At 45.3% G+C, this 72,089-nt stretch overlaps 6 non-coding genes across 6 annotated transcripts; all 6 read left to right on the plus strand.

Moving 5' to 3' along the window:
- Positions 1-9,080: 9,080 nt before the first annotated feature.
- Positions 9,081-9,153, plus strand: trnaw-cca (transfer RNA tryptophan (anticodon CCA)). The gene has a single exon. It is a non-coding gene; the product is annotated as a tRNA-Trp (tRNA).
- Positions 9,154-20,633: 11,480 nt separating this feature from the next.
- On the plus strand, positions 20,634-20,706 carry trnar-ucu (transfer RNA arginine (anticodon UCU)). Its single transcript has one exon. It is a non-coding gene; the product is annotated as a tRNA-Arg (tRNA).
- A 16,570-nt stretch (positions 20,707-37,276) lies between these two features.
- Positions 37,277-37,349, plus strand: trnar-ccu (transfer RNA arginine (anticodon CCU)). The gene has a single exon. It is a non-coding gene; the product is annotated as a tRNA-Arg (tRNA).
- Positions 37,350-39,201: 1,852 nt separating this feature from the next.
- trnar-ucu (transfer RNA arginine (anticodon UCU)) lies at positions 39,202-39,274 on the plus strand. The gene has a single exon. It is a non-coding gene; the product is annotated as a tRNA-Arg (tRNA).
- Positions 39,275-50,936: 11,662 nt separating this feature from the next.
- On the plus strand, positions 50,937-51,009 carry trnar-ccu (transfer RNA arginine (anticodon CCU)). The gene has a single exon. It is a non-coding gene; the product is annotated as a tRNA-Arg (tRNA).
- Positions 51,010-63,576: 12,567 nt separating this feature from the next.
- Positions 63,577-63,649, plus strand: trnar-ccu (transfer RNA arginine (anticodon CCU)). Its single transcript has one exon. It is a non-coding gene; the product is annotated as a tRNA-Arg (tRNA).
- Positions 63,650-72,089: the final 8,440 nt, after the last annotated feature.

A 72,089-nucleotide genomic window follows, 5' to 3' on the forward strand; every position in this document is an offset into this window, starting at 1 on the left:
TGGAAAAAAATCAATCCTGGTGTGACATCTGTGTGGATTGGGAAAGAAAACCGTAAAATCCCTGCCTGTAGGGTGGAGACACCTCCAGATGTCCACCAACCCTCACTCCACACACAGATCCACTAATTGTTTAGTTTATACAGAGGGGATCGGGTGTGGGGGGGGGCCTTTGGGCAACCTCTGTACTGTGGGATCCATGAGACAGTTAAAATCTCCCCCTATAATGATATGCCAGGACACAAGACTGATCAATTTAGAAAACAAAAACTTGAGGGGATGCACTGGAGGGCAATAAACATTTAAACACCATATTTTTCCCATCTATCAAGGCTATAAGAATTACAAACCTCCTGTGTGTGTGTCTTTAACGCACTCTCGTAACTTAACCTGGAGATTCCTCCTCACCAATACAGCCACTCCCCTACTTCTGGTATTAAATGATGTGAAGTAAACCCAATCAAGGCCATTCTGCTGTAGTTTCAAATGCTCCCTGTCATCCAAGTGCGTCTCCTGAAACAAAGGAATATCCACTTTCTCCTTTCTAAGACTCAAAAGTACCTTCTTCCTCTTAATTGGTGAGAGACTTCCCTTGATTCCTGAAGAAGGGCTGATGCCCGAAACGTCGATTCTCCTGTTCCTTGGATGCTGCCTGACTTGCTGTGCTTTTCCAGCAACATATTTTCAGCTCTGATCACCAGCATCTGCAGTCCTCACTTTCTCCTCGAATTCCCTTGATATTCCAGGTTCACCATTTAATCAAGTCATTAGCCATAACCTTCTGCAGGAACATTTAAATTCCAGAGAGGAGGAACTCGAACCACAAATCACTGAGCCTTAGTGTCATATGATCCATCAAATATAAAAACTACATAAACTGAAACCACTACATTTTACAAACCTACAAAACTATCAAAGATTAAAAGCAATACAAACCACCATATAAAGTGCCAATGGCGCTGAATAGGGGAACTCACCTCCTGCCCAAAGTGGGCAACTACCCATCCTAAACTGCCCATAAGTGGGCATCTAGCCATCCCAAACAGTTTCCCTCCTTCTAGCTAGAGCCGTACCACAAACATAAGCAGAATAGAAAGTAAATATACCATAGAATAGCAATATGAATACAGAGAAAAAACTCAAAGTTTGGTAGAAGATTTGTAGCTCGGGTGCTCGTTGTTGTGGTTCTGTTCGTCGAGCTGGGAATTTGTCTTACAAACGTTTCGTCCCCTGTCTAGGTGACATCCTCAGGTGCTTGGGAGCCTCCTGTGAAACACTTCTGTGATGTTTCCTCCGGCATTTATAGTGGCCTGTCTCTGCCGCTTCCGGTTGTCAGTTCCAGCTGTCCGCTGCAGTGGCCGGTATATTGGGTCCAGGTCGATGTGTTTGTTGATAGAGTCTGTGGATGAGTGCCATGCCTCTAGGAATTCCCTGGCTGTTCTCTTTTTGTCTTGTCCTATAATGGTAGTGTTGTCCTAGTCGAATTCATGTTGCTTGTCTTCTGCGTGTGTGGCTACTAAGGATAGCTGGTCGTGTCGTTTCGTGGCTCGTTGGTGTTTGTGGATACGGATCGTTAGCTGTCTTCCTGTTTGTCCGATGTAGTGTTTTCTGCAGTCCTTGCATGGGATTTTATACACTACATTGGTTTTGCTCATGTTGGGTATTGGGTCCTTTGTTCTGGTGAGTTGTTGTCTGAGAGTGGCTGTTGGTTTGTGTGCTGTTATGAGTCCTAGTGGTCGCAGTAGTCTGGCTGTCAGTTCGGAAATGCTCCTGATGTATGGTAGTGAGGCTAGTCCTTTGGGTTGCGGCATGTCCTCGTTCCGTTGTCTCTCCCTTAGGCATCTGTTGATGAAATTGCGAGGGTATCCATTTTTGGCGAATACTTTGTCTCGGTGTTCCTCTTCCTCTTTTTGCAGTTCTGGAGTGCTGCAGTGTGTTGTGGCCCTTTTGTATAGTGTCTTGATGCAACTTCGTTTGTGTGTGTTGGGGTGGTTGCTTTCATAGTTTAGGACTTGGTCTGTGTGTGTGGCTTTCCTGTAAACCTTTGTGGTGAATTCACAACACACTTCACATTCAAAAACCAAATATACAAACAAATTAACGGAACAGCCATGGGGTCCCCGATCTCTGGGCTCATAACAGAAGCAGTAATGCAAAGGTTAGAACAAACAGTCTTACCACAACTTCAACCCAAACTCTGGGTCAGATACATGGATGACACCTTCATAATAATTAAAAACACAGAAATAGAGAACACACACCAGATCATCAACGCCACACTCACAGGAATCCGATTCACTCGAGAGGAAGAAAAGGATAACCAACTCCCATTCCTAGACTTGATGGTACAGAGAACACCGAGCGGAGAATTCACCACAAAGGTTTACAGGAAAGCCACACACACAGAAAGCCACGAAACAACACGACCAGCTATCCTTACTAGCCACACACACAGATGACAAGCAACATGAATTCGAATGGGACAACACTACCATTATAGGGCAAGCCAAACAGAGAAGAGCCAGGGAATTCTGAGAGGCATGGCACTCATCCACAGACTCTATCAACAAACACATCGACCAGACCCAATATACCGGCCACTACAGTGGACAGCTCGAACTGACAACCGGAAGTGGCAGAGACAGGCCACTATAAATATCAGAGAAAACAGCACAGAAGCGCTTCACGGGAGGCTCCCAAGCACTGAGGATGTCACCTAGACAGGGGACGAAACGTTTGCAAGACAAATTCCCAGCTCGGCGAACAGAACCACAACAAAGAGAAAAAACATTTAAGATCGTTGGGGTAAATACCCCACCCATCCTCTGGTATAACTACACTTAGAAATTGAAAGTACACATCTCAACCGCCACCAAACACAGTTTAAACCGGATTATTACCAATAGGGAAAACAAGGAAAAGAACGCTCCAACTTGACTTCCTCGGTTTTTTTAAAAAACAACAAAGACATAACCAAACAACACTATTTGTAGATACTAAATTGTTCAGATTCGGTTAATTTGTCCACAAAGTCTCTTGCCTTCTCCGATGTATCAAAGAGATGTACGGATCCATGTAAGGTTATCGGAGCAGCGCCGGATACCTCAGAGAGTACTGGATCCCAAACTCCCTCAGTCTTGTCTTGGCAGAAACATTATCCGTCAGGGGGTGGGAATTAAACAGCCAGGGCTGACAAAGGAAGTCAGGAAATGTATCATAGGGAAAGAGAGAGCCTACAAAGTGGCCAAGAGCACTGGGAAATCAGAAGATTGGGGAGACGACAAAAACAAACAGAGGATAACAAAGACATAGAAATAGGAAGGAGAGGATCAAATATGAAGGGAAGCTAGCCAGTAATATTAGAAATGATTGTTAAAGTTTCTTTCAATAAATAAGAAACAAACGGGAGGCAAAAGGAGGAATTGGGCCATTCCAAATTGATGCAGGACGGTTCGTGAAGGGAGATAAGGAAATGGCTGAAGAACTTGGTAAATACTTTGTGTCAATCTTCACAGTGGAAGACATGAGCATTATCCTAACAATTAAGGGGAGTCAGGGGGCAGATTTGAATATGGTAGCCATTACAAAAGAGGAAGTGCTCGAAAAGCTAAAAGGTCTAAAAATTGATAAATCTCCCGGCCTCGATGGTCTACATCCGAGAGTTCTGAGGGAGGTGGCTGAAGAAATAGTCGAGGCTATTTTCAATCTTTCAAAAATCACTGGAGTCAGGGAAATTCCCAGATGATTGGAAAATCACTGTTGTAAACCCCTTGTTCAAGAAAAGATCAAGATAAAAGATGGAAAATTATAGGCCGGTTAGCCTAACCTCGGTTATAGGTTAAATTCTAGGATCCATCATTAAGGATGAGATTTCTAAATTCTTGGAAGTGCAGGGTTGGATTAGAACAAGTCAGCATGGATTTAGTAAGAGAAGGTCATGCCTGACAAACCTGTTAGAATTCTTTGAAGAGGTAACAAGTAGGTTAGACCAGGGAAACCCAGTGGATGTTATCTACCTAGATTTCCAAAAGGCCTTTGATAAGGTGCCTCACGGGAGACTGCTGAGTAAGGTGAGCGTCCATGGTGTTCGAGGTGAGCTATTGGCATGGATTGGGAATTGGCTGTCTGACAGAAGGCAGAGAGTTGGGATAAAAGGTTCTTTCTTGGAATGGTAGCTGGTGACAAGTGGTGTCCCATAGGGTTCAGTGTTGGGGCCGCAGCTGTTCACTTTATATATTAATGATCTGGATGAAGGGACTGGGGGACATTCTGGCGAAGTTCACCGATGATGCAAAGTTAGGCAGACAAGCAGGTTGTTCTGAGGAGGTGGGGAGGCTGCAGAAAGATTTAGACAGTTTAGGAGACTGGTCCAGGAAATGGCTTATGAAATTCAACCTGAGCAAATGCTCGGACTTGCACTTTGGAAAAAGGAATACAGGCATGGACTATTTTTTAAACAGTGAGAAAATTCATAAAGCCAAAGTACAAAGGAATCTGGGAATGATAGTCCAGGAATCTCTAAAGGTTGACTTGCAGGTTGAGTCTGTGGTTAAGAAAACAAATGTAATGTTGCCATTTATCTCAAGAGGGTTGGAATGTAAAAGCAGCGATGTCCTTCTGAGACTTTATAAAGCTCTGGTTAGGCCCCATTTGAAATACTGTATCCAATTTTGGGCTCCACACCTCAGGAAGGACATACTGGCACTGGAGCATGTCCAGCGGAGATTCACACAGATGGTCCCTGGAATTGGAGGCTTAACATACAATGAACAGCTGAGGATCCTGGGATTGTATTGATTAGAGTTTAGAAGGTTGAGGGGAGATCGAATACAAATTTACTAGATAATGCATGGCTTAGAAAGGGTGGATGCTGGGAATGTGTTTCCATCAGGACCCATGGGCACAGCCTGAGAATTAGAGGGGGGTCAATTTAGAACGGAAATGAGGAGACATTTCTTCAGGCAGACAGTGGTGGGCCTGTGGAATTCATTGCCGTGGAGCACAGCAGAGGCCAGGATGTTAATTGTCTTCAGGGCAGAGATTGATAAATTCTGGATCACGCAAGGAATTAAGGGTGACGATGAGAGTGCCACCAAGTGGCGTTGAAATGCCCATCATTCACCATTGAATGGCGGGGTGGACCCGATGGGCTGAATGGCCTTACTTCCATTCCTATGTCTTAGGCTCATCATCGTAAGGTTTTCTTTTCTGGTTTCCCACCGCTGAGAAGTCCTGGAAAGGCATGAGCTTAGAGCTCTCGTAAATTCGGGCCTTCAGATCCTTCCCCTGGATTAGACTACCGACAGTGTGGAAACAGGTAACACTATGGGCAATTTAACATGGCCAATTCACCTTTGTACTGTGGGAGGAAACCAGAGCAATGTGCAAACTCCACACAAGCAGTTATCTCAGGCTGGAATTGAACCTGGGACTCTGGTATTGTGAGGCAGTAGGGATAACCACTGAGTCACCTGATTCTGGGAACTGCCACAATTCTCTCCTTAGCTCTGTAGTTCATGCAGTTTTTGAGCAAAGGAAAATGTAGTTCTGCAAATACAAATTCACCCCACAAACTTATATGTGCTTGTGTGTCTGTGCGCGTGTGTGTGCGCTCATGTGAGTGTGTGTGTGTGTGCGTGTATGTGTGTGTGTGTGTGCGCGCGTGTGTGTATGTGTGTATACGTGTGTGTGTGTGTGCGTGTGTGTGTATGTGTGTATACGTGTGTGTACATGTGTGTGCGCGTGTGTGTCTGTATGTGTGTGTGTGTGCGTGTACACGTGTGTGTGTGCATGTGTGCGCGCGTGTTTGTGTGCGTGTGTGTGCGCGTGCGTGTATGGGGTGGGGGGGTGGGGCTGTTCTGAGTGCCAACAGACAGGAGTGTTCCCTCCCAGTCAGAGAACACTTCAGCAATTCGGGACATTCGACCTCGGCCCTTCCTCCAAGGGGGACTTCGGGGCAGGCAACAATGAAAAGTGGCCGAGCAGAGGCTGATCACCAAGTTTGGGAACAATGGAGATGGCCTCAACTGGGACATTACAGGTGACCCCATTCAACTACACACCCACATACACACACACACATGCACACCCACATACACACACACGCAAACACATACATACACACACACACACACATACACATACACACACACGCACAAGGGGACATAAATTTAAGGTGAAGGGTGGAAGGTATAGGGGGGAATGTCAGGGGTAGGTTCTTTACACAGAGAGTGGTGGGGGCATGGAATGCGCTGCCTGTGGGAGTGGCAGAGTCAGAATCATTGGTGACCTTTAAGCAGCGATTGGATAGGTACATGGATTGGTGTTTAAGCTAGGACAAATGTTCGGCACAACATCGTGGGCCGAAGGGCCTGTTCTGTGCTGTATTGTTCTATGTTCTATGTTCTATGTTCTATGTTCTATGTCCTATGCACATACACATGCACATAAAGACACACAAACATACGCACACACGCACACATATATACACACAGACATATACATATGCACACACACATACACACACATGCACACACACATACACACACCAATACACACATGTACACACACACATATGCACACACATACACACATACATACACACATACACATACACCACACATACACATACACACACACATACACTCCCACACACACACACCCAAACACACACATATACACACACAATACACACATACACACAAACACATGCATACATGCACACACATATACACACACATACACACACACGCACATACACACACATACATATGCACACACACATACATACACATACACACGCACATATATACACACATATACACACAAACACATACACACCCACACCCACACACCCACACACACACAAAAATATATACACACACACATATACACACATATGCGCAAACACATACACACACACATACACACACACATATACACACACATACACACACATATACACACCCACACACACATACACACACACATACACACACACATATACACACACACACACACACATATACACACACACACATACACACATAAATATACTCACACACATATACACACACACACACATATAAGTTTGTGTGATTAACTTGTACTTACAGAATTATATTTTACTTTGCTCAAAAACTGTATGAATCATGTGAGATGCTGTAAATCTGTTTTTTAGATTAGAATCAGTCTGACCATTGTGGCACAGACAGCCTCACACAGGGGAGCTCACACCTTCAATGCATCATCTGGGCCGACACGACACCAATTGTTAAAGTTCACTTGAGAATGTAACTTTTAATAAAAGATTTGCAATTTACATATGAAAGAACGAAAACCAACCTGGCCATTCTAAAAGATGAGAGACTTCACAAACAATCCAGATACAATTTCTCAAGATACAATTTCAGTTGCATCACACTGTAAACATTTGCTATAAATTCTGCGTTTTGCAATCTTATTCTCCACAACCACCTGATGAAGAAGCAGTGCTCCGAAACCTAGAGCTTCCACATGTTCGACTCTAACCTGGTGTTGTGAGATTTTTAAATCTGACATTCACCCATCTCCTGACGGTTGAGCATACATCTCAAGGCCAGGACAGCGGCCCTCCGCAGGGATACAAATTGACTCCTTCTTTGGTCGCTCCACGATGGATCTCTCTGATGACTGTTCCCGTTCGTTGGTTGGCTCATTGGGATCATTGCTGACATCTTGGAAGAATTCCTGGAGTCTCATTGATCTGATGAATTCCTCACAACTTTACTCAAGTATTCTTGTTGGTGATGGGGACAAAGGGAGACTAAATTTGATTTGCGTTTCAACTTGATTTTGTTCACAAAGTATTGAAACAGTTTGTAACATTATTTGGAAATGCATACAAAGGTTCTAAATCAATTGTGTACAGTCTATGCAGAGAGAAAAGAACCAACAAACCATTGGAATATTGACATTTCTCAAACCTTCTGTATCGTTGTGGAAAGAAAGGCATTTTGTACTTGGGCAGTAAACGATCTCTGTTCAGTGTCAGGCACCAAGAGGGTCTGAGAACTGAAAGGACGATGTGATCATTTGTCAGAAAGACCTGAGACTGTGTTGTTTCCCTGTTACACCTTGGCAGCAGCTGCCCGAAACTTTAGTGCATCCCTCAGTGTGTTGTCACTGATCTGGGAGTGTGCTTGGCTGTCACACTCATTTGAGGTCAACTGTTTTCAGTAGTCTGCCAATATAGTGCCCTCGTGGCCTAATGGCTATGGCACTGGCCTCTGAAATCTGGGATTTCATTTTTAAGCCTGCTCTTTGCAGTGGCTGATTTTCATCCCATGTCAACTTCATCTCAATCCAAATTGACTGGATTTTTAAACTACTCTGTTAAAAATCATTGTGCCTGTGTTGAGATTATGGCAAATGCTGTTTAATAGAAACTTGCACAAGGCAATTCCGAGATTTGGGAGATCTTGGGGTGAATTGTCTGAAAGAGACAGCACAGCCACAATGGGCTGAATGCCCGCTAAGATTGTGTTGATTTGTCCTCAATGCAGCTTTTTGCAACATCTCCACTTCCTCCTTCCCCAGTAACTGCAAATATCTTGAAAGTGCTGCACAAAATAACATTGAGCCCTTGGCTATTTTCCTGTCTGCTCCATTTTCCTCAGACTTGAGATGTGCAAAGTTGGAGTTTGAAGGTGGTAAAAACAATGACTGTAGATGCTGGAAACCAGATTCTGGATTAGTGGTGCTGGAAGAGCACAGCAGTTCAGGCAGCATCCAAGTAGCTTCGAAATCGACATTTTGGGCAAAAGCCCTTTTTCCCGAAACGTCGATTTCGAAGCTACTTGGATGCTGTCTGAACTGCTGTGCTCTTCCAGCACCACTAATCCAGAAAGTTGGAGTTTGGTTGATTTTTCATCTGTCCATTTGGGCAGAAATGGGAGGCGGGATCAATTTATCAAGCAGCCAACAATTTAGCATGAGATGGAAGGGGTAAAAAACAATCAGTAAGCATCTCACACTCAGAAACACACACTATGAGAGGTCAGGGTGCAGTATTTAAAGGCTGCCATTGGCAACCTGCATGTGGGGCCCCAGTGGCCTAATGGATAAGGCACTGGCCTCCAATGCCAGAGATTGTGGGTTCAAGTCCCATCTGGGGTGTCTCTGTGGCTTATCCTTTATTTCTAATCTATTTTGGAAAAATCCCCATCTCTGCATTCAGTTGATGGTCAGTGGTATCCAACATGATCTTGCACAAGATTTTCGAGGATCTGCAGGATTGAATGTTGAAGGTGGTCATCAAGTGGCTGCTGTTTCTGGATGGGGACGAGATTCCTGAGAGTGCGGTTGGAGAGGTTGCTTTTGGAAGCCAGCTCTCATCACACTCTCATCAACAAACCAACCCTTCAACACTGATCCCTCCAGAACATCGGATATTACTGACAGAGAATACCCTTGCCAACGTTTATAGGTGCACCATCGACAGCATTCTGTCTGGATGTATCACTACCTGGTTTGGCAACTGTACCATTCAAGATCGGAGATGGTTACAGAGAGTGGTGAACTCGGCCCAGACAATCACAAAGGTCAACCTCCCATCTATAGAATCCATCTCCCAGGCCCACTGTCAAGGAAAGGTCTCCAGCATTCTCAAAGATCCATCCCACCCTGGCAATGTTTTTCTCCAACCTCTACCATCGGGGAGAAGGTACAGAAGCCTGAACACACGCACCAACCGGTTTTTAAACAGTTTCTACCCTACTGTTGTTAGAATACTGAACGGTCTCACAGACTCTCAATATTTGCCTGTACCTGTGTTGTTGTTCCTGCTGCTGTTTCCCTATTGTTTACTTATCTATGTTACTTAACTCTGTGAGCTGCCTGTATTGCTCACAAGATAAAACTTTTCACTGTGTCTATCATTACTTGCAAATCAAATATTTTCAATGAATCTTCCACCTTTAGGATTACTGTTATCTTGGTCCAACTCATTGTATGTAAATATAAATTATTGAGTGTGGAATGACTTTATTTCACCTGCATTTTTTCCTGTTAAATGAGTTTGGGAGAAGATTTGTAGCTCGGGTGCTAGTTGTTGTGGTTCTGTTCGTCGAGCTGGGAATTTGTCTTACAAACGTTTCGTCCCCTGTCTAGGTGACATCCTCAGGTGCTTGGGAGCCTCCTGTGAAACACTTCTGTGCTGTTTCCTCCGGCATTTATAGTGGCCTGTCTCTGCCGCTTCCGGTTGTCAGTTCCAGCTGTCCGCTGCAGTGGCCGGTATATTGGGTCCAGGTCGATGTGTTTGTTGATAGAGTCTGTGGATGAGTGCCATGCCTCTAGGAATTCCCTGGCTGTTCTCTTTTTGTCTTGTCCTATAATGGTAGTGTTGTCCCAGTCGAATTCATGTTGCTTGTCTTCTGCGTGTGTGGCTACTAAGGATAGCTGGTCGTGTCGTTTCGTGGCTAGTTGGTGTTCATGGATACGAATCGTTAGCTGTCTTCCTGTTTGTCCGATGTAGTGTTTTCTGCAGTCCTTGCATGGGATTTTGTACACTACATTGGTTTTGCTCATGTTGGGTATCGGGTCCTTTGTTCTGGTGAGTTGTTGTCTGAGAGTGGCTGTTGGTTTGTGTGCTGTTATGAGTCCTAGTGGTCGCAGTAGTCTGACTGTCAGTTCAGAAATGCTCCTGATGTATGGTAGTGAGGCTAGTCCTTTGGGTTGCGGCATGTCCTCGTTCCGTTGTCTCTCCCTTAGGCATCTGTTGATGAAATTGCGAGGGTATCCGTTTTTGGCGAATACCTTGTATAGGTGTTCCTCTTCCTCTTTTTATAATTCTGGTGTGCTGCAATGTATTGTGGCCCTTTTGAATAGTGTCTTGATGCAACTTCGTTTGTGTGTGTTGGGGTGATTGCTTTCATGGTTTAGGACTTGGTCTGTGTGTGTGTCTTTCCTGTAAATCTTTGTGGTGAATTCACCGTTCGGTGTTCTCTGTACCATCACGTCTAGGAATGGGAGTTGGTTGTCCTTTTCTTCCTCTCTAGTGAATTGGATTCCTGTGAGTGTGGCGTTGATGATCTGGTGTGTGTTCTCTATTTCTGTGTTTTTAATTATTACAAAGGTGTCACCAACTAGCCACGAAACGACACGACCAGCTATCCTTAGTAGCCACACACGCAGAACACAAGCAACATGAATTCGACTGGGACAACACTACCATTATAGGACAAGCCAAACAGAGAACAGCCAGGGAATTCCTAGAGGCATGGCACTCATCCACAGACTCTATCAACAAACACATCGACCTGGACCCAATATACCGGCCACTGCAGCGGACAGCTGGAACTGACAACCGGAAGCGGCAGAGACAGGCCACGATAAATGCCGGAGGAAACTGCACAGAGGTGCTTCACAGGAGGCTCCCAAGCACTGAGGATGTCACCTAGACAGGGGAGGAAACGTTTGCAAGACAAATTCCCAGCTTTCCTGTTAAATGCCAACAGGACAGTATAGAGGTCAAGCAAGCTCAATGTTTGTACAGTTCGATGATCTCAAAGCAGCCATGCAGATTTTTAAAGACATTAGGTCAGAGATTAACTTAATTTGAATGGAGATAATGCAGTGAGAGGGTTTTAATTGGAGAGAATGTTTAAATTGAAAGTATCCCCAGAAGGGATGTAAACCACAGGCAGTAGCTTAGAAGATCAGAGATGGAGCTGTTAGGTCACTGGGACAACACGTGCTTCTGGGGCCATGTCAGGAGAATTGATCCCCTCAACCTTGGTTGTGTTCATGTCAGAACAATGCTGCACTCTCCCAACATTTATGTTCACCAACATTTCACGAGTTTCATCCCACCATCAAACTCACCATGGACTCCTGTTTAGTATCTGTCTCATTCTTGGACACATGCATCTCCATCAAGGATGGACACCACAGCACCTCACTCAACCACAAACCCACCCTCAACATATTAAAACAGCCGTCCCCTCTGTACAAGCCGTACACTTACACAGGATCTGTTCAGGTGAGGGGGAATGTGAGGGGCACTTGGAAGTACACAAGGATGCCCTGATAAGAATGTGATACGATGCTTAACTCATCAATCGCCAGTTCTGACATGCCCCAGGGAGAAACTGCAATGACCTCCTCAGGAGACAGACACGAGCTGCAACCAACAGGGTCCCCTTCATTATCCAGTACTTACCAGGAGCTGAGAAACAATGTCACATTCTCCACAGCCTGCAACACATTATCGATGAGGATGAGCACCTCGCCAAGACCTTCACCATCCCTTCACTTCTCACCTTTAAACATCCACCAAACCTTAAACAGACCATTGTTCACAGCAAACTGCCCGGCCTTCAGGACAACACCAAACAACCCTGTCACAGCAGACACTGTAAAACGTGTCAGAGTGTCGCCATGGATACCGCCATTACACATGGGGACATCTCCCACCATGTACGCGGCAGGTACTCATGTGACTCGGCCAACGTTTTCTCTCTCATACGCTGCAGGGAAGGATGCCCAATGCATGGTACATTGGTGAGACCAAGCAGAGGCTACGGCAACAGATGAATGGGCACCGCGTAACAATCACCAAACAGAGGTGTTCCCTCCCAGTCGGAGATCACTTCAACGATCAGGTACTTTCAACCTCAATCCTTCAGGTAACCATCCTCCAAGGTGGGCTTTGGGACAGGCAACAACGAAAAGTGGCCGAGCAGAGGCTGATAGCCATGTTTGGTACCCATGGGGATGGCCTCAACTGGGACCTTGGGTTTATGTCACACTACAGCTGACCCCACTACATACACACACACACACACACACACACACACACACACACACTCACACACACTCATCCTGTCACACAATACACATACACACTCCCACACTCACACCCACACACACACCTTTTCACAGATGTATACCCCATTACACTCAAACACATACACATACACACACTCTCACAGACACTCACATCATCGCCCCATCCCACGCACACCCAAATGCACACACTCACTCGGTCTCCCCTGCACGCACACACATATACGTTTGTGGGGTGAATTTGTACGTTCAGAATTATCTTTAGTTTTTCTCAAAAACTGCATAAAACCATGTAAGATTCTGTAAATGCCACTTTAGAAATAGAATCAGTTTGAGCGAACATTGGGACACAGACAGATTTTAATCCCACATCTTCAATGCATTATCTGAGCTGAGATGGCACCGATTGTTAAAACTCTCTTGAGAATGTAACTTTAACAAAGGTCTGGGATGTACATAACAAGGAACTGAAACGAACATGATCATTCTAAAAGATGAAAGACTTCAGCTCAATTTGTTTAATATTACATGCCATGACACTGCAATCCTGTTGCTAAAACTTCAGTGTTTTACTATCCTGCTCCACAACCACATGATGAAAAAGCAGTGCATCGAAGGCTAGTGTTTCCCAATAAACCTGTTGGACTATAACCTGGTGCTGTCTAATTTGTAACGTTGTCCGACCCAGTCTAACACCGGCTCCTCCAAATCATAACCTTTATGTCAATGACTGGTGCGTTTTGGATGATCATATAAAACATAATAATAGACACCATCCAAAGTTGGGACTTGATGTTTTCAAGTCATTACACTATGACTTTTTCCCTGGCAGTTTACTCCATTGTGGGATTGTTTTTATTCATTTCTAGGGCGTGAACATTGCTGGCTAGATCAACATTTATTGCCTCTCCCTCGTTTCCCCTGAAAGGTGATTGGGAGCTATCTTTTTGAACCACTGCAATCCATGTGCTGCCTGTATCTCCTTTCGAACTGATTGAAGATTTAACAGGAGGGAGTCGGCCATTTTGGATTTGTTCCATACATTTACATCACTTGTATGACCCATTGATATTTTACTTGTACATTCTGTGTCTGATGCCTCCTCTCTCATTACACCTGATGAAGGAGCAATGCTCCGAAAGCTCGTGTTTTCAAATAAACCTGTTGGACTATAACCTGGTGTGGTGTGATTTTTGACCATTTGTTGGAGGTAAACCTACAATGAATCAATGGAGGGTGTTCCAGGATTGTGACCGAGCTACAGGGAAGGAATGCGATATGTTTCTGACTAGGCCAGCGTTTATTGCCCAGAGGGTGAGTCAACCACATTGCTGTGGGTCTGTAGTCTCACCAGGTTTTCTTCCTGAAAGGAGAATATGGAACCAGTTAGGTTCCTAACAAACCTCAATAGCAATATATGGTTATCATCAGACAAAGCTCCTCCTGAGCTGAGATTTCACCACCTTGTATGGTGGGATTACAGTCCATCTCCCCCACCCCATGAACTTGGTGTTCTGGATTCCTACTCCAGGTCTGGCACTGCACCACCATCTCCCCTTATTAACTGGAATTGATATCAAACAGACACAGGGTGCTGATCAGAGTTCATGTTTAAAAACATAACAGCCCAAATGGGATATCAACTCACAACCCCTGGCTTTGAACATGGACACCCTCTTCATGATGCATCTGAGGTGAGATACCATGTTAGACATCCACGGCAATTGATAGCTCTGTCTTTGGTTGTGCTCCGAAGATCTTAAAAATTCGGTAATTCAGCTCCTCGAGCCTGCTTTGTCATTCCACACGATCATGGCTGATCTCATCTCGGTCTCAACTCCACTTTCCTACCTGCTCTCCATAACACTTCAACCCAACTACAGCCTGCATGTAGTGATCCCTTTTCATGGCACAAGGCACTTCACAGGAACCACATTCAGGAAACCATTACACATGGACCGAAACCTTGGCCAAAGAGAGGAACACCTTGAGATCCTGAGACCCCAAGGTAGAGGGGTGGAGATCTTTACAGAGTGACTTCCAGAGGGTACCATCCAGGCACAGACAGTGATGTCCAAGCAATGAATAACAGGAAGCCAATCTGGCCTTTAATTTCCTGAATTATTCTTGTTGCCATTCTTAAAGAACGAAACAACATTGGGTATTCTGCAGTCCTCTGGGAATTCTCCTGGGACTATAAAGGATACAAATATTTTGTACAAATCCGTAGCAATTTCCACACCTGCCTCTTTCAGGATTCTATGATAGATTCCATCAGGTCTTGGGGACTTGTCTACCTTAATGCTTTTCAAAACACCCAACACCTCCTTTTTAATATTGATATGCTCTAGAATATCAATATACAAGACTCACCATCCACCATGTCATAGAGTCATAGAGATGTACAGCATGGAAACAGACCCTTCGCTCCAACCCGTCCATGCCGCCCACATATCCTAATCTAATCCCGTCCCATTCGCCCACACTGGGCCCATATCCCTCTCGACCCTTCCTATCCATATCAGTGAGCAGTGTAGGTTTCTTCCCTCCTGCCCTCCTGACCATGTACTCACTTTCTTTGTCTGATTTTCTTCCTTTTAAAAGTGCCGTTGTTTTGAGGTTTTTTTCTCCAAAGTTGCAGAATAAAACAGTAATTGCTGCTCCTGGAATTTGAGGAAATCACCCCCAACATCTAAAATGCCTCAAAAAAGGGGCAGCTCTTACAGTCACAACTTTTTCCCGTCCTCCATCTTGGACTACCCAGAATCCTTTGGAAATACCAATGCAGTTTATTCATTAAGAACCTCACCCACTTCCTCCGGCTCCATGTGTAAATTCCCTCCTTTGCTCTGAGAAGACATACCCTTTCCCTGGCGACCTGTTGCTTATTATCCCTCTGTAAAATGCCTTGGAGGTTCCTTAATCCTGTTTTCCATAAACATCGCATGGTCCCTTCAAATTCTCTATTTCCGAGTTTGAGTTCATTCCTGTTATCTCCAGGGCTCTGTCTGTCTTCAGTTTCTTGAACCTTACTTATACCTTCTCCCTCTTTCTGCCTAAGACTTAACATCATAACACGTCTGAACAGGTCAACAAAATATATCGACAGGAACCATCTCCAGCATCAACCTGCATTTATTGAGTTATCTTTCAAAACCAATTCAGTGCAATTGAAATACTGTGTGGTATCACTCACTGTAATAAACACTCTCCTTGAATAAGCTGAAGAGAAAGTAATGGCAAATTATAAAATTACCAAAATAATGCATGACAATGGTTCTTAAATATATGTTTATAAATTACTCTACAGATACTGAAAGAAATTAAATAAGGAGGAACAAATATCATGGACAATTAACCATACATATCGCAATATTTCACTTTCACTGTAGAATTGTAGTTTTAAGATCAAACTTGTTCTGAAGTTGATCAGATCTCACCCCATCTAATACTGATCTTTTATACCTTTCTCCCCAAACTTGAGGTGAGAATTCATATGTTTCAGAGGATTGCCTTATTTGATGAGCTGTTCCTTGATATATAATAAGTATAATCCCACAGACATTGTCATGATTGCACCTTGTCTAAAGTCTGAATCAAATCATTCAATAGCAGACAATTCCCAAGAGGTTAATGATCAAAAGTCCCATTCAATGTTTTCAAGTCTCCACTATTCTTACGTAAAAAAATTATACAAAAGATAAATCCCACAAATGCTGGAAATCTGCAATAAAATCAGGAAATATTGACATGCAGCTCAGGTAGCACCTTTGTCCACCCCAGTCTAACACCGGCTCCTCCAAAACATTTAAAAGGCATCTGGATGGGGGTATATGAACAGGGTGGGTTTAGAGGGATATGGGCCAAATGCTGGCAAGTCGGACTAGATTAATTCAGGATATCAGGTCGGCATAGACGAGTTGGACCAAAGGGTCTGTTTCTGTGCTGTATAACTCTAAGACTCTGTAACATTTAAAAGGCAGCTGGATGGAGACATGAATAAGAAGGCTTCAGAGGGATATGGACCAAATGCTGGTTTGTGGGACTAGATAACTTTCCGATATCTGGTTGGCATGGACGAGTTGGAGCGAAGGATCTGTACAACTCTGTGACTCTGTAAGTGTAAGCTTTCTTGGGAGATTTTGACTTTTGTTACAGAGCCTTTTTAAATGACTGGGACATTTTAATTTGTGCTTATTTGGTTTAATTGGTTTCTTTTAATTTGTTTTCAGAGTCGTGTAAGGAGACTTCTGAAAAGTAGGCTGTCAGTAGGTTAGAAGATGGAATAGGTTATGCTGCATTCTGCAATTACAGCGATGATGATGTGCCAAGTGTAATACTTCAACTGGCTTGGCATTGATTTATTGGTTAGTGCTCTTCGCATCTTCAGTTGAGAGTGAAAGCATATATCTTGGGAGGATATTTAATTGCTCTAAAGATACCACGTATCTGAAAGTTCCCTGCAGTTAATAGATCAATGGGACAGGAATTACCTATTATATCACAAAGTAAGTCTGTTTCTCTCTGCTGAACTTCTACTCAGCTAAAGATTGACTCTGCCTGTTGTGTGACATGGCTTTTAATTTCCACTGATCAACCAGATGAACATTCGTAACACAATGTAATTAAACTCAACTTTCCTTCAGTATTCTTGTTGGTGATGCAGACAAAGGGGGACAAAATTTGGTTTGCGGTTCAACTTGATTTTATTAACAAAATATTAAAACAGATTGTCAGCATTCCCCAAATTCCCACAATCTTTACTCTCTCTCCAGCTCTATCCATCTGAGAAAGGATATTAACTGGAACAATCCATGTTGGGCCATTGGAATCATTTCAACTCCCCCTCCCACTCTGCTGAGGACATGGAGGTCCTGGGCCTCCTTCACTGCCGCTCCCTCACCACCAGACGCCTGGAGGAAGAACGCCTCATCTTCCGCCTTGGAACACTTCAACCCCAGGGCATCAATGTGGACTTCAACAGTTTCCTCATTTCCCCTTCCCCCACCTCACCCTCGTTCCAAACATCCAGCTCAGCACTGTCCCCATGACTTGTCCGGACTTTTCCTACCTGCCTATCTCCTTTTCCACCTATCCACTCCACCCTCTCCTCCCTGACCTATCACCTTCATCCCCTCCCCCACTCACCCATTGTACTCGATGCGACTCTCTCCCCACCCCCACTCTCCTCTAGCTGATCACTCCACGCTTCAGGCTCACTGCCTTTATTCCTGATGAAGGGCTTTTGCCCGAAACATCGATTTCGAAGCTCCTTGGATGCAACCTGAACTGCTGTGCTCTTCCAGCACCACTAATCCAGAAATTGGAATCTCCTTCCTGTCCCGATATAGGGCTGGTTCTCTTCCACAAAGGGGGGGGTCTCGCAATTTCGGGCAGATCTTTCTACTGAGGCAGGAAACGATTTCTCTTCATTCTGAGGCACCAAGAGGGTCTGAGAAATGAAGGGACAATGTCATAACTGGTCAGAGAGGCCTTAGACAGTGTTCTTTAACTGTTACACCTTGACAGTAGCTGCTCCATACTTTGAGGTCAACACTTTCCACAGGGAGTCCAAGGTGGAAGGGCTAGGGGCCTAATGGATAAGGCATTGGCTTCCTTCAGCTGGTAATTGTTGGTTCAAGTCCCATCTGGGGTGCTTGGGTTTTAAACCTGGGCCTTGTTGCTGATTTTCATTTCATGTCAACTTCATCTCAATCCATGCTGACTGAATTTTTCACGCTGAGTGATGATGTCACTTCCACCCCTTCATGGCCACTCCCACAACCACTTCCAACCTTCACAATTCCTCATGCATCACACGTGACATCACTTCCGCCCTTCACATCATCGCTGATGCCACATGCTCAGTGACGTCCGCCACCCGTACTTCCCTGGTCACCACCACTTCCGCCACTCACCTGCATTCTGCTGACGTGCCCCCCACAGAACCCACTGTCACTGTCCCCAACCCCGCAGAACCCCGAGGGGAACACTACCCCTGCTCATGACTCCACCCCCATTCCCCCCACCATCACACCCACTCCAGTTACAGGTTCCGCCCTGGACAGGACTGCTCCGAGTGCTGTCTCACAGGAGTCGAGTGTTGGTCATAAACCAGCTGGTGCCTGCCATGCTGTGGTACCGGCTGGTCACTTTGGTCCCTCCTCCTGGTTTTGTCGATGACATCCAGAGAATGTTGGTTCACTTCTTCTGGGACAAAAAGATGCACTGGGTCACTGCGCAGGTCCTGAGTCTCCATATTGAGGAGGGCGGTCAGTCGCTGGTGTGCGTTCACACCCAGGTAGCGACGTTCCACCTTCAGACCTTGCAGCGATACCTTTACATTGAGCCTCCCCCTCGGCGGGGTGCCCTGGCGACGTATTTTTTCCACCAGGTGCGTAACCTCAACTACGAGACTCAGCTCCTGTTCAGGGACCGTGATGGTTTGGAGGTCACTCTCAGGACACTGCCTGTCTTTTACCAGGACCTGCTCACGGTCTGGAACATGGTCGAATCGCGTCACGCCTACCCTCCGGCAGGAGTAGCAACTGTCGTCAGGGAGACGTTGCTCAGGAATCCGCACCTCCGTACTCGTGGGTTCGAGTGACTGTCGGAGGGGAGGGCCGTGACTGTGAGGGTGACCAGGGTCGGGGACGTGCTGGATGGTGGGGGCCTGGGCTGGACGCTGCCGCAGGATATAGCGAGCAGGGCAGCGGTAGACGTCCGGTACGTGGCCACCACCATCCGACACCTTAAAACGACGGTGCTCAGACCCCACGTAGTGCCCCAGTTGGAGGATGCTCAGGTGTGCGGTGGGATCCCATCTGCACTCACTCCTGACCGGACGGAATTTCACATTGGCCCCAGGGTCCTGTATTTCCTGCGGGAGCCTGTGCCCCACAACCTGAGCTGTCTCCGGAGTTTTAGTTTTGTCCCTTTCAGGGGTGTATCACAGAGGGCCCTGTACAGACTGCTGCTGCACACCCTCATCCACCTCCCGGACACACCCTGGCGTGCCCATTTACCACCGGGCGGTGGGGATCATCCCCAGTGAAGGGCTCTCTACATGGGAGTCCTCCCCCTTTCTCACGGGGATCTGGGGTGGAGGGTATTGCACGCGGCAGTCCACAGATTGTGGTGGTTCACGGACTCCCAGCCCAACTGCTTGTTCTGTGGTGCTGTGGAGTCCATGGAACAGGGCGCTTGCACTCCCTTTTTAGCTTTCTGGGAAACCTTCTCCTCCGTTTCTGGTTGGACTTCAGCCCCACACTCCCCATCATTGGGCACCCAGTGCCGAGGGGGGAGGGTTGGTCAGAGGATCTCCTCGTGGGTCTGCTCCTGGGCCTGGCCAAACTGGTTGTTCGGGTCAATCGCCTGACCCTCTTCCGTGGTTACATTCGAGCCCGGGTGTCCCTGGAGAAGGAGCACGCAGTGTCTACCAACATCCTTGAGCTGTTCAGAGAGTGCCCTCCCCCTCACTGTTTGGTCACACAGCATTGCCCTTTGATGCTTGTCACTGGCCACTCGGGTGTTTCCTTTCTTCCTGGTGGTGGGAATTGAATAAAGATTTGTACATCTGTTGTCTTTCACTGTGTCTCACACCTGCACACACACAACATGGGTGCTGGGAAAATATAAGCACTGCCACAGTTAGGCAGCAGTGCGGGGGTAAAGAGAAAAACATATATAACCAGGAGATTCAGAATCCCCTCAGTCCAGGGCACTGACTCTGTCCTGGCTGAGCCACAGTCAGTGTGTTCGTGCAAAACAAAACAAAACTTAAAAGCTGCCATTTTAACATCACACATGTAGCCCCAGTGGCCTAATGGATAAGGCACTGGCCTTCTAAGCCAGGGATTGTGGGTTCGAGTCCCATCTGGGGTGTCTGTCACTTGCCCTGTGTCAACTTGATTGCTAGTCTACTTTGGGAAAATCTCCATGTCTGATGGGAAGTGGTGCCCAATGATTTCTTACACAAGATTTGCATGATTGAGGTGAATTCTTTGAAAGAGAAAGCACAGTCACAATGGCTGAAAACCTACTGAGATTCTCCTGGGGATGGCATGGTGGTTCAGTGGGTAGCACTGCTGCCTCACAGTGTCAGGGACCTGGCTTCGATTCCTCCCTTGGGTGTCTGTTTGTGTCGAGTTTGCACATTCTCTCCATGGGGTATTCCGGGTGCTTTGGTTTCCTCCCACAGTCCAAAGATGTGCAGGTTCGGTGGATTGGCTTTGGGGAATGCAGGGTGAGAGGATAGGGGTTGGGCCTGGATGAGATGCTCTTCAGAGGGTCAGTGTGGATGTGATGGGCTGAATGGCCTGCCCTTCTCACGCGAAGTCTTTTATGAACAGGTTTGGAGCAGATGGTCAGAGCTCCACTGCAGGACCCAGTCAAGGCTTTGCTAAGGTTTGGCATTCAGGTGTGTTTTCCTCTTCTCCTGTCCCTGATCTTCCAGAATCTTCTGAGGCTTTGGCCAATACGGTCATGAGCTGGGTTCACATCATCCAATGGGGTCACACCAATACCCTTCACTGTTGTCATGCCAGGAGCTATAAAGTGGATTGACTCAGGCTGACACTTCTCCAATATTCAACCCACAGTCTGGTTGGAACTGGTTCTTCTTGAAACATTGTAGTTCTTTGATTTTAGTTGCACTGTTCTCTGGAGCTGAGAGCTGCTGTTTAATTTAGTTTGACCAATTTTCTATCAGGTCAAATTTCTCCAGATGAGGATCAATTGAGAATGCCTGATTTTGTTGCCATGGTCACCTGACCACACAGGATTGAGATCAGCTGCACAGTGAAGATTTCAACAAAATCAAAACCCCAAATTAGACTTGAGCCCACAATCACTGGTTTAGGAAGTTAGTGCCTTACCCATGAGGTCACTGGGGCTCCAACAGATGGAGCTACCAATCTATGGACAAAGCAGCTTCTGTTTTGGTTATGTTGGTATCAGACTAAGCTATATTCTGTCAACATTACCACTTGAACAACAGATTACCTGCATGTTTGGTATTTATGATGATGTCCAATATGTCAATGGAAATGATTGAAATCTGGGTGTTCAAGGTTGGAACTGATGGGTCTGTGGCTATGCATTTGGGTCCTTACCTTTCTTAGTCAAGGTATTGAATACAATTGCAAGGAGGCTATGATGGAGATGTGAGGTAGTTAGGCCATCGTTGGAGAACTTGGAGTGCCACATCCACAGATTGGACAAACATTTGTGGGAAGGCAACTGCTGAAAATCACTAGGCTCTGAGTCAGAGTCGGGGTTCACCAACAGAGTTTATTGTCCAAGGAAATCCCGGAGCTCCGGGGAGAGAGCAGCACCAACAGCACAGTGGTCAGCTGTGATTCTTCTCTCAACCCGGAGCACATGGTCAAGATACTGTTATACATTTTGTGATATAATAGGTCAGTGATGAGGTTATTGTCTCTGTAACATGGCTTGTTTATTGTAAACATTGCAGAATCCTTGATCGTTTCGGTGCAGTTATTGTCAGTTCCAGCGTGGCCTTTGTTAATTTCAGTGCAGTTGTTGTCAGTTTCAGCGTCTGCGCTGAAGTCAGTTGCTGTAGTAATGGGCGCTAATCGCTCTTCCTGAGAAGGACGATTACTGCAGCCCTGGCTATTATCACTCTGTATTTAGGCTGTATCTAACAGTTAGCATTTCTATCAAAGCTGTTGTCTGACCCAGACCCTTCGGCGGGCAGTGTATGTTATTCATGTGTATTGTCTCTCCCATCCGCCTTAAACTAATCAACTCGGTTGTGAGTGCAATGTGCTGGCATTCTGGTGGCCCCAGGCAGTGTCTATGTTTGCACTGCTGTCTCTCTCCATTTGTGGTCCAGCGGCCATCTTGTGCGCCAAGTGGCCAACTTATGGCTCAGAGGCCATCTTGTGTGTCCGTGTGCCTAGTGTCACCCTGCCCCGTGCCATCTCCCACTTCACTTTGTGGTCAAGGAGGCGAGGGTATTAACTGGAACAATCCATGCTGGGCCATTGGAATCTCCTTCCTGTCCCGATATAGGGCTGGCTCTTTTCCACAAAGGGGGGTCTCGCAATTTCGTGCAGATTTTCTCTCTCTCCAGATTTTGATTATTTAAAAAATATACTTTATTCATAAAAGATCAAATAGTAACGCACACACAGGTTCTAAATCAGTTGTGTACAGTCTATGCAGAGAGAAAAGAACCAACAAACGATTGGAATTTTGACATTTCGCAAAGTTCTGTGTCGTGACAAAAAAGGCATTTTGTACTTGGGCAGGAAACGATCTCTGTTCATTGTCAGGCACCAAGAGGGTCTGAGAACTGAAAGGATGATGTGATAATTTGTCAGAAAGACCTTAGACTGTGTTGTTTCCCTGTTACACCTTGGCAGCAGCTGCCCGAAACTTTAGTGTATCCCTCAGTGTGTCGTGACAGATCTTGAAATACGCTCGGCTGTAGCACTCGTTTAAGATCAACTATTCCCAGTAGAGTATTGTCACTGAGTTTTTGTGGCTTAATGGGTTAGACTGTAGATTCTGATGTAGTGGATTGGAGGTTCAAATCCCTTTTGGGGTGTTGACGTTTTAAGCCTGGTCTTTGTGGTGGCTGATTTTCATCCCATATCAACTCCATCTCAATCCAAATTGACTGGATTTTCCAACTACTCCGTTAAAAATCACTTGCCTGCTTCGAGATTATGGAAAATGTTCTTCAGTAGAAACTTACACAAGGTAATTCCAGGGTTTGGGAAATCTTGGGGTGAATTGTCTGAAAGAGACAGCACAGCCCCAATGGGCTGAATGCCCACTAAGATCCTATTGAAGTGTCCTCAATGCAGCTTTTTGTAACATCTCCACTTCCTCCTTCCCCACTAACTGCAAATATCTTGAAAGTGCTGCACAAAATAACATTGAGCCCTTTTCCTCTCTGCTCCATATTCCTCAGACTTGAGTTGTGCAAAGTTGGAGTTTGGTTAATTTCTTGTCTGTCCGTTTGGGGAGAAATGGGAGGTAAGATCAATTTTATCAAGCAGCCAATGATTTAGCGTGAGATGGAAGGGGGAACAACCAATCAGTGTGAGTATAAAACTCAGAGAAGAACACAATATGAGAGGTTCAGGGTGCAGTATTTACAGGCTAAGGGACTGGATAAGGGACTGGCCTCTTCATCCTGGAAGTGTGGGTTCAAGTCCCATCTGGGATGGCTAACTTTTAAGCCTGGTCTTCACGGCTGATCTTCTTTGTCTGATGTCAATTCGATTTCTCATCTCCCCTGGAATCATCCCCAGGTCTGTGTTGGGTTTGGTGGGATGTTGTGTCAGAAAAATACAGAACTTTGTGGGGACTGCAGAATATGATGCTAAATCCCCCCTCTCTCTATGTCGCATTTGGACGGATCAGTCAAAAGTGTCGTCTTTTTTTGAATAAAATCTCTAACTTGAAATAAACGAAAGAGGTCCCTGTTCGGTAGCTTGTGTTTCTGTGCTAACTGATCGAAGGACATCATTGTGTCTCCCTCAAACAAATCACCCACGCAAGACACACCCCTAACTGCCCAATGTTTGGATCCTGAATCTATCATCCCCGGTTGAAAACCCTGCATACCCAGTGTAAGAGAAGATGTCTTGCCAATATTGCCTTCCCTCTGCCGAATTGCCCTCCATGCTTTAACAGTATCGATAACTATTGGGTTATGGCAATATTCACTTACTGTCCTCATTTTGTCCAAACACAGCAAGCGAGTAAGGGGTCACCTTAGCCTGGGAGGTTTCAATATCTAACAATATTGAAAGAGGGTCCCCACAAGCCCAATCACTCATGTAGGATAAAAGTGAGCTTCGTTGGTAGCTTTTAATGTCTGGGAAATCCACTCCCCCCAGTCTGTGAGACAATCGCAGTTTAGCTCATTTAATGAGGGGCCACTGACGATGTCAAATAAAGGGGCTGAAACAGACGTTCAGTCTCCTGAATGTTTGCTTCTCGAAAATCGGGGGGAGCATCCATATAGGGTATAGTAAACAAGGGAGAATATTCATCTTAATAAGCACTATCCGACCCAACCACGAGACCAGAAGCGCCTCCATCTTTGAAGGTCTTGTTTGATTTTGTCAAATAATTGAACAAAATTGGCTTTGAACAGCCGATTCAGAACTGGAGTAATGGACATGCTCAAATACACAAAACCCCCCTGTGACCATTTAAATGGGAATCGATATTCACCCTCAAGACTTAACACTTTCATAAGACCACCCATAGGCATAGCCTCTGATTTTGAAAGATTAATCTTGTCCCCCAAAAAGGTGCCAAACACACAGATGCATGCTAACAGGCGAGGTACTGAAACTGCTGGATTTGATGAAAGAATGAGGACATCGTCCACATACAATAAACTCTGATGTAAATTTGACCCCACGTCTGGAGCTGATATATTGGGATCCCTATGAATGGCCTCCACCAATGATTCAATCCTCACTGTAAAAAGCAGTGGGGAAAGGGAACAGACCTGTCGGCTGACCCAAAAAATGTTAAAATTGCTTGATCACACCCTGTTGGTGATGGTTGCAGTGAGAGGGTCATTGTGGAGAACCTTTACCCATCTTATAAAAACTTCGCCCAAAACAAACCGCTCCAGAGTATAGAAAAGGTACACCCTCTCAACTCGGTCAAGGGCCTTCTCTGTATCTAGAGAAATCACCAATCCCTATATTGACTGTTGTTGACACACTTGAATTACATTAAGCAGCCTCCTAACATTATTGGAGGATCTGCGGCCCTTTATGAAGCCCGTCTGGTCCTCTTTAACAATAGAAGGTAACACAGTCTCACAGTAACACGTAATGGCTTGAGGGACTCTCCTTTTCCTAGCGAGATATGCTCAGTATTTACCAGACCTGTCACCATGATCATATAACCTTTGCTTTGCAAAAGTAAGCTCGTTCTTTGCTGTCTGCGTGAGCACGGAATTCAATGCAGACCGCAACACCATAATCCTCTGTAACTTGAACAACGAGGGCCTGTCAAAGTAGGCCTTCTCAGCTGCCTTCAACCGTGCTTTGAGGAGACGTTGCTGCTCACCCTTCTGCCGCCTCTTACTGGCAGAGTAGGAAATAACTAACCCACTGGCATAGGATTTGGCAATTTCAGAAAGGAAGGATTGGCTACTAACCGAGCGTGAGTTAATGCCTAGGAATGCCCAAAGCTTCTGAGAGAACTGCTCCACAAATGTATTATCCTTGAGGATAAAGGAATCCATTTGCCAGTGACTTGGACCCACTGTAACATCCTTAATCTTAGCCAACAGGTACACTGGAGTGTGATCAGAGATGGTAATATTACCGATCGTACAAGGTGCCACCAAGTCCAGGGTTGCCACGGGGAATGGAAAAAAATCAATCCTGGTGTGACATCTGTGTGGATTGGAAAAGAAAACCGTAAAATCCCTGCCTGTAGGGTGGAGACACCTCCAGATGTCCACCAACCCTCACTCCACACACAGATCCACTAATTGTTTAGTTTGTACAGAGGGAGTCGGGGGCCTTTTGGCAACATCTGCACTGTGGGATCCATGAGACAGTTAAAATCTCCCCCTTTAGTGATATGCCAGGACACAAGACTGATCAATTTGAAAACGCATCTAGCAAAATGTTGAGGGGATGAGCTTGAGGGCAAGAAACATTTATAACACCATATTCTTCCCCATTTATCAATGCTATTAGAGTTACAAACCTCCTGTGCGTGTGTCTTTAACACACTCTCGTAACTTAAATGTAAGATTACTCCTCACCAATACAGCCACTTCCCTACTTCTGGTATTCAGTGATGTGAAGTAAACCTGACCAAAGCCATTCTTCTGTAGTTTCAAATGCTCCCTGTCATCCAAGTGCGTCTCCTTTAACAAAGGATTATCCACATTCTCCTTTCTAAGACTCAAAAGTACCTTCTTCCTCTTAATTGGTGAGTGACTTCCCTTCATATTCCACGTTCACCATTTAATCAAGTCATTACATTCTGCAGTAAAATTTAAATTCCAGAGAGGAGGAACTCGAACCACAAATCACTGAGCCTTAGTGTCATATGATCCATCAAATATAAAAACTACATAAACTGAAACCACGACATTTAACAAACCTACAAAACTATCAAAGAATAAAAGCAATACAAACCACCATATAAAGTGCCAATGGCGCTGAATTGGGGAACTCACCTCCTGCCCAAAGGGGGTAACTACCCATCCCAAACAGCCCATAAGTGGGCATCTAGCCATCCCAACCATTTTCTCTCCTCGCTAGAGCCGTACCACAAACACAAGCAGAATAGAAAGTAAATATACCATAGAAAAGCAAAATGAATAAAGAAAAAAAACATTTAAGATCGATGGGGTAAATACCCCACCCATCCTCTGGTATAACTTAGACAATAGACAATAGACAATAGATGCAGGAGTAGGCCATTCTGCCCTTCGAGCCTGCACCGCCATTCAATATGATCATGGCTGATCATTCCTAATCAGTATCCTGTTCCAGCCTTATCTCCATACCCCTTGACTCCACTATCTTTAAGAGCTCTATCCAATTCTTTCTTAAAAGAATCCAGAGACTGGGCCTCCACTGCCCTCTGGGGCAGAGCATTCCACACAGCCACCACTCTCTGGGTGAAGTAGTTTCTCCTCATCTCTGTCCTAAATGGTCTACCCCGTATTTTTAAGTTGTGTCCTCTGGTTCGGCACTCCCCCATCAACGGAAATATGTTCCCTCCTGCCAGAGTGTCCAGTCCTTTCATAAGCCTATACGTTTCAATCAGATCCCCTCTCAGTCTTCTAAACTCAAGGGTATACAAGCCCAGTCGCTTCAGTCTTTCCGTGTAAGGCAATCCTGCCATTCCAGGAATTGACCTCGTGAACCTACGCTGCACTCCCTCAATAGCCAGAATGTCTTTCCTCAAATTTGGAGACTAGAACTGTACACAGTACTCCAGGTGTGGTCTCACCAGGGCCCTGTACAGCTGCAGAAGCACCACTTTGCTTCTATACTCAATCCCTCTTGTTATGAAGGCCAGCATGCTATTAGCCTTCTTCATGACCTGCTGTACCTGCATGCTTGCCTTCATTGACTGGTGGACAAGAACACCCAGATCTCTCTGAACAGCCCCTTTACCTAATTTGATACCATTGAGGTAGTAATCTGCCTTCCTGTTCTTGCCACCAAAGTGGATAACCAGACATTTATCCACATTGAACTGCATCTGCCATGCATCTGCCCACTCACCTAACTTGTCCAGGTCACCCTGTAATCCCCTAACATCCTCATCACATTTCACCCTACCACCTAGCTTTGTGTCATCAGCAAATTTGCTAATGTTATTGCTGATACCATCTTCTATATCATTTACATATATTGTAAAAAGCTGCGGTCCCAGCACGGATCCCTGCGGTACCCCACTGGTCACTGCCTGCCATTTCGAAATGGAGCCGTTAATCACTACCCTTTGTTTCCTATTAGCCAACCAATTCTCTATCCAATCTAGTACTTTGCCCCCAATCCCGTGCGCCCTAATTTTACTCACTAACCTCTTGTGTGGGACTTTATCAAAAGCTTTCTGAAAGTCCAGGTACAGTACATCCACTGGATCTCCCTCGTCCATCTTCTGAGTTACATCCTCAAAAAATTCAAGAAGATTAGTCAAGCATGATTTCCCCTTCATAAATCCATGCTGACTCTGTCCTATCCTGTTACTATTATCCAGATGTGCCGTAATTTCATCCTTTATAATAGACTCCAGCATCTTTCCCACCACTGAGGTCAGACTAACTGGTCTATAATTTCCTGCTTTCTCCCGCCCACCCTTCTTAAAAAGTGGCACAACATTAGCCGCCCTCCAATCCTCAGGAACCAACCCCGATTCTATTGAACTCTGGAAAATAATCATCAGCGCATCCACGATTTCCCGAGCCACCTCCTTCAGTACACTGGGATGCAGGCCATCAGGTCCCGGAGACTTTTCAACCTTCAGACCTCACAGTCTCTCCAACACCAAATCCTGGCAAATAGAAATTCCCTTAAGTTCAGGTCCTTCAGCCACTGTTACCTCAGGGAGATTGCTTGTGTCTTCCCCAGTGAACACAGATCTGAAGTACCCATTTAATTCCCCTGCCATTTCTTCGTTCCCAGTAATATATTCCCCTGCTTCTGTCTTCAAGGGCCCAATTTTTGTCCTAACCATTTTTTTGCCTTGGACATACCTAAAAAAGCTTTTACTATCCTCCTTTATATTCTTGGCCAGTTTACCTTCGTACCTCATTTTTTCTCTGCGTATTTCCTTCTTACTAATCCTCTGTTGTTCTTTAAAAACTTCCCAGTCCTCCGTTTTCCCGCTTATCTTTGCTAAGTTATACTTTTTCTCTTTTAACCTTATATGTTTCTTTACTTCCCTTGTCAGCCACGGCCGCCCATGTCTCCTCCTGGGATCTTTCTTCCTTTTAGGAATGAACTGATCCTGCATCTTCTGCATTATACACAGAAATATCCGCCATTGTTCCTCCACGGTCTTCCCTGTTAAGGTATTAAACCATTGAACTTTGGCCAGTTGTTCCCTCATAGCTCCATATTTCCCTTTATTCAACTGAAATATTGTCACTTCAGATTGTACCCACTCCCTCTCAAATTGCAGATTGAAGCTTATTGTATTATGGTCACTACTTCCCAATGGCTCCTTCACTTCGAGGTCACTGACCAATTCTGGTTCGTTACACAATACCAGATCCAGAATCGCCTTATCCCTGGTCGACTCCAGCACCAGCTGCTCTAAAAATCCATCTCTGAGGCACTCCACAAAGTCTCTTTCTTGAGGCCCGATACCATCCTGATTCACCCAGTCTACCTGCATGTTAAAGTCCCCCATAACAACTGTAGTAACATCTTTGCGACAAGCCAATTTCAGCTCCTGATTCAACTTACCTCCAACATCCAGACTACATTTTTGGGGGCCTGTAGATGACTCCCATGAGGGTCTTTTTACCCTTAGTGTTTCGAAGCTCTATCCACACTGACTCTACATCCCCTGACTCTAGGTCCCCCCGCGCAAGGGACTGAATATCCTCCCTTACCAACAAGGCCACCCCACCCCCTCTGCCCGTCAGTCTATCCTTACGATAACACGTGTAGCCTTGAATATTCATTTCCCAGGCCCTGTCCCCATGAAGCCACGTCTCAGTTATCCCCACAATATCGTATCTGCCACTTTCCAAAAGAGCCTCAAGCTCATCCACCTTGTGTCTAATGCTTCGTGCATTCATATATAGAATTTTTAATTTGTTACTGCTCTCACTTCACTTAGAAATTGAAAGTACACATCTCAACCGCCACCAAACACAGTTTAAACCGGATTATTACCAATCGGGAAAACAAGGAAAAGAAAGCTCCAACTGGACATCCTCGGTTTTTTTAAAAAAAACAAAGACATAACCAAACAACACTATTTGTAGATACTAAATTGTTCAGATTCTGTTAATTTGTCCACAAAGTCTCTTGCCTTCTCCGATGTATCAAAGAGATGTACGGATCCATGTAAGGTTATCGGAGCACCGCCGGATACCTCAGAGAGTACTGGATCCCAAACTCCCTCAGTCTTCTCTTGGCAGAAACATTATCCGTCAGGGGGCGGGAAGTAAACAGCCAGGGCTGACAAAGGAAGTCAGGAAATGTATCATAGGGAAAGAGAGAGGCTACAAAGTGGCCAAGAGCACTGGGAAATCAGAAGATTGGGAAGACGACAAAAACAAACAGAGGATAACAAAGACATAGAAATAGGAAGGAGAGGATCAAATATGAAGGTAAGCTAGCCAGTAATATTAGAAATGATTGTTAAAGTTTCTTTCAATACATAAGAAACAAATGAGAGGCAAAAGTAGAAATTGGGCCATTCCAAATTGATGCAGGAAGGTTCGTGAAGGGAGATAAGGAAATGGCTGAAGAACTTGGTAAATACTTTGTGTCAGTCTTCACAGTGGAAGACATGAGCATTATCCTAACAATTAAGGAGCATCAGGGGGCAGATTTGAATATGGTAGCCATTACAAAAGAGGAAGTGCTAGAAAAGTTAAAAGGTCTAAAAATTGATAAATCTCCCGGCCCCGATGGTCTCCATCCTAGAGTTCTGAGGGAGGTGGCTGAGGAAATAGTAGAGGCTATTTTTAATCTTTCAAAAATCACTGTAGTCAGGGAAATTCCCAGATAATTGGAAAATCACTGTTGTAAACCCCTTGTTCAAGAAAAGATCAAGATAAATGATGAAAAATTATAGGCTTGTTAGCCTAACCTCGGTTGTAGGTTAAATTCTAGGATCCATCATTAAGGATGAGATTTCTAAATACTTGGAAGTGCAGGGTTGGATTAGAACAAGTCAGCATGGATTTAGTAAGGGGAGGTCATGCCTGACAAACCTGTTAGAATTGTTTGAAGAGGTAACAAGTAGGTTAGACCAGGGAAACCCAGTGGATGTTATCTACCTAGATTTCCAAAAGGCATTTGATAAGGTGCCTCACGGGAGACTGCTGAGTAAGGTGACGGTCCATGGTGTTCGATGTGAGCTACAGGCATGGATTGGGAATTGGCTATCTGACAGAAGGCAGAGAGTTGGGATAAAGGGTTCTTTCTTGGAATGGCAGCTGGTGACAAGTGGTGTCCCGTAGGGTTCAGTGTTGGGGCAACAGCTGTTCACTTTATATATTAATGATCTGGATGAAGGGACTGGGGGACATTCTGGCGAAGTTCACCGATGATGCAAAGTTCAGCAGACAAGCAGGTCGTTCTGAGGAGGTGGGGAGGCTGCAGAAAGATTTAGACAGTTTAGGAGAGTGGTCCAGGAAATGGCTGATGAAATTCAACCTGAGCAAATGCTCGGACTTGCACTTTGGAAAAAGGAATACAGGCATGGACTATTTTTTAAACAGGAGAAAATTCATAAAGCCAAAGTACAAAGGGATCTGGGAATGATAGTCCAGGAATCTCTAAAGGTTGACTTGAAGGTTGAGTCCGTGGTTAAGAAAACAAATGTAATGTTACAATTTATCTCAAGAGGGTTGGAATGTAAAAGCAGCGATGTCCTTCTGAGACTTTATAAAGCTCTGGTTAGGCCCCATTTGAAATACTGTATCCAATTTTGGGCTCCACACCTCAGGAAGGACATACTGGCACTGGAGCATGTCCAGCGGAGATTCACACAGATGATCCCTGGAATGGGAGGCTTAACATACAATGAACAGCTGAGGATCCTGGGATTGTATTGATTAGAGTTTAGAAGGTTGAGGGGAGATCTAATGCAAATTTACTAGATAATGCATGGCTTAGAAAGGGTGGATGCTGGGAATGTGTTTCCATCAGGACCCATTGGCACAGCCTGAGAATTAGAGGGGGGTCAATTTAGAACGGAAATGAGGAGACATTTCTTCAGGCAGAGAGTGGTGGGCCTGTGGAATTCATTGCCGTGGAGCGCAGCAGAGGCCAGGACGTTAATTGTCTTCAGGGCAGAGATTGATAAATTCTTGATCGCGCAAGGAATTAAGGGTGAACGATGAGAGTGCCACGAAGTGGCGTTGAAATGCCCATCATTCACGATTGAATCGGGGGGTGGACCCGATGGGCTGAATGGCCTTACTTCCATTCCTATGTCTTAGGCTCATCGTCGTAAGGTTTTCTTTTCTGGTTTACCTCCGCTGAGAAGTCCTGGAAAGGCATGAGCTTAGAGCCCTCGTAAATTAGGGCCTTCAGATCCTTCCCCTGGATTAGACTACCTACAGTGTGGAAACAGGTAACACTATGGGCAATTTAACATGGCCAATTCACCTTTGTACTGTGGGAGGAAACCAGAGCAATGTGCAAACTCCACACAGGCAGTTATCTAAGGCTGGAATTGAACCTGGGACCCTCGTAGTGTGAGGCAGCAGTGCTAACCACTGAGTCACCTGATTCTGGGAGCTGCCACAATTCTCTCCGTAGCTCTGTAGTTCATGCAGTTTTTGAGCAAAGTAAAATGTAGTTCTGCAAATACAAATTCACCCCACAAATTTATATGTGCTTGTGTGTGTGTGTGTGTGTGTGTGTGTGTGTGTGTGTGTGCGCGGGTACGTGATGTGCACGCGTGCGTGCGTGTGTGTGTGTGAGTGTATATATGTGTGTGTGCGCGTCTGTGTGTGTGCGTGTGTGTGCGCGTGCGTGTATGTGTGCGTGTGTGTGTGCGCGTGTGTGTGTGCGTGCGTGCATGTGTGCGTGTGTTTGTGCATGTGTATGTGCGTGTGTGTGCGCGCGCGCGTGCATGTCTGTATATGGGGTGGGGGGGTGGTGCTGTTCTGAGTGTCAACAGACAGGAGTGTTCCCTCCCAGTCAGAGAACACTTCAGCAATTCGGGACATTCAACCTCGGACCTTCCTCCAAGGGGGACTTCGGGACAGGCAACAATGAAAAGTGGCCGAGCAGAGGCTGATCACCAAGTTTGGTAACAATGGAGATGGCCTCAACTGGGACATTACAGGTGACCCCATTCAACTACACACACACACACACACACACACACACACATACACACACACACTCAGAAACACAGACACACACACATACACATACACACACAGACATACGCACACACACTTACATACACACACTCAGAAACACAGACACACACACATACACATACACGCACACACATACACACACACACTCAGAAACACAGACACACACACATACACATACACACATACACATACACACACATACACACACACTTACATACACACAGATGCACACACACATACACACACACATTCACACACATGCACATACACACACATATACACATACACATAAACACACACACATACGCACACACACTTGCATACACACACACATACACATACACACATATACATACACACACATATACACACACACATACACACATGCACATACACACACATATACACATACACATAAACACACACACATACACATGCACACCCACATACACACACATACATACACACACACATACACACACCCCTACACATACACACACACATACACACCCGCACACACACCCACATGCACACATATACACACACATATACACACACATACACACATATACACACACACAAACACACACATACACATACACACGCGTGCACATAAACAGATATACACACACACATACACACACAAACACACATGCACATACACACACAAACACGCATACACATAAACACACATATGCACATACATATACACACATATACATGCACACATGTACACACACCCATACACACACATACACATACACACATACACACACATACACATATACACACTTACACATACGCACACATACACACACACATACACGCACACACACATACGCATACACACATATATATGCACACATAAGCATACCTACACGCACACACACACACACACGTGCACACACATACACACACAAATACACACATATACACACACAAACACACATATACACGCACATACACACACACACAAACACGTATATATATACACACACACATAAACACATACACATAAACACATACACAAACACACATATACACACACACATAAACACATACACATAAACACACACACAAACACACATAAACACACACACATACACACACACACCCACATACACACACATACAGATACACACACACATACACATACGCACACATACACACCCACACACACATACACACACAAACACACACATATACATACACATTAACACATGCACATACACACACATACATACACATACACGCACACTCTTATACACATACAAACTCATATATACACACTCAAACATACATACACACACACACCCACACACACATCCACACACATACATATACACACACATACACACACAAACACACACATACACACACACATATACACACATATACACACACATACACACACACAAACATACACATAGACACAGACACGCACACACATACAAACACACGCACATGCACACACATAAACACATACATAAACACACACCTACACATATACACATGCACTCCCACATACACACACATGCACATACACACACATACATACACACACATACACATACACAGACACATACACACATACATAAACACCCACACTCACACATACACACACATACACACCCACACACACATACACATATACACACACACGTACACACACATACGCACACACACATAGACACACATACACACACATATGCACCCACACGCACATACACAGCCACGCACATACACAGCCGCACACATACACACACATACACATACACACAAACATATACACACCAACACACATATACACACACATATAAATGCACACACACACACCCACACACACATATGCACACACGTATACACACTCATACACACGCACACATATACACACACATACATACATTCACACACACATATACACACGCACATATAAGTTTTTGTGATGAACTTGTACTTACAGAATTATATTTTACTTTGCTCAAAAACTGTATGAATCATCTAAGATGCTGTAAATCTGTTTATTAGATTAATATCAGTCTGACCATTGCGGCACAGACAGCCTCACACAGGGGAGCTCACACCTTCAATACATCATCTGGGCCGACATGGCACCAATTGTTAAAGTTCACTTGAGAATGTAAATTTTGATAAAAGTTTTGCAATTTACATATGAAAGAACGAAAACCAACCTGGCCATTCTAAAAGATGAGAGACTTAACAAACAATCCAGGTCTTTCTCAAGATACAATTTCAGTTGCATCACACTGTAAACATTTGCTATAAATTCTGTGTCCTGCAATCTTATTCTCCACAACCACCTGATGAAGGAACAGTGCTCCGATACCTAGTGCTTCCACATGTTCGACTCTAACCTGGTGTTGTGAGATTTTTAAATCTGTCATTCACCCATCTCCTGACGGTTGAGCATACATCTCAAGGTCAGGACAGCGGCTCTCCGCAGGGATACAAATCAACTCCTTCTTTGGTCGCTCCACGATGGATCTCTCTGATGACTGTTCCCGTTCGTTGGTTGGCTCATTGGGATCATTGCTGACATCTTGGAAGAATTCCTGGAGTCTCATTGTTCTGATGAATTCCTCACAACTTTACTCAAGTATTCTTGTTGGTGATGGGGACAAAGGGAGACTAAATTTGATTTGCGTTTCAACTTGATTTTGTGAACAAAGTATTGAAACAGTTTGTAACATCATTTGGAAATGCATACAAAGGTTCTAAATCAGTTGTGTACAGTCTATGCAGAGAGAAAAGAACCAACAAACCATTGGAATATTGACATTTCTCAAACCTTCTGTATCGTTGTGGAAAGAAAGGCATTTTGTACTTGGGCAGGAATCGATCTCTGTTCAGTGTCAGGCACCAAGAGGGTCTGAGAACTGAAAGGACGATGTGATCATTTGTCAGAAAGACCTGAGATTGTGTTGTTTCCCTGTTACACCTTGGCAGCAGCTGCCTGAACCTTTAGTGCGTCCCTCAGTGTGTTGTCACAGATCTGGGAGTGTGCTTGGCTGTCGCACTCATTTGTGGTCAACTGTTTCCAGTGGTCTGCCAATATAGTGCCCTCGTTGCCTAATGGCTATGGCACTGGCCTCTGAAATCTGGGATTTCAGGGATTTCATTTTTCAGCCTGATCTTTGCAGTGGCTGATTTTCATCCCATGTCAACTCCATCTCAATCCAAATTGACTGGATTTTTTAACTACTCTGTTAAAAATCATTGTGCCTGTGTTGAGATCATGGCAAATGCTGTTTAATAGAAACTTTCACAAGGTAATTCCGGGAATTGGGAGATCTTGGGGTTAATTGTCTGAAAGAGACAGCACAGCCACAATGGGCTGAATGCCCGCTAAGATTGTGTTGATTTGTCCTCAATGCAGCTTTTTGCAACATCTCCACTTCCTCCTTCCCCAGTAACTGCAAATATCTTGAAAGTGCTGCACAAAATAACATTGAGCCCTTTGCTATTTTCCTGTCTGCTCCATTTTCCTCAGACTTGAGATGTGCAAATTTGGAGTTTGAAGGTGGTAAAAACAGTGACTGCAGATGCTGGAAACCAGATTCTGGATTAGTGGTGCTGGAAGAGCACAGCAGTTCAGACAGCATCCAAGTAGCTTCGAAATCGACATTTCGGGCAAAAGCCCGAACTGCTGTGTTCTTCCAGCATCACTAATCCAGAAAGTTGGAGTTTGGTTGATTTCTCATCGGTCCATTTGGGGAGAAATGGGAGGCGGGATCAATTTATCAAGCAGCCAACAATTTAGCATGAGATGGAAGGGGTAAAAAACAATCAGTGAGCATCTGACACTCAGAAACACACACTATGCGAGGTCAGGGTGCAGTATTTAAAGGCTGCCATTGGCAACCTGCATGTGGGGCCCCAGTGGCCTAATGGATAAGGCACTGGCCTCCTAAGCCAGGGATTGTGGGTTCAAGTCCCATCTGGGGTGTCTCTGTGGCTTATCCTCCATTTCTAATCTATTTTGGAAAAATCCCTATCTCTGCATTCAGTTGATGGTCAGTGGTCTCCAACATGATCTTGCACAAGATTTTCGGGGATCTGCAGGATTGAATGTTGAAGTTGGTGATCAAGTGGCTGCTGTCTCTGGATCGGGACAATATTCCTGAGAGTGTGGTTAGAGGGGTTGCTTTTGGAAGCCAGCTCTCATCACACTCTCATCAACAAACCAACCCTTCAACACTGATCCCTCCAGAACATCGGATATTACTGACAGAGAATACCCTTGCCAACGTTTATAGGTGCACCATCGACAGCATTCTGTCTGGATGTATCACTACCTGGTTTGGCAACTGCACCATTCAAGATCGGAGACGGTTACAGAGAGTGGTGAACTCGGCCCGGACAATCACAAAGGCCAACCTCCCATCTATAGAATCCATCTCCGTCTTCACTATCCTATTGATCTGTGACTCTACTTTCAAGGAGCTATGAACCTACACTCTAAGGCCTCTTTGTTCAGCAACACTCCCTGGGACATTCCCATTAAGTCTATAAGCCCAGCTAAGATTTGCTTTCACAAAATGCAGCACCTCATATTGATCTAAATTAAACTCCACCCATCACTCCTCAGCTCATCGGCCCTTCGAATCAAGATCCCGTTGTAATCTGAGGGAACCTTCTTTGCTGTCCACTACACCTCCAATTTTGGTGTCATCTGAAAACTTACTAATGATACTAACATATATATAAATGACGGAAAGTAGTGGACCCAGCACTGATTCTTGTGGCACTCCATTGGTCACAGGGCTCCAGTCTGAAAAACAACCCTCCACCACCATCCTCTGTCTCCTACCTTTGAGCCATTTCTGTATCTAAAGAGCTAGTTCTCCCTGTATTCCATGAGATCTAACCTTGCTGATCAGCCTCCCATGGGGAACCTTGTCGAACGCCTTACTGAAGTCCATATAGATCACATCCCCCGCTCTGCCCTCATCAATCCTCTTTGTGACTTTTTCAGAAAACTCAATCATGTTTTTGAGTCATGATTTCTCCAGCATTTTCTCTCTTTCAGATTTCCAGCATTCACAGCATTTAGCTTTTATTGGACAGCTTGCCATTTCACTTGGCAATGAAAAACGTTTTGTGATTTACACATGAAAGAACTGAAACCAACCTGGTCATTCTAAAAGATGAGAGACTTCACACACAATCCAGATGTTTTTCAACATATAATTTCAGTGACATCACAATGTAAACTTTTGCCATAAATTCTGTGTCTTACAATCTTATGCTCCACAACCACCTGACGAAGCAGCAGCGCTCCGAAAGCTAGTACTTTGAGATAAACCTGTTGGACTACAACCTGGTGTTGTCTGATTTTTAACAATGATTATTCGAAGCTTGCACAAGGTAATTCCAGGATTTGGGAGATCTTGGGGTGAATTGTCTGAAAGAGACAGCACAGCCACAATGGGCTGAATGCCTGCTATGATTCTGTTGATTTGTCCTCAATGCAGCTGTTTGCAACATCTCCACTTACTCCTTCCCCACTAACTGCAAATATCTTCAAGGTGCTGCACAAAATAACATTGAGCCCTTTGCTATTTTCTTGTCTGCTCCATATTCCTCAGACTTGAGATGTGCAACATTGGAGTTTGGTGAATTTCTCATCTGTCCGTTTGGACACAAATGGGAAGCGAGATTGATTTATCAAGCAGCCAACAATTTAGCATGAGATGGTAGGGGTAAAAAACAATCAGTGAGAGTATAACACTCAGAAACACACAGTAAGAGAGGTCGGGTGCAGTACATAAAGGCTGTGATTTTTGCCCAGGTGTGTGGCCCCAGTGGCCTAATGGATATGGCACTGGCCTTCTAAGCCAGGGCTTGTGAGTTCGAGTCCCATCTGGGGTGTCAGTCACTTGCCCTTTGTCAACTTGATTTCTAATCAACTTTGGGAAAATCTCTAGATGGAAAGTGGTGCCCAACATCTTCTTGCACAAGATTTGCAGGATTGAGGTGAATTTTCTGAAAGAGAAAGCACTGTCACAATGGCTTAAAACCTGCTGAGATTCTCCTGGGGATGGCATGGTGGCTCAGTGGGTAGCACTGCTGCCTCACAGTGTCAGGGACCTGGCTTTGATTCCTCCGTTGGGTGTCTGTTTGTGTTGAGTTTGCACATTCTCTCCATGGGGGACTCCGGGTGCTTTGGTTTCCTCCCACATCCGAAAGATGTACAGGTTCGGTGGATTGGCTTTGGGGAATGCAGCGTGAGAGGATCGGGGTTGGGCCTGGATGGGATGCTCTTCAGAGGGTCAGTGTGGATGTGATGGGCTGAATGGTCTGCCCTTCTAACGCGAGGGTTTTTATGAACAGGTTTGGAGCAGATGGTCAGAGCTCCACTGCAGGACCCAGTCAAGGCTTTGCTAAGGGTTTGGCGTTCAGGTGTGTTTTCCTCTTCTCCTGTCCCTGGTCTTCCAGAATCTTCTGTGGCTTTGGCCAATACGGTCATGAGCTGGGTTCACATCATCCAATGGGGTCATACCAATACCCTTGACTCTTGTCATGCCAGGAGCTACAAAGTGGATTGACTCAGGCTGACACTTCTCCAATATACAACCCTCAGTCTGGTTGGAACTGGTTCTTCTTGAATCTTTGTAGCTCTTTGATCTTCGTTGCACTGTTCTCTGGAGCTGATAGCTGCTGTTTAATTTAGTTTGGCCAATTTTCTGTCAGGTCAAATATCTCCAGCTGAGGATCAATTGAGAATGCCTGATTTTGTTGCCATGGTCACGTGACCACACAGGATTGAGATCAGCTGCACAGTGAAGGTTTCAACAAAATCAAAACCCCAAATAAGATTTGAGCTCACAATCTCTGGTTTAGGAATTTGGTGCCTTTCCCAAGAGATCACTGGGGCTCCAACAGATGGGTCTACCTATCTATGGACAAATGACCTTCTGTTTTGGTTGTGTTGGTGTCATTCTAAGCTATATTCTGTCAACATTACCAGCTGAACCCCAGATTACCTGCATGTTTGGTATTTATGATAAGGTCCAATATGTCAATGGAAATAATTGAAATCTGGGTGTTCAAGGTTGGAACTGATGGGGCTGTGGCTATGCATTTGGGCCCTGACCTTTCTTAGTCAAGGTATTGAATACAATTGCAAGGAGGCTATGATGGAGATGTGAGGTAGTTCGGCCATCGTTGGAGAACACAGATTGGACAAACATTTGTTGGAAGGCAACTGCTGAAAACCACCAGGCTCTGAGTCAGAGTCGGGGTTCACCAACAGAGTTTATTGTCCAAGGAAATCCCGGAGCTCCGGGGAGAGAGCAGCACCAACAGCACAGTGGTCAGCTGTGATTCTTCTCTCAACCCGGAGCACATGGTCAAGATACTGTGATACATTTTGTGATATAATAGGTCAGTGATGAGGTTATTGTCTCTGTAACATGGCTTGTTTATTGTAAACATTGCAGAATCCTTGATCGTTTCGGTGCAGTTATTGTCAGTTCCAGCGTGGCCTTTGTTAAGTTCAGTGCAGTTGTCAGTTTCAGCGTCTGCGTGGAAGTCCGTTGCTGTAGTAATGGGCGCTCATCGCTCTTCCTGAGAAGGCCGATTACTGCAGCCTTGGCTATTATCCCTCTGTATTGAGTCTGTATCTAACAGTTAGCATTTCTATCAAAGGTGTTGTCTGACCCAGACCCTTTGGCGGGCAGTGTATGTTCTTCATGTGTATTGTCTCTCCCATCCGCCTTAAACTAATCAACTCGGTTGTGAGTGCATTGTGCTGGCATTCTGGTGCCCCCAGGCAGTGTCTGTGTTTGCTCTGCTGTCTCTCTCCACATTGTGGTCTGGCGGTCATCTTGTGTGTCAAATGGCCGACTTATGGCTCAGCGGCCATCTTGTGCATCCGTCTGCCTCGTGTCACCCTGCACTGTGCCATCTCCCACTTCCCTCCCCACTTTGTGGTCAAGGAGGCGAGGGTATTAACTGGAACAATCCATGCTGGGCCATTGGAATCTCCTTCCTGTCCCGATATAGGGCTGGCTCTCTTCCACAAAGGGGGGTCTCGCAAGTTCGGGCAGATCTTCTCTCTCTCCAAAATTTGTTTTTTTAAAAAATAGACTTTATTCATAAAAAAGCAAATAGAAATGCATACACAGGTTCTAAACCAGTTGTGTACAGTCTATGCAGAGAGAAAAGAACCAACAAAATACTGGAATTTTGACATTTCTCAAAGTTCTGTGTCGTGAAAAAAACAGCATTTTGTACATGGGCAGGAACCGATCTCTGTTCATTGTCAGGCACCAAGAGGGTCTGAGAACTGAAAGGACGATGTGATCATTTGTCAGAAAGACCTGAGACTGTGTTGTTTCCCTGTTACACCTTGGCAGCAGCTGCCCGAAACTTTAGTGTGTCCCTCAGTGTGTCGTTACAGATCTTGGAATATGCTCGGCTGCAGCGCTCGTTTAAGATCAACTATTCCCAGTGGAGTATTGGCACTGAGTTTTTGTGGCTTAATGGGTAAGACTGTAGCTTCTGATGTAGTGGATTGGAGGTTCAAAACCCTTTTGGGGTGTTGACTTTTTAAGCCTGGTCTTTGTGGTGGCTGATTTTCAACCCATATCAACTCCATCTCAATCCAAATTGACTGGATTTTTCAACTACTCCGTTAAAAATCACTTGCCTGCTTCGAGATTATGGAAAATGCTCTTTAGTAGAAACTTGCACAAGGAAATTCCAGGGTTTGGGAGATCTTGGGGTGAATTGTCTGAAAGAGACAGCACATCCCCAATGGGCTGAATGCCCGCTAAGATCCTGTTGAATTGTCCTCAATGCAGCTTTTTGCAAAATCTCCACTTCCTCCTTCCCCACTGACTGCAAATATCTTGAAACTGGTGCACACAATAACATTGAGCTCTTTGCTATTTTCCTGTCTGCTCCATTTTCCTCAGACTTGAGTTGTGCAACGTTGGAGTTTGGTGGATTTCTTGTCTGTCCATTTGGGGAGATTTGGGAGGTAAGATCAATTTTATCAAGCAGCCAATGATTTAGAATGAGATGCAAGGGGAACAACCAATCAGTGTGAGTATAAAACTCAGAGAAGAACACAATATGAGAGCTTCAGGGTGCAGTACTTATAGGCTGCCATTTTAACTATGCACATGTGGCCCCAGTGGTCTAATGGATAAGGCACTGGCCTCCTCAGCCTGGAATTGTGGTTCAAGTCCCATCTGGGATGGCTAACTTTTAAGCTTTGTCTTCATGACTGATCTTCTTTGTCTGATGTCAAATCGAATTCTCATCTCCCCTGGAAACGTCCCCAGGTCTGTTTTGGGTTTGGTGGGATGTTGTGTCAGAAAAATATAGAACTTTGTGGGGTCTGCAGGATATGGGGCTAAATCACCCCTCTCTCTATGTCGGACTTGGAGGGATCAGTCAAAAGTATCGTCTTTGTTTGAATAAAATCTCTAACTTGAAATAAACAAAAGAAGTCCCTGTTCGGTAGCTTGTGTTTCCGTGCTAACTGATCGAAGGACATCATTGTGTCTCCCACAAACAAAACACCCACACAAGACACACCCCTAACTGCCCAATGTTTGGATCCTAAATCTATTATCCCCTGTTGAAAACCTGGCAGACCCGGTGTAAGAGAAGATGTCTTGCCAATATTGCCTTCCCTCTGCCGAATTGCCCACCATGCTTTAACAGTATCGATAACTATTGGGTTATGGCAATATTCCCTAACTGTCCTCATTTTGTCCAAACACAGCAAGTGAGTAAGGCGTCACCTTAGCCTGGGAGGTTTCAATATCGAACCACATTGAAAGAGGGTCCCCACAAGCCCAATCACTCATGTAGGATAAAAGTGAGCTTAGTTGGTAGCTATTAATGTCTGGGAGATCCACTCCCCCCAGTCTGTGAGACAATCGCAGTTTAGCTCATTTAATGAGGGGCCACTGATGATGTCAAATAAAGGGGCTGAACCAGCCGTTCAGTCGCCTGAATGTTTGCTTATCGAAAATCAGGGGGAGCATCCATATAGGGGATAGTAAACGAGGGAGAATATTCATCTTAATAAACACTATCCGACCCAACCACGAGACCAGAAGCGCCTCCATCTTTGAAGGTCTTGTTTGATATTGTTAAATAATTGAACAAAATTGGCTTTGAACAGCCGATTCAGAACTGGAGTAATGAACATGCTCAAATACACAACACCCCCCTGTGACCATTTAAATGGGAATCGATATTCACCCTCAAGACTTAAAACTTTCATAAGACCACCCATAGGCATAGCCTCTGATTTTGAAAGATTAATCTTGTCCCCCAAAAAGGTGCCAAACACACAGATATATGCGAACAGGCGAGGGACTGAAACTGCTGGATTTGATGAAAGAATTCTGACATTGTCCACATACAATAAACTCTGATGTAAATTTGACCCCACGTCTGGAGCTGATATATTGGGATCCCTATGAATGGCCTCCCCCAATGATTCAATCCCCACTGTAAAAAGCAGTGGCGAAAGGGAACAGACCTGTCGGCTGACCCCAAAAATGTTAAAATTGCTTGATCACACCCTGTTGGTGATGATTGCAGTGAGAGGGTCATTGTGGAGAACCTTTACCCATCTTATAAAAACTTCGCCCAAAACAAACCGCTCCAGAGTATAGAAAAGGTACGCCCTCTCAACTCGGTCAAGCGCCTTCTCTGTATCTAGAGAAATCACCAATCCCTATATTGACTGTTGTTGACACACTTGAATTACATTAAGCAGCCTCCTAACATTATTGGAGGATCTGCGGCCCTTTATGAAGCCCGTCTGGTCCTCTTTAACAATAGAAGGTAACACAGTCTCCAGCCTTAACACAAGAGTATTAGAGAGGATTTTAAAGTTCACATTTAAGAGTGAAATGGGCCTGTAAGAAGCACAGTCCCTTGGGACCTTCCCTTTTTTAAGAATAAGCGAAATATTGGCCTCTCTCAGAGATGGCGGGAGACAATCATGGCTGTATGAGTCATTAAACATGTTGAACATCGGGCCTGACAATATGTTTATAAATTCCTTCTAGAATTCACTGGGAAGTCCATCAGGACCGGGTGCCTTTCCACTCTGAAGCTGCTTCACAGCCTCCTGCACCTCTTGCTCTGATAAGGGGACATTGAGAAAAGACTCTTGTTCGGGGGTCACACCCGGGAGCTCCAGATCCTTGAATAAAGCCTCCATTTTGGCCCTCCCCTCCTCACAAACCTCAGATTGGTATAACTTAGAGTAAAATCTCTGGAATGACACATTAATCTTTTTGGAGTCACACGTTCGGTTCCCAGACCCTTCCCTAATCACCGTAATGGCTTGAGGGGCGCTCCTTTTCCTAGCGAGATATGCTAAGTATTTGCCAGACCTGTCACCATGATCATATAACCTTTGATTTGCAAAAGTAAGCTCATTCTTTGCTGTCTGCATGAGCACGGAATTCAATGCATTCCGCAGCGCCGTAATCCTCTGTAACTTGACCAACAAGGGCCTGTCAAAGTAGGCCTTCTCAGCTGCCTTCAACAGTGCTTCGAGGAGATGTTGCTGCTCACCCTACTTCCACCTCCGACTGACAGAGTAGGAAATAACTGACCCACTGGCATAGGCTTTGGCAATTTCCGAAAGGAAGGATTGGCTACTAATCGAGCGTGAGTTAATGTCTAGAATGCCCAAAATTCCCGAGAGAAATACTCCACAAATGTATTATCCTTGAGGATAAAGGGATCCATTTGCCAGTGCCTTGGGCCCACTGTAACGTCCTTAATCTTAACCAACAGGTACACTGGAGTGTGATCAGAGATGGTAATATTACCGATCGTACAAGGGGCCACCAAGTCCAGGGTTGCCATGGGGATTGGAAAAAAATCAATCCTGGTGTGACATCTGTGTGGATTGGAAAAGAAAACCGTAAAATCCCTGCCTGTAGGGTGGAGACACCTCCAGATGTCCACCAACCCTCACTCCACACACAGATCCACTCATTGTTTAGTTTGTCCAGAGGGTATCGTGGTGGGGGGAGGGGGGCCTTTGGGCAACCTCTGTACTGTGGGATCCATGAGACTGTTAAAATCTCCCCTTTCAATGATATGCCAGGACTCCTGACTGATCAATTTAGAAAACACATCTAGGAAAATGTTGAGGGATGAGCTGGAGGGCAATAAACATTTAAACATCATATTCTTCCCCATTTATCAAGGCTATAAGAATATGTAAAAAACCATTTCAGCTCGATGGGGTAAATGCCCCACCCATCCTCTGGTATAACTCCACTTAGAAATTGAAAGTACACATCTCAACCGCCACCAAACACAGTTTAAACCGGATTATTACCAAGAGGGAAAACAAGGAAAAGAAAGCTCCAACTGGACTTCCTCGATTTTTTAAAAAAACAACAAAGACATAACCAAACAACACTATTTGTAGATACTAAATTGTTCAGATTCGGTTAATTTGTCCACAAAGTCTCTTGCCTTCTCCGATGTATCAAAGAGATGTACGGATCCATGTCAGGTTATCGGAGCACCGCCGGATACCTCAGAGAGTACTGGATCCCAAACTCCCTCAGTCTTCTCTTGGCAGAAACATTATCCGTCAGGGGGCGGGAATTAAACAGCCAGGGCTGACAAAGGAAGTCAGGAAATGTTTCATAGGGAAAGAGAGAGTCTACAAAGTGGCCAAGAGCACTGGGAAATCAGAAGATTGGGAAGACGACAAAAACAAACAGAGGATAACAAAGACATAGAACTAGGAAGGAGAGGGTCAAATATGAAGGTAAGTTAGCCAGTAATATTAGAAATGATTGTTAAAGTTTCTTTCAATACATAAGAAACAAACGAGAGGCAAAAGTAGAAATTAGGCCGTTCCAAACTGATGCAGGAAGGCTCGTGAAGGGACATAAGGAAATGGCTGAAGAACTTGGTAAATACTTTGTGTCATTCTTCACAGTGGAAGACATGAGCATTATCCTAACAATTAAGGACAGTCAGGGGGCAGATTTGAGTATGGTAGCCATTACAAAAGAGGAAGTGCTAGAAAAGCTAAAAGGTGTAAAAATTGAAAAATCTCCCGGCCCCGATGGTCTACATCCTAGAGTTCTGAGGGAGGTGGCTGAGGAAATAGTAGAGGCTATTTTCAATCTTTCAAAAATCAATGGAGTCGGGGAAATTCCCAGATAATTGGAAAATCACTGTTGTAAACACCTTGTTCAAGAAAAGATCAAGATAAAAGATGGAAAATTATAGGCCGGTTAGCCTAACCACGGTTGTAGGTTAAATTCTAGGATCCATCATTAAGGATGAGATTTCTAAATTCTTGGAAGTGCAGGGTTGGATTAGAACAAGTCAGCATGGATTTAGTAAGGGGAGGTCATCCCTGTCAAACCTGTTAGAATTCTTTGAAGAGGTAACAAGTAGGTTAGACCAGGGAAACCCAGTGGATGTTATCTACCTAGATTTCTAAAAGGCCTATGATAAGGTGCCTCACGGGAGACTGCTGAGATAGGTGAGGGTCCATGGTGTTCGAGGTGAGCTACTGGCATGGATTGGGAATTGGCTGTCTGACAGCAGGCAGAGAGTTGGGATAAAAGGTTCTTTCTTGGAATGGCAGCTGGTGACAAGTGGTGTCCCGTAGGGTTCAGTGTTGGGGCCGCAGCTGTTCACTTTATATATTAATGATCTGGATGAAGGGACTGGGGGACATTCTGGTGAAGTTCACCGATGATGCAAAGTTAGGCAGACAAGCAGGTCGTTCTGAGGAGGTGGGGAGGCTGCAGAAAGATTTAGACAGTTTAGGAGAGTGGTCCAGGAAATGGCTGATGAAATTCAACCTGAGCAAATGCTCGGACTTGCACTTTGGAAAAAGGAATACAGGCATGGACTATTTTTTAAACAGGAGAAAATTCATAAGGCCAAAGTACAAAGGGATCTGGGAATGATAGTCCAGGAATCTCTAAAGGTTGACTTGCAGGTTGAGTCCGTGGTTAAGAAAACAAATGTAATGTTGCCATTTGTCTCAAGAGGGTTGGAATGTAAAAGCAGCGATGTCCTTCTGAGACTTTATAAAGCTCTGGTTAGGCCCCATTTGAAATACTGTATCCAATTTTGGGTTCCACACCTCAGGAAGGACATACTGGCACTGGAGCATGTCCAGCGGAGATACACACAGATGATCCCTGGAATGGGAGGCTTAACATACAATGAACAGCTGAGGATCCTGGGATTGTATTGATTAGAGTTTAGAAGGTTGAGGGGAGATCTAATACAAATTTACTCGATAATGCATGGCTTAGAAAGGGTGGATGCTGGGAATGTGTTTCCATCAGGACACTAGGGGTCAGCCTGAGAATTAGAGGGGGGTCAATTTAGAACGGAAATGAGGAGACATTTCTTCAGGCAGAGAGTGGTGGGCCTGTGGAATTCATTGCCGTGGAGCGCAGCAGAGGCCAGGACGTTAATTGTCTTCAGGGCAGAGATTGATAAATTCTTGATCACGCAAGGAATTAAGGGTGAACGATGAGAGTGCCACAAAGTGGCGTTGAAATGCCCATCATTCACAATTGAATGGCAGGGTGGTCCCGATGGGCTGAATGGCCTGACTTCCATTCCTATATCTTAGGCTCATCATCGTAAGGTTTTCTTTTCTGGTTTACCACCGCTGAGATGTCCTGGAAAGGCATGGGCTTAGAGCCCTCGTAAATTAGGGCCTTCAGATCCTTCCCCTGGATTAGACTACCTACAGTGTGGAAACAGGTAACACTATGGGTAATTTTACATGGCCAATTCACCTTTGTACTGTGGGAGGAGACCAGAGCAATGTGCAAACTCCACACAGGCAGTTACCTAAGGCTGGAATTGAACCTAGGACCCTGGTATTGTGAGGCAGCAGTGCTAACCACTGAGTCACCTGATTCTGGGAGTTGCCTCAATTCTCTCCTTCGCTCTGTCGTTCATGCAGTTTTTGAGCAAAGTAAAATGTAGTTCTGCAAATACAAATTCACCCCAGAAATCTATATGTGCTTGTGTGCGTGTGTGTGTGTGTGTGTGTGTGTGTGTGTGTGTGTATATCGGTTGGGGGGGGTGGGGCTGTTATGAGTGTCAACAGACAGGAGTGTTCCCTCCCAGTCGGAGAACACTTCAGCAATCAACTGGGACATTACAGGTGACCCCATTCAACTACATACACACACACACATACACACACACACACACACACATACACACACACACACACACAAACACATACACACACACACACATACACACACCCACACACATACACACACACACATATACACGCACGCAAACACAAACACACACATTCACACACACACATACACATACACATTAACACACGCACATACACACATATACACACACACATATACACACACACTTACACATTCACACATACACATGCACAACAAACACACACATGCACACACACATACACACACCCATACACACACATATACACACAACATACACATACACATACACACACATACACACACATATACACACACATACACATACAAACATACACAAAAACACCCACACCCACACACAACTTACATACACACACATATACACACATACATACATATACACACACATACACACAAACATATACACACATACATACATATACACACACATACACACACACAAATATACACATAGACACACAAACACATACAAATACACGCACATACACATACATACATATACACACACACACATATAAGTTTGTGTGATGAACTTGTACTTCCAGAATTACATTTCACTTTGCTCAAAAACTGTATGAATTCATGTAAGATGCTGTAAATCTGTTTATTAGATTACAATCAGTCTGACCATTGGGGCACAGACAGCCTCACACAGGGGAGCTCACACCTTCAATACATCATCTGGGCCGACATGACACCAATTGTTAAAGTTCACTTGAGAATGTAACTTTTGATAAAAGTTTTGCAATTTACATATGAAAGAACGAAAACCAACCTGGCCATTCTAAAAGATGACAGACTTAACAAACAATCCAGGTCTTTCTCAAGATACAATTTCAGTTGCATCACACTGTAAACATTTGCTATAAATTCTGTGTTTTGCAATCTTATTCTCCACAACCACCTGATGAAGGAGCAGTGCTCCAAAACCTAGTGCTTCCACATGTTTGACTCTAACCTGGTGTTGTGTGATTTTTAAATCTGGCATTCACCCATCTCCTGACGGTTGAGCATACATCTCAAGGTCAGGACAGCGGCCCTCCGCAGGGATACAAATCGACTCCTTCTTTGGTCGCTCCACGATGGATCTCTCTGATGACTGTTCCCGTTCGTTGGTTGGCTCATTGGGATCATTGCTGACATCTTGGAAGAATTCCTGGAGTCTCATTGATCTGATGAATTCCTCACAACTTTACTCAATTATTCTTGTTGGTGATGTGGACAAAGGGAGACTAAATTTGATTTGCGTTTCAATTTGATTTTATTAACAAAGTATTGAAACAGTTTGTAACATCATTTGGAAATGCATACAAAGGTTCTATATCAGTTGTGTACAGTCTATGCAGAGAGAAAAGAATCAACAAACCATTGAAATATTGACATTTCTCAAACCTTCTGTATCGTTGTGGAAAGAAAGGCATTTTGTACTTGGACAGAAAACGATCTCTGTTCATTGTCAGGCACCAAGAGGGTCTGAGAACTGAAAGAATGATGTGATCATTTGTCAGAAAGACCTGAGACTGTGTTGTTTCCCTGTTACACCTTGGCAGCAGCTGCCTGAACCTTTAGTGTGTCCCTCAGTGTGTTGTCACAGATCTGGGAGTGTGCTTGGCTGTCACACTCATTTGAGGTCAACTGTTTCCAGTGGTCTGCCAATATAGTGCCCTCGTGGCCTAATGGCGATGGCACTGGTTTCTGAAATCTGGGATTTCAGGGATTTCATTTTTAAGCCTGGTCTTAGCAGTGGCTGATTTTCATCCCATGTCAACTTCATCTCAATCCAAATTGACTGGATTTTTTAACTACTCTGTTAAAAATCATTGTGCCTGTGTTGAGATTATGGCAAATGCTGTTTAGTAGAAACTTATACAAGATAATTCCAGGATTTGGGAGATCCTGGGGAGAATTGTCTGAAAGAGACAGCACAGCCACAATGGGCTGAATGCCTGCTAAGATTGTATTGATTTGTCCTCAATGCAGCTTTTTGCAACATCTCCACTTTCACCTTCCCCAGTAACTGCAAATATCTTCAAGGTGCTGCACAAAATAACATTGAGCCCTTTGGTATTTTCCTGTCTCCTCCATTTACCTCAGACTTGAGTTGTGCAAAGTTGGAGTTTGGTTGATATCTCATCTGTCTGTTTGGGAAGAAATGGGAGGTGGGATCAATTTATCAAGCAGCCAACAATTTGGCATGAGATGGAAGGGTTAAGAACCAATTAGTGAGAGTACAACATACAGAAATACACACTATGTGAGGTCAGGGTGCAGTATTTAACGACTGCCATTGGCAAACAGCATGTGGGGCCCCAGTGGCCTAATGGATAAGGCACTGGCCTCCTAAGCCAGGGATTGTGGGTTCAAGTCCCATCTGGGGTGTCTCTGCGGCTTATCCTTTATTTATAATCTATTTTGGAAAAATCCCCATCTCTGCATTCAGTTGATGGTCAGTGGTATCCAACAATATCTTGCACAAGATTTTCGAGGATCTGCAGGATTGAATGTTGAAGGTGGTGATCAAGTGGCTGCTGTTTCTGGATGGGGACGAGATTCCTAAGAGTGCGGTTGGAGAGTTTGCTTTTGGAAGCCAGCTCTCATCACACTCTCATCAACAAACCAACCCTTCAACACTGATCCCACCAGAACATCGGATATTACTGACAGAGAATACCCTTTCCAACGTTTATAGGTGCACCATCGACAGCATTCTGTCTGGATGTCTCACTACCTGGTATGGCAACTGTACCATTCAAGATCGGAGACAGTTACAGAGAGTGGTGAACTCGGCCCAGACAATCACAAAGGCCAACCTCCCATCTATAGAAACCATCCACCAGGCCCACTGTCAAGGAAAGGTCTCCAGCATTCTCAAAGATCCATCCCACCCTGGCAATGTTTTTCTACAACCTCTACCATCGGGGAGAAGGTACAGAAGCCTGAACACACACACCAACCGGTTTTGAAACAGTTTCTACCCTACTGTTGTTAGAATACTGAACGGTCTCACAGACTCTCAATATTCGCCTGTACCTGTGTTTTTGTTCCTGCTGCTGTTTCCCTATTATTTCCTTATCTATGCTACTGAACTCTGTGAGCTGCCTATATTGCTCACAAGACAAAACTTTTCACTGTGCCTATCATTACTTGCAAATCAAATATTTTCAATGAATCTTCCACCCTTAGGGTCACTGTTATCTTGGTCCAACTCATTGAATGTAAATATAAATTATTGAGTGTGGAATACCTTTATTTCACCTGCATGTTTTCCTGTTAAATACCAACAGGACAGTATAGGGGTCAAGCAAGCTCAATGTTTGTACAGCGAACATTGAAGGAATGGTCCCAGAAAGACAAGAACAAATGGGTCAATGCTAATTCCTGCATCAGTGAGGAAACGAACAACAGATGAGGTGACTGTGGTGAAACAGACATTTGATTGTTTAATTTCAGATCAATGAATCTTCGAATGTGACTGTACATACTGAAGCCCATCATGTCAATGCTGTCTCTTTGGGAGAGCTGAGAAATTAATTCCACTCCCTTTCGCTCCAGTTCATCAAACGTTTGTTGCCACATGTATCAAACTGACTTGGTAATGTTTTAATTCCATGATCTCAAAGCAGCCATGCAGAGTTTTAAAGACATGAGGTCAGAGATTAACTTAATTTGAATGGAGATAATGCAGTGAGAGGGTTTTAATTGGAGAGAATGTTTAAATTGAAAGTATCCCCAGAAGGGATGTAAACCACAGGCAGTAGCTTAGAAGATCAGAGATGGAGCTGTTAGGTCACTGGGACAACACGTGCTTCTGGGGCCATGTCAGGAGAATTGATCCCCTCTACCTTGGTTGTGTTCATGTCAGAACAATGCTACAATGCTGCAATCTCCCAACATTTATGTTCACCAACATTTAGATTACTTACAGTGTGGAAACAGGCCCTTCGGGACAGCAAGTCCACACCGCCCCGCCGAAGCGCAACCTACCCCTACCCCAACACTACGGGCAATGTAGCGTGGCCAATTCACCTGACCTGCACATCTTTGGACTGTGGGAGGAAACCAGAGCACCCAGAGGAAACCCACGCCGACACGGGGAGAATGTGCAAGCTCCACACAGTCAGTTGCCTGAGACTGGAATTGAACCCGGGTCTCTGGCACTGTGAGGCAGCAGGGCTAACCACTGTGCCGCCCACTTTCACTAGTTTCATCCCACCATCAAACTCACCATGGACTCCTGTTTAGTATCTGTCTCATTCTTGGACACATGCATCTCCATCAAGGATGGGCACCACAGCACCTCACTCAACCACAAACCCACCCTCAACATATTAAAACAGCCGTCCTCTCTGTACAAGCCGTACACTTACACAGGATCTGTTCAGGTGAGGGGGAATGTGAGGGGCACTTGGAAGTACACAAGGATGCCCTGATAAGAATGTGATACGATGCTTAACTCATCAATCGCCAGGTCTGACATGCCCCAGCGGGAAACTGCAATGACCTCCTCAGGAGACAGACACGAGCTGCAACCAACAGGGTACCCTTCATTGTCCAGTACTTACCAGGAGCTGAGAAACTACGTCACATTCTCCACAGCCTGCAACACATTATCGATGAGGATGAGCACCTCGCCAAGACCTTCCCCACCCCTCCACTTCTCACCTTTAAACTGCCACCAAACCTTAAACAGACCATTGTTCACAGCAAACTGCCCGGCCTTCAGGACAACACCAAACATCCCTGTCACAGCAGACACTGTAAAACGTGTCAGAGTGTCACCATGGATACCGCCATTACACATGGGGACATCTCCCACCATGTACGCGGCAGGTACTCATGTGACTCGGCCAATGTTGTCTATCTCATACGCTGCAGGGAAGGATGCCCAATGCATGGTCCATTGGCGAGACCGAGCAGAGGCTATGGCAACAGATGAATGGGCACCGCGTAACAATCACCAAACAGAGGTGTTCCCTCCCAGTCGGAGATCACTTCAACGATCAGGGACTTTCAACCTCGATCCTTCAGGTAACCATCCTCCAAGGTGGACTTTGGGACAGGCAACAACGAAAAGTGGCTGAGCAGAGGCTGATAACCACGTTTGGTACCCATGGGGATGGCCTCAACTGGGACCTTGGGTTCATGTCACACTACAGCCGACCCCACGGCACTATACACACACACACACACACCCACACCCACACTCACACACACATACACACACACACACCCACACACACATCCTGTCACACAATACACATACACACTCCCACACTCACACCCACAAACACACCTTCTCACAGATGTATACCCCATTACACTCAAACACATACACATACACACACTCTCACAGACACTCACACCATCGCCCCCTCACACGCACACACAAACGCACACACTCACTCGGTCTCCCCTGCACACACACACGTATACACACACATAAACCTGTTGTCCACCCCAATCTAACACCGGCTCCTCCAAATCATAACCTTTATGTCAATGACTGGTGCGTTTTGGATGATAATGTAAAACATAACAATAGAAACCATCCAAAGTTGGGGCTTGATGTTTTCAAGTCATTACACTATGACTTTTCCCCTGGCGGTTTATTCCATTGTGGGATTGTTTTAATTCATTTCCAGGGTGTGAACATTGCTGGCTAGATCAACATTTATTGCCTCTCCCTAGTTTCCCCTGAAAGGTGATGGGGAGCTATCTTTTTGAACCACTGCAATCCATGTGCTGCTTGTATCTCCTTTCGAACTGATTGAAGATTTAACAGGAGGGAGTCGGCCATTTTGGATTTGTTCAATACATTCACATCACTTGTATGACCCTTTGATATTTTACTTATACATTCTGTGTCTGATGCCTCCTCTCTCATTACACCTGATGAAGGAGCAATGCTCCAAAAGCTCGTGGTTTCAAATAGACCCGTTGGACTAAAACCTGGTGTGGTGTGATTTTTGACCATTTGTTGGAGGTAAACCTACAATGAATCAATGGAGGGTGTTCCAGGATTGTGACCGAGCTACAGGGAAGGAATGCGATATGTTTCTGACTCGGCCAGTGTTTGTTGCCCAGAGGGTGAGTCACCCACATTGCTGTGGGTCTGTAGTCTCACCAGGTTTTCTTCCTGAAAGGAGAATATGGAACTAGTTAGCTTCCTAACAAACCTCATTAGCAATATATGGTTCCCATCAGACAAAGCTCCTCCTGAGCTGAGATTTCACCACCTTGTATGGTGGGATTACAGTCCATCTCCCCCACCCCATGAACTTGGTGTTCTGGGTTCCTACTCCAGGTCTAGCACTGCACCACCATCTCCCCTTATTAACTGGAATTGAGATCAAACAGACACAGGGTGCTGATCAGAGTTCATGTTTAAAAACATAACAGCCCAAATGGGATATGAACTCACAACCCCTGGCTTTGAACATGGACATCCTCTTCATGATGCATCTGAGGTGAGATACCATGTTAGCCACCCACAGAAATTGATAGCTCAGTCTTTGGTTGTGTTCCGAAGATCTTAAAAATTCGGCAATTCAGCTCCTCGAGCCTGCTTTGTCATCCCACACGATCATGGCTGATCTCATCTCGGTCTCAACTCCACTTTCCTGCCTGCTCTCCATAACACTTCAACCCAACTACAGCCTGCATGTAGGGATCCCTTTTCATGGTACAAGGCACTTCACAGGAACCACATTCAGGAAACCATTACACATGGACCAAAACCTTGGCCAAAGTGAGGAACACCTTGAGATCCTGAGACCCCAAGGTAGAGGGGTGGAGATCTTTACAGAGTGACTTCCAGAGGGTACCATCCAGGCACAGACAGTGATGTCCAAGCAATGAATAACAGGAAGCCAATCTGGCCTTTAATTTCCTGGATTATTCTTTTTGCCATTCTGAAAGAAAGAAACAACATTGGGTATTCTCCAGTCCTCTGGGAATTCTCCTGTGACTGTAAAGGATACAAATATTTTGCACAAATCCGGAGCAATTTCCACACCTGCCTCTCTCAGGATTCTATGATAGATTCCATCAGGTCTTGGGGACTTGTCTACCTTAATGCTTTTCAAAACACCCAACACCTCCCTTTTAATATTGACATGCTCTAGAATATCAATATACAAGACTCACCATCCACCATGTCAGAGAGTGATAGAGATGTACAGCATGGGAACAGACCCTTCGATCCAACTCGTCCATGCCGCCCACATATCCTAATCTAATCTCGTCCCATTCGCCCACACTGGGCCCATATCCCTCTCGACCCTTCCTATCCATATCAGTGAGCAGTGTAGGTTTCTTCCCTCCCACCCTCCTGACCAAGTACACGCTTTCTTTGTCTGCCTTTCTTCCTTTTAAAAGTGCCGTTGTTTTGAGATTTTTTTCTCCAAAGTTGCATAATAAAACAGTAATTGCTGCTCCTGGAATTTGAGGAAATCACCCCCAACACCTAAAATGCCTCAAAAAAGGGGCAGCTCTTACAGTCACAACTTTTTCCCGTCCTCCATCTTGGACTACCCAGAATCCTTTGGAAATACCAATGCAGTTTATTCATTAAGAACCTCACCCACTTCCTCCGGCTCCAAGTGTAAATTCCCTCCTTTGCTCTGAGAAGACATACCCTTTCCCTGGCGACCTGTTGCTTGTTATCCCTCTGTAAAATGCCTTGAAGGTTCCTTAATCCTGTTTCCCATAAACATTGCATGGTCCCTTCAAATTCTCTATTTCCTAGTTTGAGTTCATTCCTGTTATCTCCAGGGCTCTGTCTGTCTTCAGTTTCTTGAACCTTACTTATACCTTCTTCCTCTTTCTGCCTCAGACTTAACATCATAACACGTCTGAACAGGTCAACGAAATATATCGACAGGAACCATCGACAGCATCAACCTGTATTTATTGAGTTATCTTTCAAAACCAATTCAGTGCAATTGAAATACTGTGTGGTATCACTCACTGTAATAAACACTCTCCTTGAATAAGGTGAAGAGAAAGTCATGGCAAATTATAAAATTACCAAAATTATGCATAACAATGGTTCGTAAATATATGTTTATAAATTACTCTACAGATACTTATAGAAATTAAATAAGGAGGAACAAATATCATCGACAATTAACCATACACTTCACAATATTTCACTTTCACTGTAGAATTGTAGTTTTAAGATCAAAGTTTTTCTGAAGTTGATCAGATCTCACCCCATCTAATACTTATCCTTTATACCTTTCTCCCCAAACTTGAGGTGAGAATTCATATGTTTCAGAGGATTGCCTTATTTGATGAGCTGTTCCTTGATATATAATAAGTACAATCCCACAGACTTTGTCATGATTGCACCTTATCTAAAGTCTGAATCAAATCATTCAATAGCAGACAATTCCCAAGAAGTTAATGAGCAAAAGTCCCATTCAATGTTTTCAAGTCTCCATTCTCCTTACGTAAAAAAATTATACACGAGTTGAATACCACAAGTGCTGGAAATCTGCAATAAAATCAGGAAATATTGAAATGCAGGTCAGGTAGCATCTGTGGAGAGAAACACAATTATCAATTTGCAATATTCATTTTGTTTTTTTCAGCAGATGCTTCCGAACCTTAGAGTTTCACCACTTACTGTTTATATTCTTCATGTAGATCATGCCCTTGGAGTGATTAATGTGAATGGAATGTTAAATATATCACTGAGATGTTCTGGTGAAGGGCATTGTTTCATAAATACATGGAGCACTTACAAAGAGAGGCTGATGTGAGAATTGTTCCCCACGTTATTACAGTTCCAGACAGATACCCCAAATTGTTCAGCTCCCAGGTGAGCAGGGATGAAATGGTTTCCTTTCTTCATTTACCTGGATCCTTGGTTGGTCACTAACAGGTTAATTTAAAAAGGGACCCTTTCTTGTGGATGTCTTCCTCCCAATCCAATTGAATTGGTGTTTAAAAGTATCCAATTAAACCTGGATATGTTGAATTAACAAAAGAGTGAATCTATTCATATCAGAATGCAAAACGATTATTGTAACTCACATACACACAGATTAGGAAGAGAAGGAGTTGCAGGTAGATAGCACAGTGAAGAAGGCATTTGATCCACTTGCCTTTATGAGTCAGTGCATTGAGTATAGGAATTGGGATGTTGGGTTGTGGCTGTACAAGATATTGGTTAGGCCACCTTTTGGAATACTGCGTTCAATTCTGGTTTCCCTGCTATAGCAAGATGTTGTAAAACTTGCAAGCATTCAGAAAAGATTTACAAGGGTGTTGCAAGGGTTACAGGGTTTGTGCTATCGCGAGAGGATGAATCGACTGAGGCTATTTTCTCTGGAGTGTCGGAGGCTGAAGGGTGGCCTTATAGAGGTTTATAAAATCATGAGGGACATGGATAGGGTGAATAGCTTCAGTCTTTTCCCCAGGGTGGGGGAGTACAAAAACAGAGGGCACAGGTTTACGGTGAGAAGAATAATAATTTAAAAGGAACCTAAGGGGCAACCTTTTCATGCAGAGGGTGGTGCTTATATGGAACATGCTGCAAGTGGAAGTGGTGGAGGCTGGTACAATAACAACATTTAGAAGTTAAAAGTCACACAACACCAGGTTATAATCCCACAGGTTTATTTGGAAGCACTAGCTTTCAGAGCGCTGCTTCTTCATCAGGTGAAGACAACCACCCAGTGAAGGAGCATCGCTTCGAAAGCTAGTGCTTCCAAATAAACCCGCTGGGCTATAACCTGGTGTTGTGTGATTTTTAACTTTGTCCACCCCAGTCTAACCCCGGGTCCTCCAAAACATTTAAAAGGCATCTGGATGGGGGTATATGAACAGGGTGGGTTTAGAGGGATATGGGCCAACTGCTGGCAAGTCGGACTAGATTAATTCAGGATATCTGGTCAGCATAGACGAGTTAGAACAAAAGGGTCTGTTTCCGTGCTGTATAACTCTAAGACTCTGTAACATTTAAAAGGCAGCTGGATGGAGACATGAATAAGAAGGCTTCAGAGGGATATGGACCAAATGCTGGTTTGTGGGACTAGATAACTTTCGGATATCTGGTTGGCATGGACGGGTTGGAGCGAAGGATCTGTCCAACTCTGTGACTCTGTAAGTGTAAGCTTTCTTGGGAGATTTTGACTTTTGTTACAGAGCCTTTTTAAATGACTGGGACATTTTAATTTGTGCTTATATGTTTTAATTGGTTTCTTTTAATTTGTTTTCAGAGTCGTGTAAGGAGACTTCTGAAAAGTAGGCTGTCAGTAGGTTAGAAGATGGAATAGGTTATGCTGCATTCTGCAATTACAGCGATGATGATGTGCCAAGTGTCATACTTCAACTGGCTTGGCATTGATTTATTGGTTAATACTCTTAGCCATTGAAGTTATAACATCTTCAGTTGAGAGTGAAAGCATATATCTTGGGAGGATATTTAATTGCTCTAAAGATACCACATATCTGAAAGTTCCCTGCAGTTAATAGATCAATGGGACAGGAATTCCCTCTGATATCACAAAGTAAGTCTGTTTCTCTCTGCTGAACTTCTACTCAGGTAAAGATTGACTCTGCCTGTTGTATGACATGGCTTTTAATTTCCACTGATCAACCAGATGAACAGTAGCAACATAATGTAATTAAACTCAACTATCCTTCAGTATTCTTGTTGGTGAAGAAGACAAAGGGGGACAAAATTTGGTTTGCTGTTCAACTTGATTTTATTAACAAAATATTAAAACAGATTGTCAGAATTTCCCAAATTCCCACAATTTTTACTCGCTCTATAGCTCTATCCATCTGAGAAAGGATATTAACTGGAACAATCCATGTTGAGCCATTGGAATCTCCTTCCTGTCCTGATATAGGGCTGGCTCTCTTCCACAAAAGGGGGTCTCGCAAGTTCGGGCAGATCTTTCTACTGAGGCAGGAAACGATTTCTCTTCATTCTGAGGCACCAAGAGGGTCTGAGAAATGAAGGGACGATGTCATAACTGGTCAGAAAGGCCTTAGACAGTGTTCTTTAACTGTTACACCTTGACAGCAGCTGCTCCATACTTTAGTGTGTCCCTCAACATGTCATCCTCGATCTTGGAACATGTTCAGCTGGAGCACTCGTTTGAGGTCAACACTTTCCAGAGAGAGTGTGCTGTGGGAGCCCTAGGGGCCGAATGGATAAGGCCCTGGATTCCCTCCGCTGGTAATTGTGGGTTCAAGTCCCATCTCGGGGGGCTTGGGTTTTTAGCCTGGGCTTTGTTGCTGATTTTCATTCCATGTCAACTTCATCTCAATCCATGCTGACTGAACATTTCATCGACAGTACTCTGTTAAAAATCACTGTGCCTCCGTTGAGATTATGGCAAATGATGTGACATAGAGACTTGCACAAGGTAATTCCAGGATTTGGGAGATCTTGGGGTGAATTGTCTGAAAGAGACAGCACAGCCACCATGGGCTGAATGCCCGCTAAGATTCTGTTGATTTGTCCTCAATGCAGCTTTTTGCAACATCTCCACTTCCTCCTTCCCCACTAACTGCAAATATCTTGAAAGTGCTGCACACAATAACATTCAGCCCTTTTCCTTCTCCTGTCTGCTCCATTTGCCTCAAACTCTGGGTCTGCAAAGTTGGAGTTGAGTTGATTTCTCGACTGGGAGAAAGTGAGCACTGCAGATGTGAGAGATCAGAGTCAAACTGTGTGGTGCTGGAAAAGTACAGCTGGTCAGGCGGCATCCGAGGAGCAGGGGAGTCAATGTTTCGAGTATAAGCTCTTCAGGCCTATGCTCGAAATGTCGACTCTCCTGCTCCTCGGACGCTGTCTGACCGGCTGTGATTTCTCAAATGTCCGTCTGGGGCCAAATGGGAGGCGAGATCAATTTATCAAGCAGTGAACAATTTAGCATGAAATGGAAGGGGTAAAAAAACAATCAGTCAGAGTAGAAAACTCAGAAAAAAACAATATGACAGGGCAGGGTTCAGTATTTAAAGGTTGCCATTTGACCTTGAAGGGTGTATCCCCAACGGCCTAATGGATAAGGCACTGGTCACCTAAACCTGGGGTTTTTGGGTTCGTGTCCCATCTGGAGTATCTGATTATTTACGGCTTGTTCACTGTCAACGTTATTTCTAATTGACTTTGGAGAAATCCCCCTTGTCTGCTTTCAGCGGATGGGAAGTGGTGCCCAACATGTTCTTGCTCAAGATTTTTGGGGATCTGCAGGATGGGGGGGTGAATCGTCTGAAAGAGACAGCACAGTCACAATGGCTGAAAACCTGCTGAGATTCTCCTGGGGATGACATGGTGGCTCAGTGGGTAGCACTGCTGCCTCACAGCATCAGGGACCTGGCTTTGATTCCTCCCTTGGGTGACTACTCCGGAAGAGTTTCCAAGTTGGCTCTGTGGTTAGCACTGCTCTCTCATAGCACCAGGGACCGAGGTTCAATTTCAGCCTCTGGTGACAGTTTGTGTGGATTTTGCCCTTTCTCCCCGTGTCTGTGTGGGTTTCCTCCAGGTGCTCCAGTTTCCTCCCACAAGTAAATTAGCCATGCAAAATTGCCCAGACTGTTCAGGGATGTGAAGGTTAGGTACATTTGGCCGGAGGACACGTTGGGGAGTGAGTCTGGGTGGGCCAAATGGCCTGTTTCCACACTGTATAGAATCTATGAGAAAGACATTTGGACAGGTACATGACAGGAAATGCTTGTGTGGATGTGGACCAAGTGGAGGCAGGTACAATTAGTTTTAAAGTTAATGGCTCCATGACACTGCCCCTTCACTTTGGGAGAGGTGTACACCAAGGCTGCCCCCTGTCCAGCCAGCTGAATTCCCTGTGCGTGGAGCCTTTCCTGTGCCTCTTGTGGAGGAGGTTGTCGGGGCTGGTTCTGCGCAGTGCGGGCACAGGGGGTGGTCATCTCGGCCTACGCTGACCACGTGCTCCTCCCTTTCACCGACCCTGCTGACCTGGAGAGGATGTGTGAGTGCCAGGCCTTGTACTCATCGGTCTCTTCCACCAGGATCAACTGGGCCCAATATTCCAGACGACTGGTCAGTCCGTGACGGGTGGAGTCTCTGCCGGAGGAGTTACGGGGGTTCAGCTGGAGTACCACCATCTCCTCGATCTGGGGGTCTACCTCAGCCCGGCTGAGGAATCCTGGCCGGGGAACTGGCAGGAGCTGGAGGCCAAAGTCTCCCCTCGCCCAGGCCTCTGGACAGGACTGCTCTGAGTGCTGTCTCACAGGAGTCGAGTGTTGGTCATAAACCAGCTGGTGCCTGCCATGCTGTGGTACCGGCTGGTCACTTTGGTCCCTCCTCCTGGTTTTGTCACTGACATCCAGAGAATGTTGGTTCACTTCTTCTGGGACAAAAAGATGCACTGGGTCACTGCGCAGGTCCTGAGTCTCCATATTGAGGGGGGCGGTCAGTCGCTGGTGTGCGTTCACACCCAGGTAGCGACATTCCACCTTCAGACCTTGCAGCGATACCTTTACATTGAGCCTCCCCCTCGGCGGGGTGCCCTGGTGACGTATTTTTTCCACCAGGTGCGTAACCTCAACTACGAGACTCAGCTCCTGTTCAGGGACCGTGATGGTTTGGAGGTCACTCTCAGGACACTGCCTGTCTTTTACCAGGACCTGCTCACGGTCTGGAACATGGTCGAATCGCGTCACGCCTACCCTCCGGCAGGAGTAGCGACTGTCGTCAGGGAGACGTTGCTCAGGAATCCGCACCTCCGTACTCGTGGGTTCGAGTGACTGTCGGAGGGGAGGGCCGTGACTGTGAGGGTGACCAGGGTCGGGGACGTGCTGGATGGTGGGGGCCTGGGCTGGACGCTGCCGCAGGATATAGCGAGCAGGGCAGCGGTAGACGTCCGGTACGTGGCCACCACCATCCGACGCCTTAAAACGACGGTGCTCAGACCCCACGTAGTGCCCCAGTTGGAGGATGCTCAGGTGTGCGGTGGGATCCCGTCTGCACTCACTCCTGCCCGGACGGAATTTCACATTGGCCCCAGGGGTCCTGTACTTCCTGCGGGAGACTGTGCCCCACAATCTGAGCTGTCTCCGGAGTTTTAGTTTTGTCCCTTTCAGGGGTGTATCACAGAGGGCCCTGTACAGACTGCTGCTGCACACCCTCATCCACCTCCCGGACACACCCTGGCGTGCCCATTTACCACCGGGCGGTGGGGACCATCCCCAGTGAAGGGCTCTCTACATGGGAATCCTCCCCCTTTCTCACGGGGATCTCGGGTGGAGGGTATTGCACGCGGCAGTCCGCAGATTGCGGTGGTTCACGGACTCCCAGCCCAACTGCTTGTTCTGTGGTGCTGTGGAGTCCATGGAACAGGGCGCTTGCACTCCCTTTTTAGCTTTCTGGGAAACCTTCTCCTCCGTTTCTGGTTGGACTTCAACCCCACACTGCCCATCATTGGGCACCTAGTGCCGAGGGGGGAGGGTTGGTCAGAGGATCTCCTCGTGGGTCTGCTCCTGGGCCTGGCCAAACTGGTTGTTAGGGCCGATTGCCTGACCCTCTTCCGCGGTTACGTTCGAGCCTGGGTGTCCCTGGAGAAGGAGCACGCAGTGTCTACCAACATCCTTGAGCTGTTCAGAGGGTGCCCTCCCCCTCACTGTTTGGTCACACAGCATTGCCCTTTGATGCTTGTCACTGGTCACTCGGGTGTTTCCTTTCTTCCTGGTGATGGGAATTGAATAAAGATTTGTCCATCTGTTGTCTTTCACTGTGTCTCACACCTGCACACACACAACATGGGTGCTGGGGAAAATATAAGCACTACCACAGTTAGGCAGCAGTGCGGGGGTAAAGAGAAAAACATATATAACCAGGAGATTTCGAATCCCCTCACTCCAGGGCACTGACTCTGTGCTGGCTGAGCCACTTTCAGTGTGTTCTTGGAAAACAAACTTAAAAGCTGCAATTTTAATATCACACATGTGACCTCAGTGGCCCAATGGATAAGGCACTGGCCTCCTAAGCCAGGGATTGTGGGTTCAAGTCCCATCTGGGGTGTCTGACTTTTAACCCTTGTCTTCATGACTGATCTTCATCCGAGGTCAAGTCGATTTCTCATCTCCTCTGGAAAAGTCCCCCGGTCTGTGTTGGGTTGGTGGTACCTTGTGTCAGGAAAATACAGAATGTTGAGGAGATGCAGGATATAGGGGTGAATCATCTGAAAGAGACAGCACAGTCACAATGGCTGAAAACACGCTGAGATTCTCCTGGGGATGGCATGGTAGCTCAGTGGCTGGCAGGACTGCCTCACAGTGTCAGGGACCTGGCTTTGATCCCTCCCTTGGGTGTCTGTTTGTGGAGAGTTGGTACATTCTCTCCAAGGGGTATTCCGGGTCCTTTGGTTTCCTCCCACAGTCCAAAAGATGTGCAGGTTCAGTGGATTGGCTTTGGGGAATGCAGGGTGAGAGGATAGAGGTTGGGACTGGCTGGGATGCTCTTCAGAGGGTCAGTGTGGATATGATGGTCTGAATGGCCTCCTCCCACCCCACTCTAGGGCTTCTCTGAACAGGTTTGGAGCAGATGGTCAGAGCTCCACTGGAAGGCCCAGTCAAGGTTTCGCGAAGGGACTGGCATCCAGGTGTGTGTTCCTACCCTACTTTCCCCTAATCTTCCAAAATCTTCTGTGGCTTTGGCCAGTATGATAATGAGCTGGGTTCACATCATCCAATGGGGTCACACCAATACCCTTCACTGTTGTCATGCGAGGAGCTATAAAGTGGATTGTCTCAGGCTGACATTTCTCCAATATACAACCCTCAGTCTGGTTGGAATTGGTTCTTCTTGAATCTTTGTAACTCTTTGATCTTAGTTGCACTGTTCTCTGGAGCTGATAACTGCTGTTTAATTTAGTTTGGCCAATTTTCTATCAGGTCAAATTTCTCCAGCTGAGGATCAATTGAGAATGCCTGATTTTGTTGCCACGGTCACGTGACCACACAGGATTGAGATCAGCTGCACAGTGAAGGTTTCAACAAAATCAATACCAAAAAAAAGACTTGAGCCCACAATCTCTGGTTTAGGAAGTTAGTGCCTTACCCATGAAATCACTGGGGCTCCAACAGATAGACCTACCAATCTATGGACAAAGCAGCTTCTGTTTTGGTTGTGTTGGTGTCAGTCTAAGCTATATTCTGTCAACATTACCAGCTGAACCCCAGATTACCTGCATGTTTGGTATTTATGATAAGGTCCAATATGTCAATGGAAATGATTGAAATCTGGGTGTTCAAGGTTGGAACTGATGGGGCTGTGGCTATGCATTTGGGTCCTTACCTTTCTTAGTCAAGGTATTGAATACAATTGCAAGGAGGCTATGATGGAGATGTGAGGTAGTTAGGACATCGTTGGAGAACTTGGAGTGCCACATCCACAGATTGGACAAACATTTGTGGGAAGGCAACTGCTGAGGCTGACTCACAGAGTTTACAGAGGGAGATGGATGGGTTAAGGGAGTGGCCAAAAACTCAGCAAATGAAAAACAATGTTGGAATGTGTGAGGTCATACACTTTGGTAGGAAGAATAAAGCAGCTGGATATTATTTAAATGGAGAAAGACAGCAGAAAGTTCCAGCACAGAGAGATATGAAATGTGTTTTTGCGGTCTCGCTGTTGATCCTTTGCTGGGACCAACCTTCATGGTAATATCGGTGAGATGTTCTTGGTTTCTCTTTAGTTCTTGAGTCTGGTTAAGCCGATTGTGATTTGCAGGCCGTGGTGAGACTGCGGTCAAGATCACCGTCTGTTTCTTGGATGAAGTCTTCACGACTGGTAACGCTGACAGTCACCACTGGAGAGTGTCTCTGCCATTATCTGCAGCTGGCCCTGCACATCAACGGTTTCATCAGCAAACCTCAAGAGACAACATCTAAAACCTTTGTGTTCTTGAAGGCAAATCCCTTCTCATTAAGACAAGAAACAAATATCTTTAATGTGATGATGTTGATTTGAACATTCGGGAAGATCAGGGAAAAGGAGCATAGGGACACACACCTGGATGGCAGTCCCTTCACGAAGCCTTGACTGGGCCTTTGACCATCTGCTCCAAACTTGTTCACTGATGCCCTAGAGTGGGGTGGGAGGAGGCCATTCAGTCCATCATGTCCCCAGTGACCCTCTGAAGAGCATCCCATCCAGGCCTAACCCCGATCCTCTCACCCTGCATTCCCCAAAGCCAATCCACCGAACCTGCACATCTTTGGACTGTGGGAGGAAACAAAAGCACCCGGAGTACCCCATGGAGAGAATGTGCAAACTCGACACAAACAGACACCCAAGGGAGGAATCAAAGGCAGGTCCCTGACACTGTGAGGCAGCAGTGTTACCCACTGAGCCACCATGCCATTCCCAGGAGAATCTCAGCAGGTTTTCAGCCATTGTGACTGTCCTGCCTCTTTCAGGGAATTTAGCCTGAATCCTGCAGATCCCCAAAAGGTCTGTGTAAGTTCACATGGGATGTCACATCCCATCAAATGAATGCAGACATGGGGATGTTTGCAAAGTGGATGAAAGAGCGAGGACACACAAGGAAAAGTCCAACACCCCAGATGGGCTTGAACCCACAATCCCTGGTTTAGGAGGCCAATGCCTTATCCATTAGGCCACTGGGGCTGCATAGTTAAAGCAAAAATAGCAGCCTTTAAATACTGCACCCTGACCTCTCATTGTGGGTTTTTCTGAGTTTGATTCTCTCACTGCACTCTGGGGATCCAAGATGGCGGTGATCTCAGATGATCATGTTGCAGAGCTTCGCACCACAGCACAAGGGGGAAGAATTTCTATCCCACCCAATCCGGACCATCACGATATCCTGCGACTCTGAAAAGATTGTGGAGTCCCAGGACATTGTGAAAAATCAACGTACCTGCGTTTTCATCGTCCAGGGATGTTGAAGAAGGGAGGAGCAGTGTCCGGGGCCAGGCCCCCGGCCCAGCCTGCAGGATCCTCGGACTCAATTACCTGCCAGGCCCTGGGGAAGGAGCTCGCGAAATCTCGCGAGATGTTGGGGAAGCAGATAGAGGTGAAGCTGGCACCGATCTCTATCATGCTGCAGAAGCATGAGCAGCAGCTGGGAGACCTGGAAAAGAGGACGGATGAGGTTGAACACAGAGTCACAGCAGTGGAAGCTGATACCAGTTCCTCTAAGGATAGGATCCAAGCATCGGAGGCTGAGGGGTGACCTTACAGAGGTTTATAAAATCATGAGGAGCATGAATAGGGTAAACAGCCAAGGTCTTTTCCCTGGGGTGGGGGACTCCAGAACTAGAGGGCTTAGGTTTAGGGTGAGAGGGAAAAGATATAAAAGAGACCTAAGGGGCAACTTTTTCAGGCAGAGGGTGGTGTGTGTGTGTGGAATGAGCTGCCAGAGGAAGTGGTGGAGGATGGTAAAATGACATCGTTTAAAAGGCATCTGGATGGGTATATGAATAGGAAAGGTTTGGAGGAGGATAGGCCGGGTGCTGGCACGTGGGGCTAAATTTGGTTCAGATATCTGTTCGGCATGGACGGGTTGGACCGAGGGTGTGTTTCTGTGCTGTACATCTCTATGACTCGATGACTGGAAGTGTCAGTCTGAGTAAATCCGTTGACGAACACTTGGCAATGTGACCCCATTGGATGATGTGAACCCAGCTCATGACCCCTTTGGCCAAAGCTACAGAACATTCTGGAAGGTCAGGGAAAAGAAGGATATGAACACACACCTGGATGCCAGTCTCTTAGAAAAGCCTTGACTGGGATCTGCAGCAGAGCTCTGACCATCTGCTCCAAACTTGTTCATAAAAGCCCTAGAGTGAGGGGGACAAGCCATTCAGTCCAGCAAGACCACACTCAGCCTCTGAAGAGCATCCCATCCAGGCCCAATCCCTATCCTCTCACACTGCATTCCCCAAAACCAATCCACCGAACCTGCACATCTTTGGGCTGTGGGAGGAACACAATGCACTCCGAGTACCCCATGGAGAGAATGAACAAACTCAACACAAACAGACACCCAAGGGAGGAATCAAAGCCAGGTCCCTGACACTGTGAGTCACCATGCCAGTCCCAGGAGAATCTCAGCAGTTCTTTCCCCATTGTGACTCTGCTGTCTCTTTCAGGCAATTTCGACCCAATCCTGCAGATCCCCAACAACTTCGTGCAAGTTCATGTTGGACAGCACTTCCCATCAACTGAATGCAGACATGGGGATGTTTATAATGTCGATTAGAAGTAAAGTTCGAAGAAGTCAACCTATGAAAGCTCGTCACTCAGGATAGGATTTGGACCCACGATCCGTGGCTTAGGAGCCCAATATCTTATCCATTAGGCCACTGGGGCTACATGTCTGCTGTTAAACTGGCAGACTTTAAATACTGCACCCTGATGGCTCACATTGTGTGTTTCTTCGTTTTATGCTCTCACTAATTGTTTTTTACAACATCCATCTCATGCTAAAAAATTGGCTGCTTGATAAATCAATCTCGCTTCCCATTTGTCCCCAAACAGACAGACAAGAAACCAACCAAACTCCAACATTGCACAACTCACATCTGAGGAAAATGGAGCAGACAGGAAAATAGCAAAGGGTTCAATGTTATTTTGTGCAACGCTTTCAAGATATTTGCAGTTAGTGGGGAGGAAGTAGGTGGAGATGTTGCAAAAAGTTGCATTGAGGACAAATGCTTTCTTTGGTTAGACCGCACTTGGAATAATGCGTCCAGTTCTGGTTGCCCTATTATAGGAAAGATGCGGATGCTTTGGAGAGGGTTCAGAGGAGGTTTACCAGGATGCTGCCTGGACTGGAGGGCTTATCTTATGAAGAGAGGTTGACTGAACTCGGACTATTCTCATTGGAGAAAAGGAGGAGGAGAGGGGACCTAATTGAGGTATACAAGATAATGAGAGGCATGGATAGAGTCGATAGCCAGAGACTATTTCCCAGGGCAGAAATGGCTAACACCAGGGGTCATAATTTTAAGCTGATTGGAGGAAAGTATAGAGGTGATGTCAGAGCCGGGTTCTTTACACAAAGAGTTTTGAGAGCATGGAATGCGTTGCCAGCAGCAGTTCTGGAAGCAAGGTCAATGGGGACATTAAAGAAACTGCTGGACATGCATATGGTCACAGACATTTGAGGGTGCATACATGAGAATCAATGGTCTGCACAACTTCGTGGGCTGAAGGGCCTGTTCGGTGCTGTGCTGTTCTGTGTTCTATGTTGTATGTTCTAAATCAACAGAATCTTAGCGGGCATTCAGTCCATTGTGGCTGCGCTGTCTCTTTCAGACAATTCTCCCCAAGATCTCACAAATCCTGGAATTGCCTTGTGCACGTTTCTATTACACATCATTCGCCATAATCTCAACACAGGCACAGTGATTTTGAACAGAGTAGTTGAAAAATGCAGTCAATTTGGATCGTGATGAAGTTGGCATGGAACAAAAGTCAGCTCCAAAGACCAAGCTTAAAACGTAAGCAGCCCAGAGGGGAATTAAACCCACAATCCCACACTTAGGAGGACAGTGGTTTACCCAATATGCTACTCGGACACACAAAGCCATTTGCAAGTGTAAAGTCTTGGCATCAAGCGAGCGTTACATCCCAACATGTTCCAACATCTCAAATGACATGTTGAGGGATACACTAAAGTTTCGGTCAGCTGCTGCCAAGGTGTAACAGGGAAACAACACAGTCTCAGGTCTTTCTGACAAATTATCACACCGTTCTTTCAATTCTCAGACCCTCTTGGTGCCTGACAATGAACAGTGATCGGTTCCTGCCCAAGTACAAAATGCCTTTTTGTTCACAACGATACAGAAGCTTTGAGAAATGTCAACATTCCAATGTTTTGATGGTTCTTATCTCTCTGCATAGACTGTACACAACTGATTTAGAATAAAGGAAAGCATACCAAACGCCTTCTTCACTATCCTATCAATCTCCGACTCTACTTTCAAGGAGCTATGAACCTACACTCTAAGGTCTCTTTGTTCACCAACACTCCCTGGGACATTCCCATTAAGTCTATAAGCCCAGCTAAGATTTGCTTTCCCAAAATGCAGCACCTCACATTGATCTAAATTAAACTCCACCCATCACTCCTCAGCTCATCGGCCCTTCTAATCAAGATCCCGTTGTAATCTGAGTTAACCTTCTTTGCTGTCCACTGCACATCCAATTTTGGTGTCATCTGCAAACTTACTAATGATACCTCATAATGATACTAACATATATATAAATGACGGAAAGTAGTGTACCCAGCACTGATTCTTGTGGCACTCCATTGGTCACAGGGCTCCAGTCAGAAAAACAACCTTCCACCACCATCCTCTGTCTCCTACCTTTGAGACAGTTCTGTATCCAAATAGCTAGTTCTCCCTGTATTCCATGAGATCTAACCTTGCTGATCAGCCTCCCATGGGGAACCTTGTCGAACGCCTTACTGAAGTCCATATAAATCACATCCACCGCTCTGCCCTCATCAATCCTCTTTGTGACTTTTTCAGAAAACTCAATCATGTTTTTGAGTCATGATTTCTCCAGCATTTTCTCTGTTTCAGATTTCCAGCATTCACAGCATTTAGCTTTTATTGGAGAGCTTGCCATTTCACTTGGCAATGAAAAATGTTTTGTGATTTACACATGAAAGAACTGAAATCAACCTGGTCATTCTAAACGGTGAGAGACTTCACACACAATCCAGATTTTTTTCAATATATAATTTCAGTGACATCACACTGTAAAGTTTTGCCATAAATTCTGTGTCTTACAATCTTATACTCCACAGCCACCTGACGAAGCAGCAGCGCTCCGAAAGCTAGTACTTTGACATAAACCTGTTGGACTACAACCTGGTGTTGTCTGATTTTTAACGATGAGTATTCGAAACTTGCACAAGGTCATTCCAGGAATTGGGAGATCTTCGGGTGAATTGTCTGAAAGAGACAGCACAGCCACAATGGGCTGAATGCCTGCTATGATTCTGTTGATTTGTCCTCAATGCAGCTGTTTGCAACATCTCCACTTACTCCTTCCTCACTAACTGCAAATATCTTCAAGGTGCTGCACAAAATAACATTGAGCCCTTTGCTATTTTCTTGTCTGCTCCATATTCCTCAGACTTGAGTTGTGCAACATTGGAGTTTGGTTAATTTCTCATCTGTCCGTTTGGGGACAAATAGGAAGAAAGATTGATTAATCAAGCAGCCAACAATTCAGCATGAGATGGTAGGGATAAAAAAACAATCAGAGACAGGAAAACACTCAGAAACTCACAGTATGAGAGGTCGGGTGGAGTACAAAAAGGCTGAGATTTTCAGTTTGGTGTGTGACCCCAGTGGCCTAATGGATATGGCACTGGCTGTCTAAGCCAGGGATTGTGGGTTTGAGTCCCATCTCGGGTGTCAGTCACTTGCCCTTTGTCAACTTGATTTTTAATCTGCTTTGGGAAAATCTCCATGTCTGCATTCAGTTGCTGGGAAGTGGTGCCCAACATCTTCTTGCACAAGATATGCAGGATTGAGGTGAATTGTCTGAAAGAGAAAGCACAGTCACAATGGCTGAAAACCTGCTGAGATTCTCCTGGGGATGGCATGGTGGCTCAGTGGGTAGCACTGGTACGTCACAATGTCAGGGACCTGGCTTTGATTCCTCCCTTGGGTGTCTGTTTGTGCCAAGTTTGCGCATTCTCTCCATGGGGTACTCCGGGTGCTTTGGTTTCCTCCCACAGCCCAAAGATGTGCAGGTTCGGTGGATTAGCTTTGGGGAATGCAGGGTGAGAGGATAGGGGTTGGGCCTGGATGGGATGCTCTTCAGAGTGTCAGTGTGGATGTGATGGGCTGAATAGCCTGCAATTCTCACGCGAGGACTTTTATGAATAGTTTTGGAACAGATGGTCAGAGCTCCACTGCAGGACCCAGTCAAGGCTTTGCTAAGGGTTTGGCGTTCAGGTGTGTTTTCCTCTTCTCCTGTCCCTGATCTTCCAGAATCTTCTGTAGCTTTGGCCAATACGGTCATGAGCTGGGTTCACATCATCCAATGGGGTCACACCAATACCCTTCACTGTTGTCATGCCAGGAGCTATAAAGTGGATTGTCTCAGGCTGACACTTCTCCAATATACAACCCTCAGTCTGGTTGGTACTGGTTCTTCTTGAATCTTTGTCGCTCTTTGATCTTAGCTGCACTGTTCTCTGGAGCTGATAGCTGCTGTTTAATTTAGTTTGGCCAATTTTCTATCAGGTCAAATTTCTCCAGGTGAGGATCAATTGAGAATGCCTGATTTTGTTGCCATGGACACGTGACCACACAGGATTGAGATCAGCTGCACAGTGAAGGTTTCAACAAAATCAATACCCCAAATAAGATTTGAGCCCACAATCTCTGGTTTAGGAAGTTAGTGCCTTACCCATGAAATCACTGGGGCTCCAACAGACAGAGCTACCAATCTATGGACAAAGCAG

The sequence above is a fragment of the Chiloscyllium punctatum genome, chromosome 18 (genome assembly GCF_047496795.1).
Source record: "Chiloscyllium punctatum isolate Juve2018m chromosome 18, sChiPun1.3, whole genome shotgun sequence".
In the NCBI taxonomy this organism is placed as follows: domain Eukaryota; kingdom Metazoa; phylum Chordata; class Chondrichthyes; order Orectolobiformes; family Hemiscylliidae; genus Chiloscyllium; species Chiloscyllium punctatum.